This window comes from Elaeis guineensis, chromosome 8, assembly GCF_000442705.2.
Source record: "Elaeis guineensis isolate ETL-2024a chromosome 8, EG11, whole genome shotgun sequence".
In the NCBI taxonomy this organism is placed as follows: Eukaryota; Viridiplantae; Streptophyta; class Magnoliopsida; order Arecales; family Arecaceae; genus Elaeis; species Elaeis guineensis.
Genome location: NC_026000.2, coordinates 961,546 through 1,017,996, shown reverse-complemented (window position 1 = coordinate 1,017,996; position 56,451 = coordinate 961,546). Strand labels below are relative to the sequence as shown.

Sequence of the window (56,451 nt, the reverse complement as noted above, 5' to 3'; positions counted from 1 at the left end):
ACGCAAGAGCATGGGGACCCGACTTACTATCGTTCCCCGACACTGCGCCGGACGACGATCGACTAAATGCATCTATGGAAGTCCGGCTACCGAACCTTTGCCAGGTTCGGTCGGCTCCCGACTCAATAGATGCACCCGACTGACGACTTCGACTATTGGAAGCCGACCTAAAGTCGGGACCCATTCTACTTTCGGGGCTGCGCAAGCTGTCGGAGTCCTACCGACTCATGTGAGTTAGTGGCTTGCTTAAGTTAGCGACTAAAGTTCGACATCACAGCTATAGTCGGCATTACAAACAGGAAAGAAAAAGAAAGAAGTTTCATTCATTGATGAAAAAAAATTACAGAGTCGGGTCGAAGCCCGATTATATGTATTTTCAAAAAGACAAAAAGTAAAGGTAGTCGGCAGGGCCGATCATCCGTCCAGATCGATCTCTTCGACCAACGGAGGATCGGGGATGATCGGCGTTTCGGCCATGAGCGGCGCTGGGTCGGCGGCCGAAGGATGGGCTTCAGTCGGCGAAGGAACTTCGGTCGGCACCTGCTCCGGGATGGATTCCTCTGCTACGACGACGCCTCCCGACGGCTGGTCGGCCACCTCCTCGGCTTCTTCTCCTTCGGCCCCTTCCTCCTCAGCTAGCGGTGGGACGACGCGGCTGACGTCCAGATCGGGGTACAAGGCATGGACGGCGTCCCGACCATCCTCGAACCCGACCCGGTATGAGGCGAAGCCCGATTCGAGCATCTCCTCCCGATATTGGTCGGAGGCCCGAAAGTCCTTCACCGCCCGATCAGCCGACTCCCTCGCCGACCTTGCCTCGTCCTCAGCTCGGGCGAGCTCCTGCCTCGCCGACTCCGCCTCGACCTTCGCCATTTCGGCGTCGATCTGGGCGATGGACAGCTCCTCTTCGGCTTCCGCGAGCTTCTCCAGGCTGACCCGAAGTTGCTCGCGTTCCCCTTGAAGTTCGGCAGTTGCACCATCCCGTTCGCGTCGAATACGGCGCACGGCCCGACCTTTGTGCCTGGCCTCCTTCTTGGCCGACTGTAGTTCGGACCCAAGCCGGGAGACCTTGTCGACTAACTTGGCCTCCCGGTCGGCCGACTGCTGGAGTTGTTCGGCCAACATTGCCCTCTCAGCTTCGGCCGCCGCCGACTTCTCCTTGAAGGCTGCCCGAACGTTGCCGAACCTCCGGTACCCGGCCTCAAGTTCGGACATTGTGAAGATCAGCTGTCGACCAAAAAGCTTCGTCAGAATCGCACGACAAGGAAAATTTCTAAGTTGAAAGAAAGGTGACGCGAAGCTTACCTCAACCATCGTCGGGTAGAACCGCGACAGCATCTCGGTCACCTGCCGAGACCGCAGCGATTCTACGTCGGCTGGGAGGAGGATCCCTTGGCACAACCTCCTCGCAAGGTTGTGGTCGGCCAACGCCGACGCACCCTCGGGGTAGTATGCGCTGGGAGGCATTGAACGGCTCCCCGACCTATCCTCCTCCGCGGGCTCCATCGGGGCTTTCCCCCGATCAGCTGCCCCGACCGACGGGACTGGCAGCGACGGCACGCTGGAGTTCGACCCGGTGCCCCCCGTTGCGCCAGCGGACGCCGCCGGATGATGTTCGGTTTCCCGAACGTCATCCGGCTCCACCCGCACCGACGAAACCGCCGATATTTCTTCGGCCGCCTCCTCAATCGGCCTCTCCTCAGCTTGGACCGTCGGAGCCACGAGGGCTATGACCGGCTCCGACTGGTCGGTCGCCGATGCCTCGATGGTTGGCGGAGCTGGGGTTGGTTTCTTTGCAGGGCGCGAAGGGCCAGCCCCCGATGCTGGCCTCTTCCTCGTGGCGAACTGCCGAATCTCGGCATCCGTCGGCCTCATCCTCGGTGGTGTCCCTGCAATACCGACAAGAGCGTTAAAGGCTGGACCAAAAGCCGACCAAAAGATGAACAAAAAGAAAAGCCGGAGGATCGGGCGATACCTATTCGGGGACCAGACTCAAGCCGGCGTCATAGAGAGCTTGTTCGGTAACAAGCTCCCTCTGCTTCGGTACCGACATGTCCTTCAGTCGGTGGAAGTCCTCCCGGTCGTCCGCATCCACCCGACTGTTGTCATTGGCCTCGGTTCGGGGTATACCCCAACGAGAAGGAAAGCCCCAAGAAGAAGAGGAGGAAACAAAGAAAAACTGGTTCTTCCATCCATGAATGGACGACGGAAGACCAGTTATGAAAGCGAGACCCTTCCGGGGGTTGAAGGGCCACCACCCTCGGGCTTTAGGGTGGGGTCGGAGCACAAAGAAGGCCCGGAAGAGTGAAACGCGGGGGTTGGTCGGCAAGAGCTGACACAACAGCGCGAAAGAAATGATTAAACGAACAGAGTTCGGCGCCAGTTGCGTCGGACAGAGTCCGTAGTAATCAAGTAGATTCCGGACGAACTCCGGAATAGGAAGTCGAAGACACGCGCGAAGGTCTTCAACGTACAGCGCCAGATCGCCAGGCGGAGGGTTGTTGACCCGACCGCCGGCCCCTGGAGCGGAGAGCCGAAACTGCTCCGGGATGCGATAGTGCTCCCGAAGCTGATCGACATTCGGCCCCGAAAGCGAGGAGGCCTCATCTTCCGGAGCCGATCGGGAGTCGTCGGTCGGGTTCCCCGACCGAGCTCCCTGAGTCGGTTTCCTGGTCATTATGCAGGGACCGAAAGAGAAAAAAGAGAAGAAAGGAAGAAGGAGAAGGGGGGACCACGAACCAGATGGACCCTCCGGAAGCGAAGAAGAGCTCTGCCCGCGATGACTGAGAAATCGCCCGGACAGAGTTTCCCCAGCGAAATGGCAAATGTGGGTCAGGGGTCCGGGAGGTCCTATATATATAGGGCCGACCGACGGCCGAGATGCTTCCACGCCGACCGAAGACCTGCAGATGCGCGATGCGTGGCGCCCGCTGGTTGGCGGGGGATTCGGCGCGCCCCATCCCGGGACGGCCGCACCGCCCACATTAAATGCCGGAGGGGGCGTCGGCCAACCACTGCGACACGCGGCACATGGGGAGTGGCTCCGCATTCACGCGCCCGCGCCGATTCGCGTTCCCGATGGGACGCCCGACAGCGGCCCGCTCTCCCGCGATCGGCGTCGAATATCCGGTCGCCTGACGCCGTATCGTCCGGCGCCCGATCTTCTGACACCTGACGCCGACGTGACCTCTGACATCGACTAGACGTCCGGATCGTCGGACATTCATGAGGCATCTGACATCGGATCATCCGACGGTACGGTCGGATCTACACGTGCGATAAATCCACTCCCAGTCGTCCGGGATTGCTGCCCGAATGGAAGCATCGGCCTGCTCACCACCCGACTTAGGAGTGGAGGGGGGCAACTGTTGGGGGATGCCCACCGACCGACCGACCGACTGTCGGAGGGCCCGACCGACTGGCGGCCCGACCGACCGACCGTCGGTGGCCCGACCGACCGACTGACGGCCCAACCGCCTCCGACGGACGACTCCGACTGGCCGATAGACCGACCGATAGTCGGTCGGGACGACCGACTGACGGATGCCATCAGCGGTTAACTACCGGCCATTCTACGGCCCATCGCCGGCCGGGGGTATGTCGGGCGTAGCCATCCCGACCGACTGAACCCGGGGGTCTGATGGCCGACTTACATGATGCTCGTCGACCAATGGAGGGGCCCGACACCACTCAGCTGGCTACCGACTTTGGGTTGGTCGGCTCCTCCAACCACCGTACAGCCGCCAGACGTTGTCAACTCTGACATGGACATGCGGCGCGGTTACCTAGGGGCATTGTCCCGCCGAGAGCCGGATCAACCCTGGTGATTGGACGGCCACACGGCGACATGACGTTTTTACGGCGGCTCTGACAGTCCACAGTGAGTTGACAGTTCCTCACTTGTCCGCGCCATTAATGACGGCGCCATACCTAGCTCCACTATATATACCGGGGAAGGCAACAGTGCAAGGGATCCGCCCGTCTCTCCCACATATGCAGGCTCGCTCCTCTCCTTCTCTCTCTCTCCTTCTCAGAGCTCTCTGTCTGCATTTCACTGTTGCCCAGTCACCTCTCTGACTTGACCGTCGGAGGGTCCCCGCCGGAGCCGCCTCCAGTCAGTGCGGACTTCCTTTTGCAGGTGCATGCTCCCCGGCGATCGGACGACGAGGCGATTGACCGCAACAAGTAGATATCAAATGCAAATGGTGCGATTATTCTTTACAAAGAGTACGAAAATTTAATGATATTATGCACAAAAAACAATCATCATGCATAGACTGACAACCCTCAAACTTCATTTCATGGTTGCAGAATCCAGATGTAATAAGGTCTCCATATGATCTCTTGAACTTAACATCGAGGGTGATGCGGCTTTCTGGACGACCTTTTAACAGTTGGGACCTTTACCCCAAATAAAAAGGCATATTCAGTAGTTTGCTCCATGCCTACAGGAAATTCCCACAATGTTTTGACTGTCGAGTCCCCGTAGGTACCACAAACTATTTTCTGATTTGCTATCTTGAAGCTGCTTCACCATCCATGATGGAGACTGCAAACCCTTTGCAGTATTTGAACTAAAATATGAAATTAAAATTAGCTAGAAATCCCTTGTGAGTCAAAATTACTTTATGTCGTATGTCTCAATATAGAGGTGATGCAAAATAACTAATAAATCCCAACACTTATAATAGTTTATTTTTAGGTGCATCCTTTTGTAATTTTTTTTAGTAGACAAGTCAACCGTGAGACTACAAAATATATTTGTTTACAAAACTCTATAGATATCGTAACTTATGTTTAGGTTTACAACCTTAAAGTAGCATCACCATCTCCATACTGAAGACCAAAATTCAATCTCTATATGTAAATACAGAATAAAATTATTTATAATTCCTTGTATGGATCATCAATTACTTCTGTATTCATCACCTTAAAATGGCAATACTGTCTTGTCCAAAACAATCCAGCAGTAACGTGGTTGTTTAGAGGGATTTTCTTTTTTACCCAAAAAAGGGATTAGGTTTTGGACAGGTGCCTAAGAGGTGGCAAAGACGGCTATTTTTAAGTGCTAAAACTTGCGCAAGAGAAGTTTGTGTTGTTTTGGCGCATGGATTGTGGTTGTTCGATAACAATGTGTATTTGAAAGACGGTACAGGTTCGATCACCAAACGACATTTTGTTTTCGAAAGTTAGACATTTGGCATTATTTCAAAAATTAACAAGACTTTAATACACTCGACACTCCTCTTGCAGCCCCCATCTTCCATCGAGCTCCACCTATCCTCAAAACACTGCATGCAGGAGGGTCCAACCTGAAGAGTCCTTGTAAATTTGTTCAAGTCCAGCCCAAAGTTATTAAGAACTTGTTCAGGCCTAGCATACGTATTCGGGCTTTATTTGGGCTTCGGCCCATAGCAACTTTCCGAATATTATTGTTTTCTCGCTCGCGTGCTACGTGATCGGGTGAAGCCCATGTGAAGAAGCCCGACCCGGACCCAGCAGGCAGGCCAGGCCCGGCCCAGACCCACACACGAGCGTGGCCCAGCACGGGCGCGCACGGGAGCGCGCTCAGGCTGGCGCAGCTCTCTCACGGGCATGGTATACTGCGGTCTACTGCGTTCTAAGGATCCATAGTAGGCGCGTGGACCAAGTGCCTGTTTTCAAGATGTTTCTCGCGGTCCATGGTGGACCGACACCCATTTTTTCAATGTTTCTCACAGTCTACGGGGTTATTGGTGGACCAATGGTGCGATCGGACGGCTCTCCTTCTTTCTGATGATGATCCAATGGCTGAGGGCGTTTCTGATTTATTTTGGGCGTGATTCGGTGTGTTGTTTTGGACCGTGTGATGGAGATCGGACGGCAGGGAAAGTTTTTTTATTTCTACAACGAAATGGAGTCCATTTTTTATGCGGTTTGGATCAGATTTCTTTTGATTACGAGCTCTATTTAAAGGAAGGGCCTTGGGAGAGGTTTATGATAGCCTAAAAGCAGTGAGCACAAAAAATCTGAGCAAAAAAAAAAAAGAGGGGTTTTTTCGAGAGATGTGAGATTCCTTTGAGAGAAAAAGAGTGTTTTTCTTTTGTAAAAGAGAGTCTGTCTCACACTCTAAATTTCTTCTTCAATCTTTGTACTTTTTTGTGTCGTAAATTATTAATAGAAAAATATTGAGGAGGTCTTATCCATAGATGTAGGCCAACAATTAGGCCAAACTATGTAAATCTGGTGTGCTTTCTTTTTTCTTATTTTTATTGCTTGTTTATCTCTCCTATTTTGCATTCTACGTTTGTTCTAGTTATCTTTCCTCTACAAAACGATCTTGTTTCTGCTGTGCTTGTGCACTGTATGGATCGAAATGTGCTCGATTATCCCACGGTCGATCCTTTCAGTTTGGTATCAGAGCAAGGAGATTCTTTTGTAGACAATTTAAATTGAAACAATGGTGGGCAAGGTGACAACAACAAAATACGAGATACCGAGATTTGATGGATCAAACTTTGCACTTTAAAAGATGAAGATACAGGTGGTATTGATCAAGGATGGTTGTAAATTACTTTGCAAAGAAAAGAACACAAACGTTAAGAGATGACGGATGGATAATACGAGGAGAAAGACAAGCTGGCAATGGCGAACCTCTATTTGGCGTTGGATGATTCGGTATTGTTCAATATTGAGATCGAGACTACTGCAAAAGGAGTTTAGAAAAAATTGAAGAATCTTTATGAAGGGAAGTCTTTGATGAATAAAATTTATTTAAGATGGTAATTATACAATCTAAAAATGGATATTGGGGTATCAGTTCAAGAGCACTTGGGTATATTCAATTGCATTGTGAGCAAGCTTGCGGTCCTAGATGTTAGAATTGATAATGAAGAGAAGGCTAGCATTCTATTTTATTCTATGTCGGAGTTTTGGGATAATCTTATTATGAACTTGAGTCATGTTGAAATCCTCAAGATGGAGTCAGTTGTTGCATCATTGCTTACACAAGAGATGAGGCAGAAATCTAATCAAGGAAGCTCTTCAGGACAGGCCATGGTAGCATAGGGCAGACCTTTCGAAAGGAAACGTGGTGATCGAAGAAAGACAAGATCTAAGTCCAAGAGCAAAAAGAAGGTGAAATGCTGGAATTGTGAAAAAATAGGACATGTAAAGAAAGATTGCCAAGCTAAAGGAGTTGATACAAAATCTGAATCCAGAAACTTCCAAAGCAATGTAGCAGAAAGTAAAACTAGTTCAGCTACTTCAGATGACGGGGATATATTTACGATATTGGAGAGATTCGAGCTCGCACGTTATTAGATTTTAGATTCAGAGGCATCTTTTCACATGACTCCTTTTAGGGAGTGGTTTCATACATACAAATTATTGGATGGAAGAGTTATCTATTTGGATAACAATACAACTTGTCCTATAATTGATATGGGAGATGTTCGGATCCAGATATTTGATAGTATAGTTTAGACAGTTTCTGATGTACGACATATTTCTGCACTACGCAAGAGTCTACTGTCACTTAAAAAATTTTGCAAGTAAGACTTAGAGTTTATCAGGGAGAAAGATCAATTGAAGGTGTCCAAAGGGTGTTTGATGGTGATAAAGGGAGTACAAATATGTGGTCTATATAAATTGATAGGTGAGACTCAGATGGGAGAGACGGCAGTAGCAAGTTCAAAGATGATGTCTCTGACGGTTTGGCATCGACGTTTGAGACATCTGAGCGAGCGTGGACTACAATTGTTATCAAATAAGGAGCTTCTTCTGGGGTGCAAGTCAGCGCCATTGGAATTTTGTGAAGATTACATCTATGGTAAACAAAGAAGGATCTCTTTCTCTTTATCACAGTAATAGAGTAAAAAAATTTTTGAGCTAATCTACTCGGATACTTGAGAGTCACTTGATAGATCATTGGGTGGGTGTTCCTACTTCATCTCTTTTATTGATGACTATTCTTGAAAGGCTTGGGTATATATTCTGAAGTGAAAATTTGGTATTTTTGAAACCTTCAAAAAATTCAAGACTTTGGTAGAAAATAAAAAAGATTTGAAAATTAAATGCCTACGTTCTGATAATGGAGGGGAATATTTCTCTAAGGAGTTTGATGAGTTTTATGGTAAGCATGAAATTCGCCGACAGCTTATGGTTCCCGAGACATCACAGCAAAATGGTGTGGCAGAGAGGTTTAATAGAATACTCATGGATAAGATCCGTAATATGATGAGCACTGCAAAACTTGACAAGAGATTTTGAGCAAAGGCTGCGTGCATGACTTGTTACTTGATCAATCGAGCACCGACAAAATTTTTTGGATTAGAGATTCCAGAAGAACTTTGGAGCGGCAAGCTAGTAAATTATTTCCATCTCCGTGTCTTTGGATGTGATGCATATATGTGGATTCTAAAAAAAAATAGGACAAAATTGGACAGAAACAACTCTTGGAGGTGTATCTTTCTTGGCTATGCTAAAAGAGTAAAGGGATATCGATTGTGGGATCCTACTACCTACAAGATCGTTGTTAGCCGAGATGTTGTTTTTAATGAAGAATCTTTTCAAGGTACCAAAGAAAAGCAAGATGATGAAGCCATTACTTCTATTGAATTCTTTGATGTAGGTGATGAGGTGCAAATAGAGTAAGCACAGATGAACGACGAGATAGTTGATGATGGACCAGGTGCGGAGTCTCCGCAATCTCCTGAAGATTCTATCTCACTGGAAGAGCCACCAACGGAGTCTGAGCAATGTGGGAGGGTCATTAGACCTCCTGTCAAGTATGATGACTATGTCACTTTTCTCATTCCTTCTGCTAATCATATTTGTACTTATGCTGCTTTGGCGGAGGAGGACGAGCCAACTTCATATAGGAAAGCATGTGAGTCCACCAATGCTGGAAAGTGGCATTGTGCTATAGAGGAGGAGATGGAGTCACTTTGAAAGAACAAGACATAGGATCTTATAGTTCTACCGAAGGAGAGGAGTTCGATCGGATGTCGGTGGGTCTATAAAGTGAAGAAGGATACAGATGAAAATATGAAGAGATTCAAAGCACGATTGGTGGTGAAGGGTTATGCTCAGAAGTCAGGAATTGATTTTGATAAAATCTTCTCACCAGTTGTTCGTCTTACTACTATTCGAGTTGTTTTAGTGATCGCGGCAGTCATAGATTTGAAGCTCGAGTAGATAGATGTAAAGATGGCTTTCTTTCATGGTGACTTAGAGGAGGAGATCTATATGGTGCAACTTGAAGATTTTGTTAAAAAAGACAAGGAAGAGTTGGTTTGTTGGTTGAATAAATCGTTGTACGGTCTCAAATAAGTGTCGAGGTATTGGTACAAGCGATTTGATTCTTTTATTGTGAGTTTGGGATTTGATCGACTGGAGGCAGATCATTGTGCATATTTCTGTAGTTATGATGATGGAAGCTTCTGTATCTTGCTGTTATATATCGACAATATGGTAATCGCAGTGAATAGCAGGAGTCGGATATCAGATCTGAAAACTCAGTTGGCTGAAAATTTTGAGATGAAAGATTTAGGAGTCGTGAACCAAATACTCAGGATGAAGGTGCTACGAGAGAGGAAGGATAGGAAGGTTTGGCTTTCACAAAAGAGATATGTGGAGAAAGTTTTGTAGTACTTCAATATACAGAATATAAAGCTGGTATCTACCCTATTTTCTATTCAGTTAGCAATCACCCAGCACGAAAGCAGAAAAAGCTGACATGGCCCGAGTACTATATTCATCAGCAGTAAGGAGTCTTATATTTGCTATAGTATGCACAAGACCAGACATTTGCACAAGTAGTGAGAGTTATGAGCCAGTATATAATGAATCCAGGTAGCGACCATTGAACAGTGATAAAGTGGATCCTCCGATCACTATAATAAAATAGGTTATTAGCGATAAATTTTTTTTATTGCTAATAATCGATTTTCGTCGTTAATATTTCATCACAAATAATCTCATCGTTGATAATATTTTACAACGAAAAAAAATTTATCGCTAATAAAAGATGTTTGCGATGAATATTTTTCATCGTTAAAAAAAAATTGATGAAAAAATTTAATCTAAAAAAATATTTAGGATGAAAAATTTTTATCGCTATTATTTTCTAAAGTTTTAGCGATGAAAATTTCCATCGCAAAAAACTATTTTTGCAATGAAAATAATTCATCGCTATTAATTTAATAAAAAAATTATTTAAAAAAAATTGAATAATATTAGCAATGAAAAAAATTTATCATAAATAAAATTATTTACGATGAATATTTTTTCATCATTGTTAATTATATATTTATTGATAAATTAAATTATATTAGTAAAATATTTTTAACGATGAATATTTTGTTGGAAATAATTCCATCGCTAATAATTTAGTTATATTTTTTTAAAAAATTTATAAATATATATTTTAAATTTATATGTATAATATTTTTTATAAATTAAAAAATAAAAATAAAAAATTTACATAATAAACTGACAAATAAATTTTATTATTTTATTATATTAAAATAAAATTATAAGATATTTAAAATTAAAAAAATACATCAGTAAGCCGTCAAATATCGACATCTGGAGAACGAGCTGGGGACGAAGAGCGCTCAACAGAACTCGGACCAACGATGGAGCTCGGATCGATCTGCTGCTACCTCATCAACTGTATCGTCTGCTCCCTCTGCGTCATCTGCTCCATCATCTGGATCTGAAAGTGCTGATAGTCATCGATGCATGCAGCGAACTTCTAAGCTCGCTGTCGATCCTCGATAGCCTGCTGTCGATCCTCGACAGCCTGTCTCTACATCTCCGTCAGTCGAGCATCGCACACAGAATGGATGTCCGTTCTAAATGTGTGTGAGGATGAGGGAGCAGTGATCCCATACCCTAGACCCCTAACATAATAGAGTCTCTTATCGAGCATCCGATCATAGATCTCATCATCTATGGATGCGGTTGAGCCTTCAGGAGTAGGCTGAGATCTAATCCCCGTCCCCGACCGAAACCCACCCAAAAAAAAAACAGAGGTGAAGTCGACTCACCTCGATGACAGCGGTGGAGGAAACCGGGATGGTGGAGGAAATCGGAGTCACGTGGGACGCTGGGGGAGGAAGCCCGCAGGAGGGGGAGGAAGCCGGACTGCCGGGGGGGGACGAGGAAGAAAAATGGGTTTCTGATGGGATTTGATGGGATGCGGGATATTAGCGACGTAAATTTTTATCGCTAATAATCAATTTTTGTTGCAAATAATTCGAACAAAAAATATTTACGATGAAAAATTAATTTTCATCGCTAATAATTTTCGTCAAAAAAAAAATTCTACTGGAAAAATTCAGCCTCGAAAAAATATTATTGACACGAAATTTTTTTCCATTGCTAATAATTAATAAAAAATAATTTTTTATTTAAAAAAAAAATTGTGACCAAGTCTTGTTCTCTGTATTATTTTCTTCCATTCATTTTTCATTCATCTTTTAGCCACAATAATGCAATAATATATGTATATGTGTGTGTGTATATATATATATATATGTATAGCTGATGTAGTAAATATATCAACTTTCCAGAATATTTTAGTAATGAAATGGATGAACTATGGTAAGAACAAAAAGTTGCAACAATTCTGCCGCTTCTCATCGACCGTCATCTCGATGAAGCATGGGTGATACAGTGCAAGCATCCACTCCTCAAGGGCCTATACCACCACCTATTATAAAGGACCCATAATGATTCAACGACCTGATTCGACAGGTCCAAGCATTGACCAACACCGTCCAGCATTTACAGCAAATCATAGAGCAATAACAACCTCCGTAATATGCTTGTCAAATTGTGCCCTCTCCGTGTAGCTAGCAAAATTGCTTCCAGAGAATCCTCCTCGAGGTACGCATCGTTCTGCCCTGATCGATCAACAATCACCATCCCATCATGGTCCAGACATGCAGAATAATGCCAATATTCACTGGTCTCCTCCAATGGAGATTCGATCGTGGGCTACTCTTTGTGCCTCATAAAATCTCGTCGGGAGGAGGACCTCGAGCAAAAGGTCCGAAAGATCGAACATCATCTGGGCAAGATTCAAATGGGCAGCCAAAAGAATGACGACATCCTCAGCTTCAATTTTCAACCATCTTTCTCTTGATCCATTCTCTAATAATTGATTTTGGATTGGTTCAAGATGTCACAGATAAAGCCTTATAAAGATTGAGGATCAGGGATATCTTAATATTCTATATACTTTTCTTGTGCATATATTATTTTTTAAAAACTATCTAATATTTATTTTTATAAATATAAAAAAATTTACTACAAACATCCTTCAATAGAAAAATTTTTATCGCTAATAATCTGTAATTTATGAATTTTTAAATTTTTTTATTTTTTTAAATATTAACAACAAAAAAATTTTATCGTAAATAGTGATTATTTATGATATAAATATATATTTCATCGTAAATACATGTTATTTATGATAGAAATAAAATTTTTATCATAAATAATTTATAATTTTTGAATTTTTAAAATTTTTTATTTTTTCTCATTTATTAGCGAGAAAAATTTTTAATCATAAATAATAGAGTATTTGTGATGAAAATTATGTTTTTATCGACAATATTCGATTATTGATGACGTTAAATTTTTATCGTAAATAATTTTTAATTTTTTTATTTTTTTACGTATTAGCCACGAAAATATTACGTCATAAATATTTGAGTATTTATGATGAAAAATTTACTATTCATCGTAAATACTCATTATTTATGATGTAATATTTTTATCACAAATAATCTATAATTTTTAAAATTTTAAAATTTTTTATTTTTTTACACATATTAGCAATGAAAAATTTTTATGGTAAATAAAATGTATTTGCAATAAATTTTTTTCCATCATCAATAATTCATCATTTACGATGTAATATTTTCATCGTAAATACTCTGTAATTTTTAAACTTTTAAAATTTTTTATTTTCTTTCAAATATTAGTGACGAAAATTTTTCATCGTAAATACTTAAATATTTACGATAAAAATGAGTTTTCATCAAGAATACGTCTGTATTTATGATATAATATATTCATCATAAATAATCTATAATTTTTAAATTTTTAAAATTTTTTATTTTTTTCACATATCAGCGATGAAAAATTTTTTGTTGTAAATAATATTAATTTGTAATGAAAATTTAGGTTTCATCGCTAATACTCTACTATTTACAACGTAATATTTTCATCATAAATAATCTTTAATTATTAAATTTTTAAAATTTTTTATTTTTTAAAATATTAGTGATGAAAATTTTTCATCGTAAATAACATGTATTTACGATGAAAATTTAATTTTTATTGTAAATACTTTCATTATTTATGATGAAATAATTTTCATCACTAATATTTAAAAATTTAAAATTAAAATAAATATTTTATTATTTGTAATGATTAATTTTATCATAAATAATATGTATTTACGATGAAATTTTATTTTCATCGCAAATATGAAGATATTTGTGATGAAAAATTATTTTTATCGTAAATAAATAATTGTTAGTGATGAATTTTTATTTTTATCGTAAATATCCTTATTTGCGATGAAATATATTTCCATCATAAATAAATTCATCGCAAAAAGTGGCATTTCTTGCAGTGGATATTTGAGGGGGACGATTGATCATTCATTCTGTTATAGTTCAGCAGGTTGGAGTGTATTGGGTATATTGATTCTGATTTTGTAGGTGATCAGGATTAGAAAAAATCTATCACAGACTATGTGTTCTCCATGGGCGGCGGAGCTATTAGCTGAGAGTCTAAATTTCAGTTAGTAATGGCATTATCAATAACAGAAGCAGAGTATATTGTAGTGGCGCATGCATGTAAAGAAGCTGTCTGGCTCAAAAGGCTTCTTGGAGACTTCAACGTGAAGCAAGATGTGATGAGGGTGAATTATGATAGTCAAAATGTATTGTACTTGACAAAAATCCGGTGTTTCACTCTCAGATGAAGCATATTGACATTTGCTATCACTTTGTGAGAGATGTGGTTGATGATGGTCTAGTCTCATTGCTGAAAATTCATATTAATGCAAATCTAGCAGATGTGTTGATCAAGCCGGTGACTCGAAAAAAGTTCAATTGGAGCAAAATTTCTCTCAATCTTAGAGCTACGTGAGGAGTGGGAGGTTGGCAAGACCTCCAGGGATGACGTTCTTGTGAGTTCGGCATATGTCTTTAAGTGGGAGAATTGATAGGATGAAGCCTATGTGAAGAAGCCCAACTCGGGCCCAGTAAGCAGGTCAGGCCTGACCTAGACCCAGACCCACGCACGAGCGTGGCCCAGCACAGGCACGCATGGGAGCATGTGCGGGCCGGCCCAGCTCTCTAACAGGCATGGTGTACTGCGGTCTAGCGCATTCTTGTGGTCCACAGTAGCTGTGTGGACCGAGCACCCATTTCTCGGGCATTTTTCATGGTCCATGGTGGGCCGATGCTTGTTTCTCCGACGTTTCTCGCGATCTATGGAGTTATTAGTGAGCCGATGGTGCGATCGGATGGCTCTTCTTCTTTCCAATGATGATCTAACGGCGGGTATTTTCGATTTATTTTGGGCGTGATCTGATGCGCCATTTTGGATCGTGTGATGGAGATCGGACGGTAGGAAAAGTTTTTTGATTTCTACAACAAAACGGAGTCCGTTTTTGATATGGTTTGGACTAGATTTCTCCTGATTACGAGCTCTATTTAAAGGGAGGGCCTTGGAAGAGGTTTACAGCAGCCTGAGAGCAGTGAGCACAAAAAATTTAAGAGAAGAGGAAAAATAAGAGAGATTTTTCTAAGAGAGGTGTGAGATTCTTTTGAGAGAAAAAGAGTTTTTTTTTTTTTTGTAAAAGAGAGTCTATGTGAGCCTCTAAATTTTTTCTCTAATCTTTGTACTTCTTTGTGCCATGGATTATTAATAGAAGAACGTTAAGAAGGTCTTACCCGTGGACGTAGGCCAATAATTAGATCGAACCACGTAAATCTGGTGTGCTTTCTTTTCTCTTATTTTTATTACTTATTTATCTCTTTTATTTTGCATTCTATATTTGTTTTAGTTATCTTTCACTATGAACTTGTTTCCGCATACGATCATCAAAACAATTCTGCACAAGCATCTTAGAGCTTACTAATTACAAGATTTAACATCTTAGGCCTTACCGATAGAGAGAATTAACTGGTATGAATGGAAATATCCGAAGTTAAAGTGATTAGGCGTCTCAATCATTCTTCATACTACTGTCTTATATATACTATCACCATTTTCTAAGATGCCTCCCCACTTCCTTTCTATCGAAGTTACATGAATCCACACCCCATCTCGATGGATTGACTAATCGGGAAAGAAAAATTACTAGGAGTGTCTAGTTTTATATATTGCCAGCACTCCATTTTTTAATGAAGGTCGATATGGAGATTTCCATTTTTACATGAGAAAGACAGCCAAACCGATATTTTATTTGAGATTTGAGAAGGATGAACGGTGAATTACAAATTAGTATTAAAACCAAACAAAAAGATTAAACGATCCAATCAAAAAATAAGGGTTACCAATATTCTGAATTCTGCGTATTTAAAATATGTATGACACCCAGAATTTTCTGAAGGATGCTTGAAACTAGCATCTTAAAAAAGTTCACATCACTTCGTTTCTCGCCATTGAAATCTTATGGATGCATGCATACCTAAATTCAAGAAACTGCTCATAATTTCAACAAACAGCTTTGATCTTTCGTGTGGCTACCTTTTTTTTCTCGTGAATGATTAAATTGCCAGACTGAACTAACCGCTTAGTATACCGGCCATTATCCCGATATAAAATTAATATAAAACTATAGTAGCGTTTGATAAGTAAATCTACCGAGATGCCAGGAAGCAATGTTTCTACTAAGTCTTACTGGTCACTCTGAGGTTTTGGCCCACTATTCTAACCCAAAAATAGTGTAAAACGAGCTTACAGCGTTCTCCGCGCTCTTTAATTCTCTCATTTTGACCTGCCCATCACTCACCATCTTCACATGTAGTCTAGTCGAGGCAATAGGATTAACGTGGTGGTCTGGAACTTCCACATTGCAACTTTATTTTAGGTGATGCCACCAACCTTGCATATGATTATCTAGAGGACCATAATCAAATAGTTGGAGAAACTAGTCATGTTTACTGTCTTACTATGGGCGAACAAACACATTTCAAGAAGTCTTTCAAAATTTATACTCCAACTTAGTGGCACGTCTTCGATAGAATTCTGATTGAATACATCAGCAAGAAAGAGTGAGAGAGTTGTGGGGGGGGGCGGGGGTACCTCCAAACAGAAGATCAAACACAAATATAGCTCTAACGGTCATCAACAATTCATGTCCTTATAACAAGTGTTTCAAGAAAGAAAATAATCAGTTCTTGCTGAATATCATTGTCACACTGCACATTTGCATTTGAAGATTTGAGGTCATGATATTGCACAGCATTGGATTCAAGTGGATCAATATCATGTGCACTTGAAGTTTAATAATGCTACACATGTCTGTTTGAACGTTTCAATGTTGACATAAAGAATGCCTAGTAGACATATCGCAGCAACGGTGCTGAGATGTCTGCAACAAACGATCGATTGCGTGTTTATCTTTCTAACAAACAACTCTGATGTGAATCAACACCTTGAATTTGGTCGTTGTTTACAGTCATGATTTTGAATAGCTTTGGAAAAGCTATCAGCATTTCATATAAATCACTCCTTTAGTTTTTTTTTTTTTTTTCCCCCTCTTATGCACTGAAAAAATGGTTAGATTACTCATCAAATGTTTACGGGTCAATCTTGGTTACATCTCGATCCCAACGACTATAATCTTGTTTTTCTATGGGTCAAAACTAATCCTCTAATCCACAATGCACTATTTCATCTACCCGGATGTTCCATCTACTAATGTCATGACAGTGATCAAAACTTGCATGCAATTTCTTATTTTGAAGTGCTTGACAAGTTATTTAAGAGAACCATGCAACAGCTAGTCTTTCTTTGCAGATATTATTGGAAAAAGGTGCTTTTCTTTCCATGAATCTTGAATTGATCGACTAAATAGACTGACTACTGGGTTCCTTGCAAGATCTCACAGAATTATTAAAAGATAAATCAGTTGTAAAATGGTTATTTCTTTTAACATATGCACATGAAATTTATAAGTGATGGCAAAACTATATATGTGTCTGAATTCTTGTAATGAACAACTACTTTTAACCTTGTAATGATTATAAGCTAAAAATCATCTACTACAAGTCTCAATTAATCAAGCTTTTTTTATCTGTGAATTTGTTGATATTTGATAAGAATTATTAGAATGGAGTTCCCTCTGTAGAGCATTTATTTGTTAGATAGGTTATATATTAAGAGAGCAAGAGCTTATTATTTCTACACAATTGCTTTATGGTAAGAAGATTAGTATATATATATGATGATCTGTGCAATGCAGAGGCATAACCAAAATGTACAGAATGTCAGAAACTATCGTCACAATATTATTTTCAGAATGTATCAGAACGTAATCATGTATTGTTCAGTTACCTTATAAACTATCATCATGCACGATATAAAGAATTCACGATCTCATGTTTTAATTAATTTTATGGCCATGATTTTAGTCCTATCAGCAAAAACATTTGCATTCCTGAATGATTCTTGTCCTTTACCAAAACAAAAGAAGAGTGGTTCTTGTCAGGAAAATTGTAACTACAAAGGTTACATGAGAAGCTTCCCATTAAAAAGTAGAGCATGCAGAAATGCATAACCATGACAATAGAATAATGCCAATTAAAATTGTAAGTTTTGCACTCTCATGACATTAATATCATGTTAATTATGCAAGCGTGTTTCAAATGTCTTCTTTTAAACGGAAGAATGGTCATGTGAAAATGGCCCTTAGCAGAAGGGCAACATCAATCTGAACACATTAGTTGAAGTTTGCAAAACATCAGAAGCGCAGAAAAATTTTAAATTATAACCAAAATCCATCATTCAGAGACAATTAAAGAGTTTATTAGGTCAATAATACATGAGCAGTTATGATCTCTTTCTCGCATCAAACCACCAATAACTTCCCAGCCTCAACGAAAAAGGATATGACTTTTTCACAAAAGCTTTAAACGACTTGATAATGGTACCAAGAAAAAGAATACCTCCCCTTGCAGGTTTGGTTTAACAAGGTGAAAGGCCCACTCAAGAACATAAAATGATGTCGAAGCCACCATGAAGTAGTTTTCTTATGTTGAAGTGTTCGACAATCAAATGAGAAACTAAAATCTAAGGAATCTCTATCCATCATTTGTTTCCAGAGAATCCTCTTTACCATGCTCCATGAATCTACAAGGCCAAGATAGAATATGTAACTGAATTAAAGAAGCAGTATCCAAAAGCATGTGTTAATTTACATGACATGTGTGTATGGAGTCTCTAATACATGTCCATGACGGAATTATGGAGAAATCTGAAGGAAGTGAAATCAAACTGCTCTTTTCAATTCATGCAAACATTTTACATCTGGAAGTGTTCTTACTAATGTTTCTTGCTTTTTTGATGAATTTTAAGGGCATCTTTTTTTATTAGAAGGTAAACAAAGGATTCCTCCAATGTGCAGTCCGATTATGCAATTTGGAAATGAAGAGGAAAGTTATTGCAGCAATTTCTTTTGTTCATGCAGCGAGCATCTACTTTCATCATATCACAGTTTCTGAAACAAACAACAAACAGATTTTGAAAAGCAAACAGCTAGGAAAACAAATCTCATGGGAAAGAATTTTGGGTTGTTCAGAAGCATGATAACCATTTTACTAGAAGATATCCCTATAAATACGGTTTATATAACAGCGTAAAGTGCACATTTTCGCTATCTGGTGACAGCGGAGGGGGAGAAACATAATTCTTGCTGGATGTCCATCATCATGCTCACATGAATATTGAAGCATATTCCAGTCATTTCCGATGATATTAGTTGCCTTGACAGATCCAAGCAACCTAACACCGAAAAAATATTTGAAGCGTGCCATTATTTTGAAACAACTTTAGAAGCATATCTGTCACATACATCAGTCAAACTTACATATGTGATCATAATCCCTTCTAGGTATGCAATTGCTAAACACAGTAATATATTGTTGACGAGTTGATAGAGACACTGCACGCATTTTCTCAATATGTGATTGATAGAAGGAGGCCAGATGGTGGGTGGAGAACACGAGGATGAGTTCAAAACTTACGTGCCTTTCCAGGTTTTGAAGTGTTTGATAAGTAAAGCCAGCAGGCGTTAGAAAAGCTTCTCCATCACTATACGAAGGTAGCTTCTGTAGGTCTTCCCTTAGTCATAACCAAAGAAGCACTGAGCGGACAGAAAGTGACACTGGCACTGAAATAATAAGTAATTTGTTGTGTTTTGTATTTGTCTTGATAATAAGATGCCAAACTGAACAAGCGATTGGTTTTGTGATTTTACTAATGCAATTAGATCAAACTTCAAGACAGAACATTCTTACTTTTATTTAAATTTTTCTCTGAAATGCCATATTCTTCTAGGTTAACAAATTTTGCAGACCATAGCACAAAACCACAGATGTGGAACCTACAATTAAGCGATTGGAACTACTAGCTATCTATCATTGTTTAATACTCCGCAAGACTCGGTCTCTAGATCCAAAGAACTGGATTCAGGCTGAGTTCGGGCACAGAAAAATAATCTCCCAATGACTTATATCATCTAGTAGATTGGGGCACGCTCGTGCACATATACATATATATATACAGACCTATGCATACATGCATACATACAAGAGACAGAGACACACACACAGAGAGAGAGAGAGAGAGAGAGGTTCTTCAAGCCAAAAAAAAAAAAAAGATAACTGATGAGTTTCCTTGATCTGCATCAGCTACCTCTTACCATGCAATATGGCCGTCTTTGTATCGAATGCCAGATTCGTCATTCATTCATCTTATTTTTCAGATAAAGATTTCGAATAACAGAAATCACTCCTACATCCCTGCTTCACATACTCAAAACTCCAAGCATGCTCTTCTACCACTGGAGGCTGGAGTGCAACTAGGTTAAATCCCACAAAATATAATCCTATCCGTATGGGATCCAAAATAATAGAAACCTAGTCTCTCCTCCCGGGTAGATAAATATTTATACGTCTTGTTGTATTCTATAGACCAAAAAAAAAAAGAAGAAAGGGTTCCTACCCCCGCCCAAAAGGGAGGAAAAAAAGGATCATTTAAGAATCCAAAGGAGGACTGGTTCTTTTCCAAGGGAAGTTCAGGCAAAAGCCTGGCAAAAGGAAGAATTAATGTTACTCGATGAGCACTCTACTTGCTCTTTCTTAAGAGATGTCTATTAAATTTGTGAATTAAAACACAATAGCGTCCAACTTTCAGTGTTTTCTAGTACCCCAACGGAAGTATTAGTCAATCCCAGGCATTCCCACCCACTGGAATTTGAAACACAAACACAAAAAAGGACTTGCAAATCGACAAACCTTTGAAAGGAAAGGATAACCGAAGGGAATAAAAGAAGCCCTAACTGTACGACTGTACCCCACGAAACCCTAATTTTGAGCACGTATAGAATTCAAAAGAGAGAACAGTCATCAACCCATTTGTCTTTGATATATGGGTTTTTTTAATCTTTAGTGGTGAACGGTTTGCGTGTGAGGGGACCCGGACCCGGCTCGCCTGACCGACTGCTCCCCCGGTCAAAGATGTTGGTTGGGACGTCAGCTGGGACCGGGAGTGACGTGGAAATGCGCGAGTGGCTGGACCAGCTGCAAGGGGGCCCACCCGCACGTGGTGCGTTGCTGGCCGCTCGGGCGTTCCGTCAGAAACTCAGAATCTAAGGAGCGCGTGATTACGTGACCGGGTCGGTGTGGTGTATCCCCTTCTTTTGTGTTTTCCTCTTATGCCAATTTTACCCCGAAGCATTATTTAACGTATCGAAATATCTTATCCCTCCTACAAGTTGAAGATTTTCTAATCCTGAATGTTATTTCATTCATTTCTAATTTGGCATGTTTGTAAGAGACTTGTCATAATGCATAAGCCATGAGTTTATCTTTTCCATCTTTATTTTTTAAGGAAAAAAAAGGTTGGTATTCAATAACACTATGTAAGCTTTCAATATTCTTTAGATGCTTAGTATTGCCGCTATTTTTCTGGTTGATGACGGCTCAACTAGAGAAGAGATGTAGGCTGGTGCTCGATGGTAATGATTTATCTACAAAATAAGTTCTTGATCAGAATTAATTTTGATAGGAATCCTTCGACGTTTAACTCAGAAAGCTAGAAAAAAGAAAAGAGCGTATTTTTGGGAAAGAAGTGATTGCATATCTTCAACATCTCTCTTGACCCTCTATTTATAAGCGAGGGTGAAAGTGATATGTAGAATTTGGAGAATCAAATTGTTAGTCTTATCTTATCAGATGAGATATGTTTGTTACATTATATCTTATTTAGAGAGATATATCGCTATCCCTTTTCCTTATCTAATCAGAGCAAGCTGTCCCATGGATTTCGAAGCTTCTTTGGCATAAATCGAGCAACAATATCACATACAAACCTTTCCTATCTTGGGCAAGCTTGGTCGATCTCAAAAATACCTTGGGTCAGTTGACACCAAGGTCGGCCAACATCAGGGTTGGCTCGAATCGAGGTTCGTTGAGCCTCGAATTCAGTCAAGAAAAGAATTTTCTCTCTGATGGAGAAGAGATGTAGGTTGGTGCTCAGCAATGGTGGCTTAACCTGCGAAACAAATCTTTAATTGTAGTAGGCTCTGATAGGAACCGTCCAATGCTTAAATCAGAAAACTAGGAAACAAAGGAAAGAAGATATTATTGGGAGAGAAATGATTGCATACTTTGAGGGTTGGCAATCTATTTATAGGCAAGGGTGAAAATGACATATAGAATCTAGATATCCGAATTTTTAGCCTCATCTTATTGGACGAGATATGTTTGTTACACTATGTCTTATTTGGAGGGATAAGTTGCTATCCCTCTTCCTTATTTGCTCAAAGCGAGTTATCCCATGAATTTTAAAGCTTTCTTGATTTGATGTAAATCGGATAACAATATCATGTACAACCTTCCATGTTATCGACAAGCATGGTCGATTTTGAAAATGCCTCAGGTCGTCCCACCCTAGGGTCGGCCCAAATCGACATTTCCTGAGATATCGAATTTAGTCGAAAAAAATTTTTTTCCCTGTAAGCTACTAAAATAAAGCTATTACATGGACAAAAGTTAAAAAAAATAAAATGATACTAAGTCAGCGAAGTATTGAAGAAATTTAACATCTAAATAAAGATTGAAAAAAAGTTCAGAGAGATATCATGATATGATAATTTTTAGAAAATGAAAATCATAAGAATAGTTTATTATAAATAATTATTATTTTTTGAATCTAAAAAAAATAATTATTATTTTAGGGCAGTTAACTAAGAATAGCTTGCTGCATAGATTTGGCCAGTTAGTCATGTAATTTTTTCTAATTCTACATAAGTTTTTCAAATTTAGTTCTTGAAAACTGTGAAACTATTTTAAATATTCGATTTACCAGGAATGTTTATTTTGTAACTTATGATAAACTAGGCAAAGCATAATTTCTTTTTCTTTTTCATGGATATCTAAATTCTTTCCTATCATATAAAATTCTAAAAATATTTTAGTTCTCGAAGCATTAGAATAATCATAAGCCTGGTGTGTCTGCCCAATGCAAAAGCTATTAACAAAGCATCCATGAAATAAAACTTACAATAATCATTCTTTCGAATTATTAATAGAATTGAAATATGCTACTGTCACAAGTTAATTTTACGTACTCATGAGGTGTGGGTAAGATGGTAAAATTGCAGTAGCAATTGGAGACAACTGGTTACCATACCCTGAACATTGTTTCAATGACATATTAATCGGAGGATATTGATCCCTTCACCGTCTTGCGGGTGAAGACCCTTAGTTGGTAAGAGCTTCATGAACACGCTCTCCACACAAAAAGCTTAAATCTCAAACATCTTGCTCGCATGATGAGAAGAAAGACCTATGGCTTCACTAAATAATAATCCAAGAGACAGCGGCCCAAAGGCAACGGAGCTGCCGTGTGTTTCTCCTTGACCAACAACCTCATCCCCTCTATTTATCAATATCATTGTTTGTTAGCCACCGCAGTTTACACCTTCCCCTCCTTTCCTTCCTTCCCTTAGCATAACAATTTGTTGCACTAAACGTAGGTCTTTATGTTCTCTTCGAGATCCCAAGTCTCGATCCGAGCACAGAGGTAGTCCTCAAATAGGTCAAGTGAAGGACCCCATACCCAACCAATCTGGGGTTTAGGTTTCTTTCATAGTCTGAGCTTGTTCATATGAGATTCAAATTTCTGAGTAGCATCCGATCTTTGTACGTTGAGCGTCTTGATTGTTTTATGTAAGGGTTTCGTCGTTCTGACCAAACAAGGAGGAACGGCTATGGAAGGAGGGGATAAGGAGGAGCAGCTGCCTCCCGGATTTAGGTTTCACCCCACTGATGAAGAGCTCATCACTTTCTACCTGAGCCACAAAATATCCGAAGCTAATTTTAGTGCAAGAGCAATCACTGAGGTCGACCTCAACAAGTGCGAGCCATGGGATCTCCCAGGTAGCAATTCAATACATAATTTTCCCCTTTTTTGGGGGGTATAAATTATGACTAACTATATATTTCAACAAGGTGTTCTTTTTGAGGAGCTTCAGATTTTATTAGCATGTCAAAGAAATCGAAGTTTTAGAAGAAATATTTTCATTTCTGCACCGATTTTGTGAATTTTTTTCCTAAAAGCAGTACCTAGATGTATAAATTGGGTGTAGAACGCATGATGTCTCATGTGAACTGGTATTGAGCATGCGTTGACAAAATTTTGAAAATATTATTGTTTCATAAAATTATGTCATGTTGATTTCTGGATATCGTTCGATTTTTATATGAAATTATAGGTCATGGTTAAAATAAAGCTTGGCCAGACAGTCAAATATGTCATCTCCCTAATACAATTCTGATGGGATTTTTATAATTAGTTTGAATCTCTCTGCCAATAAATAATGAAACGACCATTTGTATTTCTATAAAAGAAAAGCCAATTATGCCTTTGCTCCAATACACAACTATTTTCAAGTAATTTGCAACCACTGTGTCTGGGGTTCTTTTTTATTTTGAAAGAACTCCATAGCTAATTTGATATATATAAAGCAAAATATGAGTCATTTTCCATTCGAATCTAAATGAACAAAAGGCCTGAATTGTGAATCATAAAACATTGTCTCAAGCCATCTTAGGGTTTTCTTCTTTTCCCCTTTCTGCACGCGCGCGCGCGCACACACGCACACACAGAGAGAGAGAGAGAGAGAGAGAGAGAGAGAGAGAGAGAGAGAGGGAGTTCCTAATATTTTCTTTGTTCAAGGGTATGACGGAGAGAGAATTTTTGCTGTTTTGTTTTGTTCAACGTTTTAGCAAAGAATGGTTTAATTCTCATCTTCTACAAAGTTGGTGACCGGTAGAAAACATAACAAGCTAGTTTAGTTTTAAGCATAAACGTATGCTACTGTCTCTCCAACCTCAGCAAGCTTTTCCAAATTGTTTTCCTTCATTCACGTTATCTACTCGCTGAAGTTTTTTTTTTTTTTTTAATTTCTTTTGACCGCAACATAGTTTTACGCTCATGCACGGTTAAACATGCCCTGATGAAATTCTCAAATTTGTCATTAGCTAAGGCAAAGATGGGAGAAAAAGAATGGTATTTCTTCAACCTACGTGACCGCAAGTACCCAACCGGAGTCCGAACCAACCGAGCGACGAACGCCGGCTACTGGAAGACAACTGGCAAAGACAAGGAGATCTTTAGTGGCCAGACCTCGGAGCTCGTAGGGATGAAGAAGACGCTGGTTTTCTACAAAGGAAGAGCTCCTAGAGGGGAGAAGACCAACTGGGTCATGCATGAGTACCGCCTGCAATCCAAATCTGCCACCAAAGCCAACAAGGTAATTCACTTCCACAGCTGAGTAGTCTTTCCAAACTCATAAAAACAAAATCATAGGAAATAACTAGGGACACATACATTAGATTATCCAAGCCGGCAGTGTTTTTAATTATTTCACACTTAAACAGTTTTGGACCATGTCGAATTACCAAGGTTGCAATGCTGTAGCAGCGACGTTGCAAACGTTGTAACATCTATAATAGCCAAATTAGGTGATGGTCTTTATGAATATACTTCTTTTGTTTTGATGTTATATAACAACCATATATAGTAGCCATTTCTTTGGCCCTATCTCTAATTATAAGAGAAAATATATATTTTCTACCAACTAATATTTTATAAACGTATTGCTGCTATTATTAGGATTTCACCTCATGTTAGGTATAGTGATTGTCCACTAGCGTTGTTATTGTACTGTCATTGTCCATTATCTCCTATGATAAAACTCATAAAGTTAATATAGTGCAAAATAATGTTACTTTATTATCAATATCACACAATATTTAGAGGTGTCTTATGTGACGCTAACAAGTTAAAGGTCCAGTTTTCCTGTACTTCACTACTTTTCACAAATAAGTAACTGTATTGTTAAATAATAGTATCTGAATATGAACTAGTGAAACATTGTTATTTCACTCTTAGCCATTAGTTCTTGTTTTAGCAACCAACGGTGGCCCCTAATAATTAGAAACTAAATATCAAGAAGAAAAGTTGTAAGTTATTACATACGCTGCGTAATATACTGTTTCTCTCGTTGCATATGTAATTAAGCCATACATCTCCCACTTTAAACTCTCTTGATCTATACAATAAGTCCAATATCCAAGATATGTAATCATTTTGAAGGCGATCGACATGCAGGACGAGTGGGTGGTCTGCCGTGTGTTCATGAAGAGCTCCAGCGGGAAGAAGTACCTGTCGAGCCAGTCCCGCGGCAACCCCTACCACCACCACCACCACCACCACCTGGGCATGGTGCAGCCCGAGGCGCCCCACTTCGGGGTAGGCGGCCGCAACTACCTCACCACCAGCGCCGACCTCGCGGAGCTGTCGAGGTTCGCTAGGGGCACCCCGGGATCGAACCTCCCCATCCAACCCCAGTTCGACTTCCCTCCCTTCACCCTCTCTGGCCTCAACGTCGGCCTGGGGGGTCAGAGGACGATGCCGCCGGTCCCTCTACCCCATCAGCCCCAGCTGGTGGCCGAACCCACCTCGTCGGTGCTGGCCAATAGCTGCGTCATGGCAGCGGACGAGGGGTTCAATGCGGACGTCCTGGTGACTTCTACCGGGACCGGGGGAAGGTACCACCAGCAAATTGATCCATGCGTCGAGTTCGATCAGGGCTACTGGCCTTCTTACTGACAAAATAGTGCAAGGATCGCGGCCCCCGCTGATACATGGAGTCTATTAATTGTGAACTGCTTTTCTTGTTTGTATCACTACTTGTAGTATCGAAGCTTTTGCATGCATTATGCTCTTTTCTTCTATTCTCGCATGTTTTTGGCTTCTTTGAGACACAGTTATAAAGTTGGAGAATTAGATGGCTTTGTCAAAAGGAAACGTTGCTATATCAGTGAGTGATCGATAAGGTGTTTCACGGCTGATAACAAATAACTTAAATATATGCTGATCGATTCTTCTATACATGAGTTTCTATAATAATCTTTGAGAAAGAAAATGTACTCAGCCAACGAGCTAGGTAGTTGTGGATGACAACATATATAAATGCGGAGGCCAGCGAGTGATTAAAGAAGTTAAAATATATTAAAGATTTAGTACCTTACTAATATCCGTGGGCAAATTACTGGGTAGGATCTCTAAAAAAATCGATAATAGGCTCGTAACCCAAGACCTCCCATATAAATTTTAATAAAATGTCATACGAATGCTTCGTTGCTGCAGCCTCACCAAGAATGATTGAAAAAAAGGGAATAAGTTCTCAAGTTGTTTACCAAATAATTGTGTAATGGAAAAATGCTAGAAATCACCTGCCAGATCACAGACCACTTCACCGATCTGGTGTGGAGATTCATGATCTACCGAGCACTACACAGGGCACGATGGGTACAGTCGATCTCTGCTCCTACCGCACCGATCGACAATGTTCACATCATCTCGTGAACTTATAATCAGTGACCTGAACTTACTTTTATTCCTCGTTCCCTTCATTCTCCGGGGCGGTTGTAAAAATAGTTTCGGAAATTCGAGTGCACAGCTCCACTTTTTGCAATACGTGTTTATCGCTTTCAATGTAATTTTGGTTTTCCAGGTCCTCGTGTATTATCCAAGTCTCATGTACCTTTCCATACCGTAGAGACACTTCTTTGTAACTTTTATGCTAGTACTAGTATATACATAATGGACACCAGTGGTTATTCAATCGCAGAAAATTTGTACGAACGGATACATGAAACACCGAACCGTTCCCTGGGCCCTGGCTCTCACTGCCGCCACCTGGTTCACCCGAAAATAGCTAGAAATTCCACTCACGAGATAGATCAGAGAGCACGTTAGGCCTGAAATAAAAACTAGACAGTGAAAGTGCCGAATCTTTTTCAACTGCATCAGACGAAATGGAAGCTTCATACAAAATACCAAAGCCAAATGTTTCATTTCCACCAAATAAAACACCAAACTGTTTTCAACGATAAAAAGATATCATTGATAGATGAAATCAAATAATTTATTGTACCCGGTATCCACTGCATGCTGGCCGACCAAGTTTGCTTGCACACGGTAAAAGAAATACAGATGGTCAGGCACGTTGCGATGGTGATATATTTTGACAATAACGGATATAAAGGATTCTTGTTGTCTTTCCAAGCATAGACAAATTTTAACTCTAGGCAGAGCACCGAGTAGAGACCAGTCCTACACCAAAGCAACTTTAGTTTTTGGCACTAGGTACGTTACATGGATCAAAACACAAGAGTCAGCGTAACGAATGTGAGAAGAAAGAATACATCTTTATAAAACATATACAAGTGCCGATGCAACAAACGCACAAGCAATTGTACGACAAAAGGATGTATTGTTGGCGTTGGATGTTCTAAAAATTTCGCGCAGGGTTCCTTCAAACCCAAAACTATCTTCTACTGCCAACAAAGCTCTGGTGCTCCAAACAGTAAACAGCTAATTGTCAAACGCCAAGATGAAACCTGCAAATAGCCCAAACTACAAAGTAATTAATGCATCACAAAACATTACTTCTGACAGTCACAAAGAGTTTTCCCAGGTTACCAAGACAGATATAATTATGAACTTGTGATCAAATGAATGAATTTGGAGAATTAGTAACATAAATTAATTTAACATACATAAAATATATAGTACTAATATTAAGAAGAGACGTACCTATACCATTATGAAAGAAGAGAATAACTGTCAAAAGGATTGCCGCCAAAACCATAACAATAAAATTGCATATCAATGTATATCATCCTTATGATTGATTGAATGATCTGTGCACACAATTTAATAAAGTCACTCTTCTGTTTCCTCCATTACCTCCGATGCCTGGAGTTGTGTCCATTACTTTTTTAAAAAAAATAAAGTTAGCACAGAGTCTTAGTTATACATGCATGGATGCCCCTATTTTTTTAAAACAAACAAAAGAACAATGAAAAATCACCTTCATGTAGGAAGAAAATAAAACAGCAACCACTCATACTAAAACTGGTATAAAGCACGAAATCCTTGGCAATAACATGAACAACGAACTTCTTGCAAACAATATTAAATATCCATTTAAGATTTCATTCCTTCAAAGCAGCATTCGTGGCTCAAGCAGTTGATTAATAAACTGTCCATGAATCAGCTTAATATTCATACCCCTCAAAGGACAACAGCTTAAGAGGCTTTGGCACCTAGAGGCTAGAAGCAATAGTTTCACAACTAATTGCAAAAGTTTCCATCAAGGAGGCTACCATCAAAAATTGTTAGTCAAAAGAAACAATAGAATCCTCACTCTCATTGTAGAGTAACTGGTAGTAAAGTTCTGTTCAGAAAAAATTCCAGATTTGACTATGTTAAACCGGACATTGCTTCAATAGTCACAGTCGTCCTAGGAAAACGATTTCCTATGCTTCAGTCTTGGATGGTGTATTCCCAAGTATTTAAAACTAACTTATTCCAGGTGGGTCTTCCTCTCTTGGAAGAAAAATTTGCAATATTTCCGCACATATGATGCAATAGTCGTCCTCCAACTGTGCACCTCGTATCAATTACACAAAGGAAGTTTGGTGTGACTTCAGCTAATATTATCAGATCAGAAAGATAATTCCTATTGATGGCCATGATGGACGAACAGACAAAGTGATAAATTAGATATATAGCTTGGCAATAGCAAGAAGGAAATCAAATAAACATATCGAGCAGGATAGCTTTCAATACCGCCAAAGAGCCACTGTTTGGAAAACAAAACAGTTAACAGAGCAATTAGCACAGAAAATGCTTCCCAGCATCTTCATCTCCAACATGGAGACCCAAAAACAAATTGTGAATAGACAACAATGTACCATCACACTACAATCTGAACCATTTCATGGTCCAAAGATTTTTGTGACCTTCAATGCCAAAGCCTCCACATAAAAGCACTCCAAAAATATACATATCTGAATCTATGTTCTCGCCCCTAAAACCAACCCAATTCATTTAATCAGGTACTAGCTAGCACCTTATTAAACAGGAAGAATGGAGAATCTTTTTTTTCTTTTTTTTTCTTTTTTTTTTTTTTTGGTGTGGAACATCCAAAAGAATGTGGACTTTTGGCAGCATTAGTCAAGCAAGAACCAGCACATATGATCATAAAGGCCCCTTTAGTCCAAATCCAAGACCAATGATCCACAAAAGATCATTTTGTTTTTACAATATATAATTCATCAATTATAAGAACACGCTACTGCGATAACCATCAACACTTGTGTCCCAACTACTAGGGATTGCAGCTGGGATTGGCATTACGCAAACCTCATTTACCAATTATTCATATTTCGGACTTACTCTAATGTTATTGCAAGCTTCAATTACTTTAAAGAAAAATGGAGGAACAAGTCAGGCACATACCATGCAGTCACACAATTCACGGTCCATATTTCTTGTCAATACAAGGATGACTTGCAAGAAAACATCAACAAATGACTCAAATCCAAAAAGATACCAAAACCAATGCTCCTCCATCCCTCACCATCCCCCCACCTCTTCTCCCCCTTTGCCAAACCAAACTAGCTGCACTTTATCTCAACATGAATATCTCTCAACCCAAGAATTTTCATACCAAAGATCTATATGAAATGACAATCCAGAAGGCTTATTGAATCAGTAAAGATACTAATAATAATAGGATTCCATGATTGCCTCCCCTAACTGAAACCCAAAGCCATAGAAAATTGTACAACAATGTGCTTCAATTTTTGAACATCATAAGCACTACAATTTGCACATCCAAATTTCACATTTTGAAATTGCGTTGACGACTTTCCTCACACTCATAAACTCTCACCTATACACTCTGATGAGACAAAATATAGTCTAAAGAACGAAAAACAAATTTATTGCACCTATCCAAAACTCATGCTACCACCCTTTCCAAATTCATAGCACTATTAGCTGACACCAGCCATTAAACAAGCAATCAAAATTTTGTTTCAAACCATTACCTACCAAACCTATTCACAGCCTCTTCTTACCACCCTTCCTCTATGAAATCAATTTCTCATCATCATTTTCCATCTTCATGACTACCCAATTTAAGTAACCTCCTAGTCAAGGTCCAACTCATTTCACTCGTCAATCTCCGTACATAAACCTAAGAAAGCTTTTCTTTCACAGAGGAGGAAGAGGAAGGAGAGGGGAAGAGAGAGGAGGGAGCAAGAAGAGGGGAAGGAGTGGGGGTGGGGTGCAAGAGAGCAAACAACCTGAAATCATGCTTAAAAAATATTTAATGTATATATCTTTATTATGTGGTTCACGAGGGGCCTTTACATCCAATGCTAAATTTGGTCAGTCCCAAGGCTGGCTTGACCCAATCTGCATTCAACTTAACAAGTGTTTTTCGCCCTCCCTTTTGTATGGGTTGGTGGAGGGCTGACGTTCAAGATGTCCTTAAGCCAACTTCTATCTGGGAGTCTCAAGTGAAACTTTTGTGCTCCCAAAAAATAAGATATATGCATTTCAAGCTATACGCATGTATGTACTGAACATATAAGACAAAAACTTTGAGAAATACAACTGGGCTTCTTCACACAAATGGCTAGGATTGAGTTAGCCCTTAAGGTGCAATTGAGCCGAGCCGAGCCGAGGCTTGAGCTTGACTTGATTCAAAATACTAAGACTTGAAACTCAACTCAAGATCGATGGAGCTTTAATATCTAAACTCCAACTCAACTCGATTAAAAAAATAATAATAATACTCAAGATCGAATCGATTCAATTCAAATATCAACCAAAACATATTCGAGCTCGAATTCAAGCCTTGGTCATAATTAAAAAAAGATTAAAAAAATATCCATATAATATTATATTTTAAAATATTAAATTAATAATATATATTATAAATAAAATATAATATTATTAAAATGTATATACTCGACTAGGCTCATGAGTCTTTGAGCAGATATTTTGTACTTAAGCTTGATAATGATCGAGCTGAGTCGAGCTTAGACCCAAGTTGAGCTCGAGCCAATCTCAAGATGCTCAAGCTCGTTTGCACCCCTAGCCTTAGATCATATGCCCTTTATAAAAGCATTATAAGTAGCTGTGACCATTTGCTGAGCTAGCCACTGCCCATGTCACCACCATGCATAAAGTAAGACGAAGCTCCAAATAGATGGCGGTGACCTACAAATTCTTCAAACTCATAAGGATATCTCTCCCATCAATCCAATTAGCTAAGTAGCATGCTCAATGGTCATATGGCTATGCACAGAAGGTGCTGTCTGCACACATAGTGGTCACGCTAAAACTAATAGCAACAGCATGCTAACTTGTCGACAACACTTGTGATGATTCATTGTAGTAATAAACTAGTACTGGAGATGTTTAGAAACATTGTTATCCGGTAGTCGGTTTATCATTATTTTGTCTATCAAACAAACATGTGATCACTGCTAATAGTTAGATTCCCTCCAACAAAGCAGCCTACAACTACATACAGTGCAATGTGGACAGACTGCAAAAAGTGCCTCAATTCAGACATGCACAAGACAATTCTTGAAATTCTTCTAAAGCAGGCTACAGCAAACAACTAGTAGGAAATGTATAATTTATCGGAAAGAGGGAGGAATCGTACCATTGCATATAAACATTGGAAAGATGAAGTTTATATTTTTTTATAAATCTACTGCTACTTGTCAGCATGCCTGCGCTTAGGCCTACGATGTGCATGGTTTGCATGGGCATTCCGTGCTGGTTTCCTTGTCTTCTTACTGCTGTACATGAAGTAACAAGACAATAATTAACAAAAAACAATGCCATAACCATGAAAAGGAGTGATAGAATAGGCAGACAAGTAGACTATATGTTAATAGATCTAACTGACCAGAACATATCTGATAGGAGTCTGTACAAAAAGAATACTGGTAATGCCAATAAAGCAGAAGCCTGTAACAATAAATGAGTTACAACAGCAGTAATTAACAATTTTTTCATAAAATAAATGATCAAAATATGTTCAGGGATAAAGTGTGGATGCTACATACCACAAACCGCACCAACTCCTCAGTTGCAACAGGTTTTGTTAATTCGTGCTTCTTTAGCTGTTCCTGGACAGCAGCTTGAACCTACAACAGAATCAAATAAATCCTGAGCAATTTCATCAAGACATAACTGACTAAAGAATATTGATGAATGGTAGGCATTTCAAGTGAAGAAATCAAGACAGTACTTCTGCATGGAGAAGTCAAGAAACAAAAGAAAAAGAAGAAGGCAATATGTCTGTAGCAGCGGGACTTATTATACTGTTTATCTGTCATATAGCTAGCCGTGGATAACTCAGAGATCCATGTGGAATGGACAGAACTCAATTACTAAAATATTGTCCCAGCAGCCAGGCATTAACCATTTTGGGAAGTGCTCCAAAACCCAAAAAATTGTTATAACAGGGTTTCCTTTGACTTCAATTACATTAAATTAGGATCCATTCAATAACTTGAGAATCCAGATACATTCCATTTTAATGGCATAAGACTTCATTGCGGTCACTGAATCTTTATATGGTCAACCTCCAGGCTTGCCAGGATTCTCGATAGCTCGATGCCATTTCTAGTACAGGTTAGTTAACAAGTAAGGATGTCTTCTTTTTTATAAAAGTCTGTGCTAGATCCCCTTACAGGAGTTGTTGATTGTTAGGGCTCTACCTACTTGTATAAAAAAAACTAAAGTGCATAAGAGAAGGCATGAAGCATAGGTGATATTTCTGAGTACAAGATGACAAAGTGGATTGTTGATGAGGCAGTATGAAAAGATAAATAATTTTCATAAAATGTAGGCAATCTAAGCTAATCATTTGGAAAAATATTCTACAATAACTCATTCTACACCAATTGTTTGTTATTCTCATAATTGACAATTAAAAGGGGGTTACCATTTGAATCTCCTTATTATGCATATAAACAAGCTGTCAGTCTGGCTTACTTTGGGAGTACTGACATTGAGCAGAATAACAATGAATATCAGCTCTGCATTTTTTTATTTTTTATTTCATTTGTGGAGATTCGTAGCCATGCCAAATAAAATGACACATGAGAAAGAGGTGATCAACACTCCATTGTAAAATATGAGGATCTATGGAATGGAGAAGTAGATCCAATAAAAGAACAGGTGAAAACGGTGGGAAAAGAAAAGGACAAGGACTACCTGCCGGTGATATGTTGTTGCTGATTTAAGAAATTTTCCATAAGCACGAACAACACGCTTTCTATAGGGCTTCAGAACAACTCGCACTTTTTCAACATGCGGTTTGGTGATAGTAGCAACTTGATCAATGTAGGGTTTAGAGAACTTCTTGGCTTCCTGATATCAGATAATGAGAAAGAAGTCGCAAGTCCATGCACAAATAGTAATAACAATAATAAGAGGCCATCTTGCTCATATCTCGATGAAGTAACACCAGCTGAACTTACCTGGTAATAGGGATCTGCCAGCTCTTGTATTTTGAGAATATGCGGTGTGATGGTACTCTTGGATGCCTCATATACCTCAACAGTTTTAATAGATATTGTTCGCATGTATGGTTCAGCATGGGTTAGAAAGATCATCCACTGTTGTTTGACAGCAGGGATCCATTTCTTCATGGCACAGAACAAAAAATTAGTGGAAACTCAACTAAATCAAGTCAATAAATCAATCAAGTGGCTGTATAGAACATGTATAACTCAAGAATGCTTGGAGAATTTTTAGTTACCACACCAATACTTCTAGGATCACATATGAACTGACATGCCATAGAAACTCCAGCTTTTCAAATTACAGTTATCATATAGGATCACTTGGGGTTGCAATTCAAAATTTTTGCCACTAAAAATGTATATACTATTTATGTATGGGAAGATCTCTAACAGTTATCATGCATAATAGTTCCAACAACAAAGACATCATGTAGTATTGCAAATGTATCAGAAACCTTCATTTTAGAAAATGTTTATCAGCAACTTACTGTCTTAGCAGTTTCCAAATGGGGTTCAGCCCATTTTTTCGCTTGTACTGATTTATCTGATGCCTGAAATGATTTTGAAATCCAAACCAAAACTGATCATTTAGTGCATATACTGTATAAAAATACATATATATTTAAAGCAACAGCTTAACTAAGAACATGAGATGATAACACCCATCATACAATAATTTATATATATATATATATAAACTGCCATTTTCGGAAGAAGCACCTTTTGCAGGAAAACATCCAGTGCTGGTTTTGCATGCTCCTTCCAGTGAGTCATTACAAGCTCCTGAACATGGAGCAGCAGAGCTATCATGAGAAGCATATACTATAAATGCATGTGTACACATTTCATATGAAACAAAACATATACCTGACAATGACTTATATGGTATGCAAACCAGGGTGGCAGCCATGCTCCATGGACCTGAACAGCAGCAAGAGTGGAATTTGTTTGACATCTGATTCAACTATTGCTACTATAAAATTATGATGAACCACTGAAAGCATTGCGACATAAAAGGGGCAATGCGATTGTATGTTTATAGGATCACAATTCACTAGTACCAGAACTGAATAAGACATCAAATGCGGGGACGCAATGATGCTGGTGATAAGCATATCACAAAGCTGGCAACAAATTTACAACCACCCAGCAACAGCATATAGGAATTCTGATGTGGTCCTAATTTGATCGGTTCAGTTCTCTTTAAGATCTCACTCAAGAATTGATGTCTCCCCCATAATTACTCTTTAGATAAAGTTCAGTTGTTCAATCACATTCCACACCTTTATAGATCCTTTCGGATTGTACAGTATCCAAAATTAGTTATGGCAAAATTTTAAGAAGTTGGCAACTAAAAACATGGTTTTGCCTTGAAAGTTTAACGTGACATCTAGTGACTTAGATGGGATCACCACGGTGATCTAAGATCACAGGTGATCCGAACCTTAAGACGATCTGATCTCCAATGATCCAAGATCACTATGTTTGGCAAGCCATGATCAAGTGATTAAAGATCCTTACTTATCTATGAGTAACTTATTTGGTATTTCCTGGGAATCAAAGATTGTTGGCAATATAATACCAAAACTACCCCTTATATATTCCATATAAATATATTTATCAATCATATAAAATACATTATTATAAAATATTAATATATTTACTAATATATTTCATAAAATATATTTATTAGTCCCATAAATTATTAATCCTACAAAGATACACTAATTGTTATTATGAAATTAATATTTTTATTTATAATTATAATATATTATTTTTTTAATATTAATATTTATTTTGATTAAGAAAATAAGATAAATAGAAGTAATATATTGAATAATTTCATTATATAAATATAAAGTTCAATAATATATTTCTACTATAATTTAAAATTCATTGAATAATAATGTGATTGATAATATATTATAATAAAATATATCATAAATATAATATATAATTTCAATATAATATAATATCATATATATAATATTAATGATATATTGATATATCAACTTTTGTCACTGAACTTAAGGATATTTTTGTCCTCAAATGTTTGCTCAAGATAACTGCCTTAGGATGATCTTGGATTCCTGACCACAAGGACAGGCATTTTATCACTGGATTGGACAGTGATTTGAGTAGGAATAATTTGGAATCATTGCCACGTAAGATCGTCATGGTGCAACTAAACAAAGTAATCCCATCACCTCCATCCACATCACTCTTGATCTTGAGATGATCACCCCATACACCAAAATCCCTCTAAAGGCAGATACTACAAGTGGTACATCAAGGGAAGACGTATTCAGCTAAAGAAGCAAAAATTCATACACTCACATCTGTCAACTGTTTTGATTTTGTTGTTGCTTCTAACTGTGCCCTCAGCAACTCTTCCTGGCAACAATTTGAAAAATAAACATAAGCAGCTTATCATGAATGAATATAATGGGAAATTTATGATATCTACTACAAACCTCTGCCAGATGAAGAGCACGTTCAGTTTTCTGAATTCTGCGCTTTTGCTCATTACCGGTTTTTTGGAGCTAAAAAAAAAAGAGAGAGGAAAGACTGTGACATCAGCCGTATTAAAATATAGATAACTATATTATACTATGTAGCCATTCTATAGAAAGTAGGTTGCCTCTGAGAAGAGGTAACTACTAAAACAGTACAAACTTTCGATATGAGAATGTTATTTCTTATCGAGACATCATAGACTTTTAAAAATAGCAAAGGCATAATAGCACATGTTTACATATCAAGAGTACCAGTGTTGACAAAACCACTGCCTAGGCACCCAGATGGTCTGCCTAGTTGCTTAGCAGGATTAGACTGCCTAACTAGTAGCTGACTAGTAGAGCTGATCATGGGCCGGGCCTCAGGCCTAAACTCTACTCATTTTTAGTCAAGCTTCAGGCTGGCCCTATTTAAAATTTGTCATTTTCTATGCCCAAGCCCAGCCCATGATCAACTCTACTGACTAGGCACTCTTATATTAAAAGATATATATACTCCTTGTCATTCCTTTGCATTCTCATTTTATTTCTGCTGTTCCGACTGAAATAAACTTATATGAAGTAAATCAGAAATGAAAATAGCAATCAATTTGCTCATTCCTTGCCCATGTCTCCTAACCTAATGCCTCCCTCACCTTCAACACTAGGGCGAGTAACCCTCCAGCTGTATTCTACACATCCACCTATTCACCACCAATTCGTGGCTCTCAACGAGCTGTCCAATAGCCATTCAACCACCAGTAAGGTGTAATTGAGCCGAGCTTGATTGAGCTTGAATAGGTGAGTTAGACACCTATTCACCTATTCTTCTTTGCCCGCTCTTTGATCACTTTCTAGAATTACATGAACTCCAACCTTGATTGTTGACCATTATTCCGAGCTCAATCCAAGCATAATTTCAAATTGAGCCAAACTTGATTAGCCTAATAATCCTAGATTGAGCTACATCAACTCCAAATTAAATCAAGCTTGGTTCAAGCTTGAATGAAAACTCAAATCGATTTCAAACCCAATTCAAAGTTTGGCTCAAGCCTAGATTAAAATTTTAATTGATCCAAAGAACAAAAACAGACACCAATAAAAACTTATAAGTTACTAAAATACATTCGAGCCTTATCAAGCCAAGATTGATCAAATGAAGACAAATTTTGGCTCAACTAGAAATTAATTTTGAGCCTGTTTTGCTAGTTCGAGATTGCTTGCTTTAGCTAAAAATCAAGCTACATTTGTGCTTTTCATGAGCCAAGCTAGAGCTGAGATTGAGCTGCTCAATTTGTTTGACACCTCTCCATTGACAGCCCTTCAACAAGCTACCTACAACCATCTTACTATCCAAAGGCTCCAAAATTTTTTTTTATTTTTTCAAACTTTTTTCTACCTCTTCTCTTCCCATGTCATTCTTCTTATTCTTCTCCTTTTCATTTGATGGGTATTTCCTTTTTCTTCTCCTATTAATCCATTTTTCTTCTCCTTTCAATCCCTATTGTTGTCTACTCTGTTTTTTCTCTGTTGAACTCCTATTACAATTTTTTGAATGCAATTATAGGATTTTAATTGTCTTATATGATTAAAATTTTCATTAGACTTTTCAATATGAACTTTCTAATCTTAATTTTTAAAATTTGCTTTTGTTATTACCTATCGTGTTTATACTTGACTCAGTTCGGTTACTACATGATGAAGTCATGCGATGGTTTTGGTCGATCTGAACTCCTATCAATGGTGTATTTGGTCATTTAAGTGTATGTTGTAGAAAAAAGGATATAATAATGTTATTTTTAGAACTTTTGTGTATCTTTTTGCCCTTTTGAAAGATGAATTGCCTAAGTCATCAGACAGTCTGCATAGGTAGTATGGATCTCTACCAACTAGGGATTGCCTAGCTGCCTTAACAACCTTGATCAAGATGAATAAAATGAACTTGATCCATGCAAACAAAAAAAAAAAGACTGATTAATAATTACATATGAATTGTTGTCGACAAATTACTAGGCTAACATATTACACAACTGAGTTATAGTTTTACAATATAGGTAAGGGAATGATAAGCTATCAAATTAACTACCAAAGATATCCAATGAGAACCACCAGACTAAAGTAAACTGACAAAAAATCACAAAAAAAAAAAAAAAATCTATTCGGTATGTAAAAAAAAAAAAAAGATAATTTGGAAAGAACAGGAGATGGGCATAAAGAGTAAGGGGTTTATAATATCAAGGTTTAAAATCCTAGCAATTCAACATCTACCTCTTGGGACGTAACATACTGAGGTCTCCTTGATACAAGGCATCTCAGTTTAATACAAGCAGGCTCGTTATGGCCGAAAACCATCCAAACCACCTGAACTAAGGAAAGATCAAGCAATTTAGGGGGATTTAGTGGTTGGAGGGTGGATCAAACCCCAAACTATTCTCAAACTAAGCGACGTGCTTGGACACTGCTTAAGAAGTAGGTTAAAAGGTGGTTCTCTCTTTTTTCCACCACCTGAAAGAGGAAATGAGAGAAAGAAGGACGAGCCATTACAGGGGTTTTCCAATTGGATTGTCCAATCTACAACCATTTTTGTACCACTGACATGCACATTCTTTTTGAACTTCCACTCATGCCAAGGCCTGAAATTATCATAAATACTAAACAAATTATACATTTTTTTATCAAGTAAAATATGATGGAAAAATGTTGTTAAATCATCAAGAAAAAGAGAAATAAATAGATGCACTAAAAGAAAAAGGTGAACGCCCTTAGTGGATGCAAATAACTTGCACTAAGGGCATGTTATAAAATTTGAAAAATTAAAAAAGGCTAAAAATACGGATAAGTAAGCTATTGCCTAGCACATGATCATCAATTACAGTAGTGGTCATTTGAAGAATTTTGAGTTGCAGGTGCTGCTGATGCTAAATTACTTTATAAACGTATTTTTTCTTTGTAATCGGCAGATTTTAACACCTATAAGTTTGAAATGTATACCAAATTACAAGTTATTTGATATTATATAATAGTTATGCATGTTAATGACTTTAGCACAGAACACTTTGACAACGGCATTTAATTCAAGAACCCTATCTTGTTGGTTGCACGATAAAGTATTTAGACAAGAGAACATGATGATAAACCCAAATTCTAGAGTTTAGAGGCAAAAAAATAGACACCAAGTGTGTTTTGGGCATATTCATGCATATCCATCAATACCGAGGCTTTCTTCGGCGAGAAGATGGACTGAAATTGGATGGCTTTCAATACCCCATATACATGGAAAAAAACAGGAAATAAGCGAAAGAATGTTACAGTACTTGAAATATTTTTTAGTATACTAGTCCTTTACCCTCTCACATGCTTTATCCCTAGCTTTTTACCTAGCACTTTACCCCGCTGGGAAAGGCTTTTCCAGTATTTGTCAATATGAAAAGCTCGATGGCTAATGAGATTTCACCAAGTGTGTTTTGGGCATATTCATGCATATCCATCAATACCCTTCGCTGGTATGAACCTTGATAAGATGAGTGCCATTACCACCCTTGGTCAATACAATATCAATCCTCAATATTATAAACTTTTGATGTCTTCTCATAAATCTCTTCATATATTCTAGTTTATGCTTCTTTGCTAAATGATTCACAATTTCACATGGTCCATTTTTGCTTCATGGCTAGCAAAAGGGCCCCATGCATCAAATTTGGTGATGAAACTAGAGAACTCCACATGCAATGTAAACTAAATAGCACCCATCCTTTGACAAAGGTTATAGTAACAACAAGTTACCCAAAGCAAACCATAATTAACTTCAAGAAGAGCTATAACTGGTAATATAACTCGAGAGAAATATTTTATGGGTAAAAAAAGTTAATAATTCAACCTGTATCAAGTGGAAAAAAATCTTCACCTATGATCTTCCACACTCAATGTAAACTAACATCAATGTTCGAATGCATTCAAAGCTTCAAATGATCAAAGCAGAAAAATCATACAAACTGTCTCCACATGAAACCCTTACTATCTTCCTATCAACTTCTTCAGGTTTTTTTGCACGCAATGATTCTAATTGTCGGAGGCCACACAATTTTTCTTCCCTCAAATTGTAAAATTCTGTCGACATTCGGAGATCTTTCCAATAATTAAAGGAAATCCCTAAATGGCCTCCAAATCAATTGACAAGTCCATAAATGAGAAACCTGCAGATCCATCCTAGACAATAACTGTTCTTTTTATACAAATACTCAACAACAGCAAATCCTTTGTCTACCTGGCTACAAAGTCACTACAAGCTCCAAATTGAAGGTCATATTACAAAATCTCATGTGAAACATGATGTGTTTCAAGCATTGCTAAGAATATAAAGGTGATTCTATATAGTCAAGATAATCCCCAATATATTGGTTGAGTATGGAGTGTGACATTTCATTGAGTATTTTGCCAGGAACATGGAGCCTAACATTGTCACTTGTTTTTATGGAACTAGAAACATATAAACTGTTTTCTGAACAAAAGTACTAAAACGAAAAAATCAACATAAATTCCACTATCTTAAAGCTGCACAGAAGTTTTCATTAGTAAACGTTAATACTCTAATGCAACATTTGAAGTTCTTGGGTGCCTTTGATGGTGACAGCATCTCATTTCTAAGAGCTGATTATTGACACCATAAAGTGCGCATCAGCATTAACTGAATAAAATGGTGAATACATTTTCAGCAAGAAACTCTGAGAAAGGCTGGCAAAAATAATCAGATAGATATGTCAGGATGACAAACAAATATATAAAGATGCATATCTAAAGATCCGCTAACAGCATAAACCCTACAAGCTAGATAAAAACAGATAATGTAATTCATAAGATGATGTAATTCAATCAAAAAAACATGTACACTCACACTTTCTAGTTTCAAATTCAATTCTTGCACCTTCTTCTCTGCTTCACTAGCCCGAGCCTCTAATGCATCTCTTTTCCTAGATTGTGATTCAATCTCATTTCTAAGTTTCTGAACCTGCACAGAGAACGTACATCACAATCTTATTTAATCCTAAGAAATATTAATAAAGTTCTCTCTTTGCATACTTGCTTCTCAAGTTCAACAGCTCGAGCAGAGGCCTTCCCTACTAGATCCTCCACATCAACAGAGCCCTTAGTCTACACAAGCGAAAACAAAACCTGATATGTCTTCAATCATAAAAAATAGTTTTTTAAACGAAAGACAGTGTCTTGCAGCAAGCCCACCTGAAGTGATTCTATCTCGCTTTGCAGTGAGGCAATGCTTGTTGACCTTTCTTGAATAGTCTTTTCCAACTGTGCGATGCTCTCATCCTTGCTTTTCACTTCGCGGGTTTGATATGAGATACTAGATTCTACAATCAAAACCAAGCCAGCACAGCATCAAATACTTTTTTCTTTTCTTGGAGAAAACAGCTTCATATACTTAAAGAGGAAAATCGTGCAATGACAGAATTTCTTGAGCCAATAAAACCCACAACTAATATTAGAATATCTTTCCAAACAAGATTAGTTAGGTACAAATGCATGATGAGATCCAGGAATCGAAGTTTCTTTACTTTCTTGAGTCGAGAACATGATCTTCAGGAATTGGAGATTAAACATCCCATGGTTGCCTTTATCCTTTAAAAAAAAGAAAAAAGAAAAGAATCCAAAGATTTTGGGGTCAAAAACGGTAACCAACTTGTCAAGGAGCGTTCTTTATATAGGCCTTCCTATCATATTATAAACAAAGTCAGGAAATCCAAATCAAGAAAGAACATAAACACCGAAGCAAGATCGCATGCCCTAACAAACAAACCAGAAAATGTAGCAGTCGTAATGCACAGAGATAAAGGGAAAATAAATCTCCTTGACTTCTATAAACCCTGCCGACAAGACAATCCAATCACAAAACCCTAGACAGACAACAACTCCTCTAAAGATAGAATCGGAGCTGACCTAGGGCAGAGATCTTGGTTCTGAGCTGCTCTAGTTCCAGCCTCAGCGTCGAATCGGGGGCCTCGGTGCCGGCGATCTCGACCTCGATCCGCCCGTCGGCCCACACTACAACTACCACTGACGATAACACGATCAAGGCTATCACAAGCTTCCAAGTCGCCATACAAATCTTCGCGCAAAAACAAAAAAGAAAACCCTAAACCCTTTTTTTCCTATCTTTTTCTTTTTCTTTTATACGGTAAGTCGGTAACTGCTCTCACAACGTGCGGGAGGGGGAGGACGGTCGATGGGGCCTTTGATAAAGGACCCGGTTCATGTATAAGGCTTTTATATGGAGTTCTGGTAACCGTGACCGTCCAGTGTCAGCCAAATGTTAGGAGATCGTCCTGATGGAAACCGACACGTGGCGATTCGTTTGCTCAGCGACGGGCCGTGCTCCCTTCCCAAACTTGACGCACTAATTTGCTTCACGACAGACCTTGCGATCCGTCGCATAAATATCTAATGTGTGGCCTATTATCTGCCGTTGAATCTGTCCTCGTGTGCGGTGTGGACGGCAGTTAATTTTCTGCTTAGAAATTTTTATTGCAACCATCTGAGGGATAAGAGTACCTTTGGTTGTTGCCTTGTTTGAGCGACGTCTCATCCCGATGATGGAGATCGGATGGATTCCTGTTACCGCCGGTGAAAATGGTGTGAGAACGCTAACAAGTGTGTGATGGTTTTTTTCCTCCAGATTAGTCCTGACATCTTTCATATTAAATTTTATTTTTTCATATTTATATTAAAAATTATTTATATATATATATATATATATATATATATATATATATATATATATATATATATATATATGTGTGTGTGTGTGTGTGTGTGTGTGTGTGTGTGTGGAATATATTGCTACCAACGTCCGAGATCGGTAAGATCGGGATAACGATGGGGTCGGCAGGGTCGGTCCTGACATTTTTTAGACCTAGGGCTAAATAAAAAAAATGAGACCTTCTCTATTAAAAATTAACATACTTTAAATATTAATTATCATTAAAAAATCAATCTACGTGCAATAATTTTCTATAGATATATTCGTTAAGCAGTATATAAAACCCATCATTAACCTATTTAATTATTTTTCTTGTTATAATATTGTAGAAAGCCATCCTTGCACCCTATTGGAACATCAATATAAGGTCTAGGCCTGGGGCCTGGGGCTTGGGGCGGTCGCTCAGTTTGACCTGCCTCAGGGCCGGCCCTGGGGGTCGGTAATCTTTCGATGTGCTGCATGGACCTAGAGTGTGGTTGCTATTTCTCGATTAATAGTTTGACGTGAAACAAAGTCATCTTATTGGAGTTTTTTCAATGAAAAATTCTTTAATGCTCAAGTCAATCGAAATTCGGTAAACAATGAAAAAGAAAAGGAGAGTTGAGAGGTAGAATGCACTCTCAAATAACTTATCTAAAAGATTTATCTAAGAAACTATATTTTTTTTGAATAAATATTTTTCAGACATCATTCAGATAGAAAAATAATTTAGTCATATTTTTTTATATATCAAAAAATGGTTTGGGAATCTATTACTCATGTTCTTATGTATTACTATTTTTCTGAAAAAGTTGCTATAATCTATCTATATTTTTCATAATATCTTTTATCATATAAATATTATTATATATTATATTATATTATATTATATTAATATCTTATAGTAGTATAATATATTATATTATATTAATATGTATTATTATATATAAAATATATTATATTATTATTATTATAGTATTATATAAATATAATATAATGTAATATATTATATTATATTAATATATATAAATATATATAAAAATATATTTTATTATAATAATTTATTTTATACAATATGGATTTTGTTTTACTTCAGATTCAAGAATTTTTTTTCTATCAATTTCATAAAGTCAAGTAGATGCAATACATGAATTTTCCTCCAACCGCTACATTACATTGATTTACAATTTTTCATTTGAACCAGATAAGATATAAGATAAAACCAGATAAAATACAAAAAAATGGGGTCCAGATCTATTCATTTTTACTATTTTTTCTTGTTATGTTAAAATGGTTCGGTTCGTTATTAGACCATGTATTTGATGATAAAAAATAAGATAGGCAGCATGTGTAGATTTTAAAATTTTAAAAATATACAGCGAAAAATAAATCGATTAAACCTTTTAACCCCACATGCAAGATATCAGATCTAAACCTATCCAAATTCAGAAGAAAACACATATAATTAATCTGAAATTTAAGAAACATATGAGATCATATCTCATTACCTTTGCGTGGATAGAAATTCACCCTTCAGATGATCTCGGAATCATAGAAGATGGAGCCGCACACGTGTCTGGCCTCTACGGGTATCCACCAGGATCAATCTCGAACTTTTCTTCTCGTAGAAATTTTTTTTTTCAAGAAGAACCTTGGCCTTGAAGACTCTAATCAACTCTTTTAATCTTAACTGAGAGATCAACTCTTTGATCTGCAGCCTTCTTTTTCTTCTCTTCGATCCTTGATATCTAAGTCACCAGAACTCCTTCTAGGCATATGGAAGAGAAAACACCCAATCTTTGGGCATGGAAAGGAAGAATATGAGAGAGAGGAGGCATGGAGATGGAGAGAGGGAAGATTTTCTTTATGAAAAATTAATACTAAGAAACTCTAGAGACCTCTCTTTAAATAGACATAAGCCCTGACACATATTAAGAATCCTGTCATCTTAAAAAGGTAGATCCTTATCTCATAAAAATCTTCTACCTTTTAAATATAATTTATATCAAATAAAATCAGATATAAAAGGTAATTAATCAGCCCTTTTAAGTATGTACAATAGCCATCCATGGAATACATGTCAGGTGGTTGAGACACCAAGTCTTGGTGCCCCACAAAGGGATCTCCAGCTATAAGAGATAGGGCATGGACCCCACCCTCTTTCCTTCACATCATGACACATAAGAGGGGGTGGGCCCCTTTAGGATATGACGCTTAATAATTTTCAAAAAAAAATTACGCCATCCATTTTTTCATCTATTCCACATACATACTTAGAGATAATTAAGAGATATGGAAGAGATAATATTACAATAATTATGCCAACTAATTGACTTAATTAAATTCTCTTGGATTTATAATTAAGAGTCTAATTAAATCCAAATGAATTTAGGTTAGGTTCAAGGTTATGGACTTGATCAAATCAAAGATCCGAGAAGAATTAGGTTTAACCATGTGCTAGCATGATTCTCATAAACCTAATAGAATTTCAAATAAACCTTAACCCAATTGAAACTTCATAAGTCCAATTGATAAATTCGAGATTAAATCTCTTAATATGTGATCCCATAGGTTCCATTCTATCTGGTAGTGAGATATATTGTGATCTCTATCATAATATCATAGAAACTCTTTTCGATAGATTGAAACTTTTTCAATTCTACCCTTCGAGGATCATCGATCATCAAGATGATGTCCGATGAGTCTCACAATCCACTAATGACACCTAGCAGTATATAGTGACAATCCAGTAGAATGAAAATACGAACTCCTAGGTGCAGTTATCGTATGATTTAGTCTTTCTATCGTGAGTCTCGACTTAACGGAAGTCATGGAGAACTCGTCAAACTCTATCATCAGTCTTATGTAAGATTGACTCGACTCGAGTTCATTTGTGAATCCTATGAAAACTCTTTTTCAGTATTCACACTTACTTTGATCAAAAATTTTTTGAACTCAATCTCGCAAATCACATAAGACTTCTCCTTTTCTATCAAAGTCGATAAATTTCATCTAGGTGCATCCTACTCCAAACAGCGAATCTGAATTTACTGAAACCAACATACACAGCAAGGATCCGAATGGCTAGGGACTAAGAAAATATGCAGTCAAACTCAGTAGCCTCGCTGCGAATAGTCAATATCACTGCAGGTCAAAGGACCACTCATACTACTGCAGCATCGAGAAGACCACTGACTAATGAATAGACATCCATGTGGTTCTCGTGTTGGTCACGCTCAGTGCAAGTTGTTCTCTAACAACCACCTGCACTTTCATCCCAGTATCTCTACACTGCAGACCCAAGACTCATCTGCTCACAAAGAAGGTAAATCGTGCATCGATCTCAAATAGATTGATCACTGTCTTCCGTAATGATCCCTTGATCGGGAGCATTTAAAAATTAACTACTAATTAATATATGTCTCAAATTCTTAACTCTTTAAGAATATACAAAAATCATCTTTGTTAATTTTTAGGACAAATCATGGACACATAAGCATGATTGAAAAAAAAAATTATTTATAATAAAAGTATTATAAGTACAAATTTAGTTTCTGAAAATACATAATGTGTCAGCCAACAATTAACTTCTAGGATACAAATCCAACATTTGATTCACCAAATACATCATTATTATATACTCTTTAATATATATGGCACAACCCAATCCTTGTGTTGCTATAATATTATAGTATAAAATATTAATATATTATATTATTTTATTATTATATATTATTATAATATAATATATATTATATTATATAATATTATTATATATAATAATAATATATTATAATATTAATATTATATTATAATATATTATACTCTATTATTATAGTATTATATAAATATATAATATAATATATTTTATTATATTTTATTTTATTTTATTATAATATATTATATTATATTATACTATTATATTATTATATTATAATATAAAATATTAATATACTACATTATTTTATTGTGATACATTTTTATAATATGATATATTATATTATATTATATTATTAATATCTTATATTAATATAATATAATATATATTATATAATATTATTATACGTAATAATATAGTATAATATAATATATTATTATATTATTATATTATTACATATTATTATATTATGTTATATAAAATATTATATTATATTATTATATGGTTAAGGATATATTAGAAATAAATTAAATGGGTCACTTTTTCGATTGATGAAAAATGATTTAGTCACCTTTTAAGTAGATAAGATTTTTTTTCATTTAATGGATAAACACTACCTATGGAAAAGTAATTTATCCATCTTGAAAACTGTGAGAATATGGATAAGTTGGTTAATGAGAAAGTTGATCAATTTTTTTATAATATTTATCTACAAAAGAGTAGGTCAGATTTTTTGCTTTCCCCTATTTAAATAGAGAGTTTGATAGTCGTTACTGGAATGAGTGGGATGTACAGTAACTAAGCAACAATGATTAGAATCATGATTAAATATGCAGTAATGTCTATCCATATGATCTCATGATTATAACTACTTTAATTATGCGATAATTGCCAAATGAGATCAACTGCCATTACTATTGTCGGGCTGATATGATCGTGTTTTCAATTCATCCGTCTAAGGTGAATGAGGTGGAACATTGGCGAGATGGCTCCCCTTAGGTTACTACCAAGGTCAATAGAAATTTCCATCATATCAAAACAGTTGATGGATAGCTGTCGAACAAATGGGATGTTGTTCAAGGCTGTTTTTCTTAGAGGTGGTGACTAAAATTTTGAAGTTCCTCATCTAGAAGTAATGATAATCTAGGTTGGGGATAGAGCTGTAGTAACAACGTAACAAAAGTAGGTGTATTTTATCATTTGAGCCTATTTCAATGTAGTTGGGATTGGAGAATCAAAGCTCACAATATTTTATTTTTCATTTGAAGGCTTGCAATGGAGGGTCCGTCCTATATGCTTGTGTTCTTTATCAAAAAATATCGACGAACTAGCTTGCTGGTGTTGCTATCATGCTTATGAGGCTTGTGAGATGCTAGTCTTTTTTTTTTTTTTTGGTTACACGAAAACCTGAAATTATATTCATAAGATAACCTGTTTACAATGCAAGCAATCTATCCCTTCTCAGATATCATCATAGCAATGGTTATGAGATGCTAGTCGTTGTTTCCGGTGTCTCAAAGCCAAACAAATTTATGAACCCCTAACCAATATTCTACCAGATGATAATCCACAACAAGTGCAAGCTGAGCTTCCTTGCATATCGTGGATGATTTAGAACTTAGAAGGATAGGTGCAAGAGGACCTTAGCATATAAAATAGACCGCCCACACCCAATTACTTTGGGCTGTATACAGACGCTTGCTAGGACTTTATTGCCGCCTAAATCCAAGCTGAATGTGGTGAGGTCGAACAGCTATCAAGCTAATAAAATCGGACGTGATCCAAGGTGAAGAGAGGAGCTGGAGAATAGTTGTGGCTAAGCTCAAACAAAGTCTGGTGGTAGTGATCGGACATGAAATAAAAAAAGAGCCCATTTGCCGAAGCTTTTTGGTGATCCTCATGGATCACCAATCTTAGAGTGGATCATATTGGCCACTACAGATAGAGTTGGATAAGGCTTAAAAGCAAGATCAACTACATCGAGAAGCTTGAAGGCATTGGTTCAAATTGTGTATTTAAGGGCATCAAAGGCTTACAATTTATGGATGATGTCCTCCTATTTTGCGCAGGTGAAAAAAAAAGCTCGATGGCAATGAAAGCTATTCTATTAGCCTTTGAAGCTGCATTGCGATTGAGAATTAACTTTCATAAAAGTTCTTTTATGGGTATGAATATACTTGATGAGGATGCCACGCTATTTGTAAATATGATGAATTGCAAGAAAAGGTCATTCCCCTTCACTTATCTCGGCCTCTCACTTAGTGATCACAAATTGCCGAAGCTCTGTTGGCTTTCACTTCTAGAGCGAATTAACAGGAGACTTGCGAAGTGGAAAAGAAAACATCTCTCATGGGGAGATAGGGTGACCCTCATTAACTCTATATTGTCTGCTCTGCTTTCCTACTTTATGTCTGTGTTTAAACTTTCCAAGTGGGTGCTGTATAAGATTGATCAGATGCATCGTGTATTTCTTTGAAAAAGTAAAGAAAAAATCAGTGGATTCCATTGTTTGGTGAACTGGGATAGCGTATACAGGACCAAAGAGCAAGGTGGGCTAGGAATCAAAAATATCAAACAGATGAACATTGCACTTCTTGCCAAATGGGCATGGAAGTTCACGGTGGGTTCGAATTGTCCTTGGTGGAAGCAGGTTAAGCATGCTTATTACTTAAACAAGAAGTTTGACATGAGAGTGAAAAGAAATAACAAAAGAATATCTACGATTTGGTGGGATATTTGCAAGCAGCTTAGTGCTTTCTGGACTTGTATCTCTTTTAAGTTGGGTAATGGATCAATAATTCGATTCTGACAGGATGTATAGTGTGGAGCAACTACTATTGCATATCTATTTGAAGATCTATTTTCATTGGCAGTGGATAGAAATTGTACAGTGGCTTCCCAATGGTCTCGAAAGTATCTAGCTTGGAAGATTAACATAAGAGGATTGCTTACTTTGGTTCAATCACGAGAGCTTGAGATGCTTCAGAGTAGCCTTGCACATGTTAGACCATTACGACTAGCAGATACACCCACTTGGAAACTCACCCAAAATGGTTTATTTTCTGTAAAGTCCTATAAATTTATCAACAATGGTGGTCTTATTTGCCCCTATTTCAGAGTTATTTGGAAAGTTGCCATTCTAAAGAAGATAAGGATTTTTTTTGGCTCGCTCTTCAAAACAGGCTTCACATGGAAGAAGTTCTTGATAAGAAAGGATGGCATGTTAATTTAGGATGTGCTCTATGTAGTGCCAATTCGGAATCCATCTCTCATCTTCTAATTAAATGCCCTTTTGCCCAGAGTATTTGGATGACACTAAAGATTAAGCTTAATATTAGAGGATGGCTTGCTACATTACATGATCTTTGAACAGATTGGAGGCAATGGCAGATTGATGCTTCAATCAGGAGAGTAATGGATCAACTAGTAGCATCTTTGTGTTGGAAAATTTGGCATGAGAGAAATTCACTTATCTTTTTAAGAAAAAAATATTCAATCTACATTGTGCTTCAGAAAATTCTACAAAGGTTCTACAGTTGGGGGCATCTTTATTCGGTGAAGACGTCGGAGGGGCATGCAAAATTATGACAAAGTTTAAAATCATCAGTTCATCCCATAGTTTAAAATCATTTTTGTTTTTATACTCTGCTAAAAAAATCTGTAGCTTCATTTAAATCGGATAAGATGGATTTTCTCAAGAGTGGGTAGGCCGGTGGTGTTAATGCTCATTGGAGCTATTACATGGAGCTGTTGGAAAGAGAAGAAAGTAGCTAAACTTCTATGGCATTTGAAATACTGCATGTCTTCAATCTCTAGTCTAACTTATGCGAGATGGAGGCTCACTTCTGGAATATAGAAAAATTTGGCACAAAGTTAAAATAATTCTTGCACCGCTCAAAGACCCCGAATCCACCACCCATTTCTCTTATATATCATTAATCTTCAGTCAGATTTTGAGAGTAGTTTTCTTTCTAAAAATTCTGCATTTAGCTTGTAATTGCTGTTGTAATTCTAAAAACTACTTGACAGTGCTATAGTTTTTGAGTCAAACCTGCAACCTCTTTTGATCTGTAACTCTTTCTCCTTTTACTGTGTATATATTCTCTGGTATTAATAAAAGCTGGGTGGCTTCTAGCCTCTCATATTCATCAAAAAAATAACTACATCGGGAGCCAGATCACAAGTTAAGCTTATAAGAGCCATAACTTAGTCATATGATACTTGATTAATGTGATCTTCTTTTAAAAAAAATAATAACTTTTTGAGATCTATAACTTTATGTCAACCATCCTAAGGAGTTGAATCAATTCAAAATTCTATCATTTGAGCTCCAAAATAGAACTGTCAAACTGAAACTTTTCTCTTTGAAAAAGATTATGATTGAATCTTATCTTCTATTTCGTGAAGAATTAGATGGAGCGATGAAAGACAAAATTGATATAGAAATCAAAATCTATCTCATATAAAATTTTAATATTTTTCATAATTTTTTATATTATTTTTTAATTTAGTTCTATTCAAACTATGAGAAAATTATATTCAAATTGTGTAAAGAACAACCTCACTAGTTCTATAAATAGGGACTATGCACTATGTGTGATGGGAAATTAGTGAAAGAAAAAGAGACTTAAATCCTACTTTCAAAACTCTTTCTTCCTTTAGTTTTTTCTGAGAGATTTGAGTTTAATATGTTGAAGAAAACTTTTCTTTTCTTTAATTGGATCAGTTTAGCAGGAAATCCTTTAATGCATAAGTTAGGTAATAATTTTAAAAGAAAAAGTGGAGATTCGAGAAAGTTGCAAAGTAATAGACATTTTTTATATAAAGCGAGGGTTAACATCCACTATCAAGTTAGATAAAAATGAGTTCTAACTGTTTAATAATAACCTGCACGTCCCAAACCCCATGGATAACAGCATGAATCATGCTGTAACCACTCAATCATATGAGATGAGCTACTCCACAGCAATACCCCATAAATTACGGGATCCTAATCATGCCTTCAATAGACTTCAACTATTTTTAATGCATTTTGAATTGGACACACAAAGCCCTGCAGCTAGTTGGCTAGTTTGCTCAAGTTGGTATTATAGTGCAGGTCGATAAATAGCCAATATCAAGGTTAGCAGCTTAGTCAACTGTAATGGCTAGTGGTTTCGTTAATACTGAGACCATTATCTTGATTGGCTGTCAAGATCAAACTATACCAAGATCAAGTTGAATATATACTATATCAAAATTCATTGATGTAATATTATCCTTTTGAAGTTAGCTTCAGAGAATCTGCCCTACCCTTTCTATTAGATATTATCCAATGGCCCTTCTCACCCTACTCCCACAACCCATGCTCTCTGCCCCTCCAAGCCATGGTAACTCAAAGTTAACTTTGATGGATCTATCAAGCTATCCAAGCCTGCAGCTAAATTTATAATTTGAGATTATGAGCGCTGCATCATCACCGAAGGAGCTAGCCATTTCATTTAATACTCATTCAATTCCTCTTGCACTTGTAGAGCTCATGGTTGCTAGGGCTGGCATTAATTATGTTGTTCATTTCAGTCACGTGGCTCATGGATAGAAGATTGTGCACCCATCTCTTATTTTTTCTCATGAACTTGAATGTTATAAAACAAAATGGAGTGATAATCCATGCAAGTCATATTTATCACCAAGGAAATTAGGTGGCAAGCTGTTGTGGTGTCGAGAATGACATTGATGCCCTCCCTTTATTTGTATTCAACCTGCTACAAGTGAGAAAAAAAAAATGCCTTATGATACCCTATGCCCGTTGTATTTTCCCTCATGTCAAGCATCATCCACGTACTGAATTTTTTATAGGTAATTAACTCCCGATCTTCTTTTTGACTCCACTATAACAAAATATTTCTATTGACTAAAATTTTAATTTTTGATCTATTTCTTTATGCTATAATAACAAAATATCCTTTTAACGTCATCTTATTTTAAATAATATCGAACTTATCCTTTATCTTCATCTTTCTTCCTTTTTCCTTTTTTCTTCCCTTTCTTTCTACATAAAAGAGAGAATGAACTCCACTGCTCTCGCTACAAGGCTTCTCAACTTAATCCTAACCCTGGTTCTTCTTCTTTGTTCTTTTCCATAAGGTGTCAACCATGTTGGAGGCCGCTCTCCCTCGCTGCATGCTACTTCCAGACCCCCAACCCTGCTCCCGCCCCTTTCCCAAGCTCAATTTTTTTCTTGCCTACTCTGCCATCTCCGCCTAAGAGGCCCACATCAATCTCCCCAGTCTCTACCTCTGCTGCCTCGTTGACGAGTTCTGATCCATCCCTGAGTTGATCGATTGCTCCACGCGTAGGCCATCAAAAGAGGCCTCCTTTGTGATGTTTTTGTTCATAGATCTCTTGTTCGAATGTATGCAAAATGCCTTGCTTGCCATGGTTCTCATAAAGTCTTTTGCAGAGTGCAACGTCCAGATGTAGTTTCTCAAAATGATTTGATCATTGGGTTTATAAACAACGGCAATTTGGAGACTGTGCAGAATATTTTCGATGGAATGGTTGAGAGAAATATAGTTTCTTGGAGCGTTATAGTTGATGGATATGCGAGACATGGGTAGATGGAGATTGCTCAAGACCTCTTTGATGCAATGCTCAAGAGGAATCAATTCTCATAGAATTCATTGATATTTGGATACTCGAGATGTGGTAGTGGGGAAGTTGCTCGGGGCATCTTTGACCAGATGAGGTCAGAATGGAGTGTGATCATTTGGACAGCTATGATCTTGGGATACACACAGAATAGCCAGTTCAAGGAAGCCTTGGAGGCTTGGACCTTTTCCTCGGGATACAAATTACAGGTGTGGCACCAAATAAAATCTCGCTTATGAGTATTCTTCTAGTGGTTGCACAGCTTGGTGCTCTCAGTCAAGAGAGGTGGATCCATGCTTACTTGGATAAGATGGAAATGGAAGTTGATTTAATCCTTGATTCGGCTCCGGTGAATATGTACTTAAAATGTGGCTGCATTGAGGATGCTGCTGGCATCTTTGAAAAGCTTAAGCATAAAGAATTGTCAGCTTGGTACATAATTAAATTAACATGATATACAGTTAACTAACTATGGTACACAGTTAAATAAATATTATACATAGTTAATTTGCCATTGTACACAGTTAAATAAATATTGTATACTGTTAAATTAATATAGTACATAGTTAAATGAATACTGCACACAGTTAAATGAATATCGTATAAAGTTAAATTAACATGTACACAGTTAACTAACTATGATATATAGTTAAATAAATATGGTACACAATTAAATGAATATGGTACATAGTTAAATAAACACTGCATATAGTTAAAATGAATAATATATATAGTTAATTTAACATGATACACAGTTAACTAAATATGATATATAATTAAATTAATATAGTATACAGTTAAGTAAATACTACACACAGTTAAATGAACACTGTAAATAATTAAATTAATATGGTACACGGTTAACTAACTATGGTATATAATTAAATAATATGGTATATAGTTAATTTACCACTATGTATAATTAAATTAACATGGCATACAGTTAACTAAATATGGTATACAATTAATTTACTAATATACATAATGGTCATCGATTGGATAGGAGGCGAGGTCGGCAAGATGGTCGAAGGCAAGGTCGAAGAGGGATCGGTGATGATGGTGATGATATATAGTTAATTTATCATTGTACATAATTAACTGACTAATTAATATGGTATACAGTTATTTAACTACTGCATATAATTAAATAAATACGGTACACAGTTAATTTATCATTGTACATAGATAAATAAATATTGTGCATAATTAATTTGTCATTGTATATAATTAATTAGCTACTATATATAGTTAAATTAATATGATATACAGTTAATTAACTTATCACTATACATAGTTAAATAAATATGAAACACAGTTAACTGGATATTGCATACAGTTAAATTAATATGGTACACAGTTAATTTACTATAATATACAGTTAAATTAATATAGTATATAGTTAATTTATTATTATATATAGTTAATTTATTACTACATATAATTAATTTATTATTACACACAATTAATTAGTTTTCTCAATTAATTTATTATTTTTCTTATATGAATATATTTCTTTCCATTTCAACCCCTATTTTACCATACATAAAGAAATAGAAAGAAAACATGATATTAAATTGAGAATATTTTTATTTTATGAGGAGTAAAAATTAAAATTTTATTAAAAATAAATAAAAAATTATATAAAAATTTAATAAAATTTAAAAATTGTAGTCCGGTCAACAAATGGACCGGCCGCTAATTTCTCCTATTTTTTACGGGTATGGGAACTTTCCAAGCGTATCTCATCTGCGGCGTATTTGGTACGCAAGAACTCCGCCGCCTATAGTCGCTTTGTAAATACGCAGGGCACAGGCTCCCGCCCTTCCCTGTTTCAACTAGTGATAATATGGCGCGAAGAGCTCGCTTCGGTATCCTCTCCTCCTCCTGCTCTTCCTCTCTCGTCCAGAAATCCTAATCGTAATCTCCTCGAAGAATTGCCGTGGTCCTTGGTCTCTCTGCGAACGGTCCAATAGCAAGGAAAGAGGAAGGGCGTTGCCGGGGAACGGGGCGGTGGTGGAGACGCATCGTTCCTGTTCCATGAGGGACTCAAACCCTAGGACCCGTCCTTCTGGTACGTTGTTAATGTGATCCTTTCTTTATCTTGCTCTCATATCTATTGATTCCTGAAGAGACTCCCATCACTGAAATTGGCCACGTTTTCTTCCTTCGATTGAGCTGTAGTGTTCTTCGTTTCTGATAACTCTTCTTATTAGATCTTATTATGGTGTCGAATTAGGTCCTAGTTTTCTTGTTGTCAGAAGCAATCCTTTTATCAGTCAGGTGAGTTTCTTGAGGTGTGATGTTCTCTATGGGAATCTGAAAACAGCAACGCCATGCTCATTCATTTTGTTTGTACACAGTCGGTGTTCTGCTTTGCTCCATATATATCCACAGATTGTATCCATGATAATGTATTTTGAAAATGTAAAATGTCTCATGACATCACAATTGTCATCATAATCATTGTCAGGCCCAAGGACCATCCTATCTGTTCTTAACTTTCTCATATTTTATATTTGCAATGCTAGTAATGCATGCTCATATGGAGTTAACTGACAATGCTTGTGGATTTTGCTCGGTCATGCTATTTGTCTAGAATTAAAGCATTGGCTTGCTATTTGTTTAACAATGCTTTTTGTTCGTAACTTAGAGCTTTTTTTTTTTCCTCACTTTATGTCACCCTAGATAGAGTTGTTTCAA

General features: G+C 37.5%; 2 protein-coding genes across 5 annotated transcripts; one reads left to right on the top strand and one right to left on the bottom strand.

The window, feature by feature from the left end:
• The first annotated feature begins 23,018 nt into the window (after window positions 1-23,018).
• Window positions 23,019-26,652, top strand: LOC105050870 (protein CUP-SHAPED COTYLEDON 2). 2 transcript variants are annotated; one of them, XM_010931078.4, is made up of 3 exons: window positions 23,019-23,681; window positions 24,786-25,057; window positions 25,903-26,652. In XM_010931078.4, exons 1-3 carry the CDS (start codon window positions 23,513-23,515, stop codon window positions 26,416-26,418), a joined length of 957 nt encoding a protein of 318 aa, XP_010929380.1. In that variant the 5' UTR covers window positions 23,019-23,512; the 3' UTR covers window positions 26,419-26,652. The 2 variants fall into 2 exon arrangements, with proteins under 2 accessions (XP_010929380.1, XP_010929381.1); XM_010931079.4 differs by having other exon boundaries at window positions 23,030-23,681; window positions 25,918-26,646.
• A 1,040-nt stretch (window positions 26,653-27,692) lies between these two features.
• LOC105050871 (uncharacterized) lies at window positions 27,693-42,955 on the bottom strand. Of its 3 annotated transcripts, XM_029266317.2 has the most exons (16): window positions 42,665-42,955; window positions 41,951-42,078; window positions 41,792-41,863; window positions 41,607-41,720; window positions 36,695-36,763; window positions 36,558-36,614; window positions 35,088-35,141; window positions 34,941-35,003; window positions 34,709-34,771; window positions 34,176-34,340; window positions 33,910-34,065; window positions 32,754-32,834; window positions 32,594-32,655; window positions 32,345-32,483; window positions 28,411-28,517; window positions 28,004-28,214 (listed from the first exon to the last, which is right to left on the bottom strand). In XM_029266317.2, the coding sequence occupies exons 1-14, from the start codon at window positions 42,825-42,827 to the stop codon at window positions 32,399-32,401; spliced, it is 1,332 nt and encodes a 443-aa protein (XP_029122150.1). In that variant the 5' UTR covers window positions 42,828-42,955; the 3' UTR covers window positions 28,004-28,214; window positions 28,411-28,517; window positions 32,345-32,398. The 3 variants fall into 3 exon arrangements, with proteins under 3 accessions (XP_010929382.1, XP_010929383.1, XP_029122150.1); XM_010931080.2 differs by lacking the exon at window positions 28,411-28,517 and having other exon boundaries at window positions 27,693-28,214; XM_010931081.2 differs by lacking the exon at window positions 28,411-28,517 and having other exon boundaries at window positions 27,929-28,214; window positions 32,345-32,480.
• Between the last annotated feature and the right edge of the window lie 13,496 nt (window positions 42,956-56,451).

Coding starts and splice junctions, on each gene's coding strand:
- LOC105050870 (XM_010931078.4), top strand. CDS start 23,513: ATGGAAGGAGGGGATAAGGAGGAGCAGCTGCCTCCCGGATTTAGGTTT. Junction 23,682..24,785: donor CGAGCCATGGGATCTCCCAG/GTAGCAATTCAA, acceptor ATTTGTCATTAG/CTAAGGCAAAGATGGGAGAA. Junction 25,058..25,902: donor CTGCCACCAAAGCCAACAAG/GTAATTCACTTC, acceptor ATCATTTTGAAG/GCGATCGACATGCAGGACGA.
- LOC105050871 (XM_010931080.2), bottom strand. CDS start 42,827: ATGGCGACTTGGAAGCTTGTGATAGCCTTGATCGTGTTATCGTCAGTG. Junction 36,615..36,694: donor GTGCTCTTCATCTGGCAGAG/GTTTGTAGTAGA, acceptor AATTGTTGCCAG/GAAGAGTTGCTGAGGGCACA. Junction 32,835..33,909: donor CAACAACATATCACCGGCAG/GTAGTCCTTGTC, acceptor ATTCTGTTGTAG/GTTCAAGCTGCTGTCCAGGA.